The following is a 72,089-nucleotide window of genomic DNA, read 5'->3' as shown; positions in this document are numbered from 1 at the left end:
TACATTTTTTCCGTAAAATTAATAATAAAAAATTTTCCCATATGGTTCCAATTTACGCAGACACAATTTCTTAATTATTTTATTTTTTTTTCAAAATAAATTGTAAATTGTGGATTTTATTAGAGGAAACCCAATTATAAGTATTTAAAATGAATAATTTTATTATTATTATATGCAATGATTATGATACTTACCATTTTCACAATTAATTTAATTTCCACTCCACTTAAAATAACAACAAATAAAAAGACTGTCCAATATTTTTTACACGAAAACAAAAGTTTAAAATCAGTAAAGATACTCAAGTCAAATAAATACTCATAATTCATAGAGCATTTGTTTACTTAACGGTAATTATCATTAATTCGAGTGAAACGGGCTCCACACTTTCGGCGAAGCTACTTCGCCAAAGTTGACCGAAGTCCGAAGTACTCTCTCTACACATTCGTTCGAAGTGCGATACCGACAAAAAGCGGTGCTATACCGACAAAGATCCCTTTGACCAGACCGACAGAGAATGGAAGTAGAACGAAGTGAGTCAAAGTTACACAAGGTGGCCGTCTACACTCTCGTACTTGTTGAACCTCGATCGACTTCGGCGAGAGTGAGGTGCGGGCGAATATATTTTTGACGGAGGAAGTTCAATATTTCAGGACAGGAATAATTATTTTTTCAGTAATAACACAATGTTTGATTTTTGAGACTTCTCTAGCTGTTCATGAAATAGTTAAAATTGTATATAAAAAATGATTATCTCATTTAAAATAAATAATTTTTATTTGCCAAACCTTCGGTTTGGCGCCACTTTGGGGTTACGCCCGCGTGCGCCGCACGCGTTGCTCGCCCAGTTACGGGGGCCCTGCCAAAGCCTCAAAATGTTAGCAACTAAGACAGGTCATGCGGACTCATTTCCGTATATATTTGTTCACATATTTTAGATATATGCTATATTGTAGCACTAGTGGCAACGCTTATAGGTAGCTGCTAGAAGGTGAAGCGTTTGTACCCACAGAAAAGACCATAAAAAAAGAAGCGAATCGAGATACATGTGTGCAAGATGCGGAGTCGGCCTTTGCGTACTGTCATGTTTTGAGGAGTACCACACAAAAGAAAACTTTTAATGTTAATTTACATTATAATTTTTAAGTTAGTTATATTTGTTCAAGTTGGTTTTGCTCTCTGATGAGTACTTTTGAAAAGAAATCGTTTAAGTTGGTTAAAAAAACTTATTAAAAAACGTGTTTTGGTTATTTATTTGTTTAATTTTATGCGACGTATATATAAGGCAATGGGACTCTAAGCATGAAAAAACCTTTGGGATTGAGGGACCAACATGCAAATTAAGTCCTGGCATAGAAAGGGTTAAAATCAGCGTTTTCGTACAAATGTGTAAACTGACACTTCCAGATAAGCAACGCGCTTGCTCAAAGTCTTGTAGCGGCAGTAAGGCCCAGATATTTGGTTTCACCATTCCTTGCAGAGTTAATTTATCAGAAATCAAGATAACAGATCTAAAGAAAATGTTCACACCAACTGAAACTGTGACTCCATCTGTGCCTGATCTTCTGTGGCTCTAAGGGAAAAGCAGAGACATTCCCGGCCTCTTAGGACGGAATGGACTAATGGAAGCTGTCACAAGAGACATACCATACCTATGAACTAACATTTATTATTTGTACAGAAAACTAGGAGGAATTTATCAAATGACAGCATTCTAGTAAAAAATAAAATTTTGGAATGTAAAAAGTGGGTTTTGCCGAGACCGTTAAAAATTGGTAATTTTCAACTTGTACTTTAGAACGAACGGTTCGTCTGAAATCAAAAGTAAATAGTGATATTTGTAGATAATTTTAAGTACTTTAATTTCTGTTATGGGACCATTTACTAAAAGTTAATAGTTTTCGAGATTTGAGCAAAAAAGCGGAAAAAAGCTGAAATTTTTCGCTTTTTTTGCGATTTTTTCAATGTTCCGGCATACTCTGGGCTAATTAGCAAAATTCATGGAAAAGTTATTTACCAGCAATTTTATTGCTGGAATCGAATTATAAGATCCTATATATTAATAATATAATTATGCAAAGTCCGCAGATAGTGTGCTACTTTTTTTATAAACAAAATGGCGCCGACAAGTCGTATTTTTTTATTAATTCTCTATAACTCCGAAGATTTTAACTTTACAACAAAAACACCCAAACAAAAATTCACCACAATTAAATTCTGCATAGAGGTATGTTTTTCACGATTTGCTCCGACGAAAATTTTCCTCGGAAAAAGCAGGTTTTCCTAACAAAAACTCTAATTTTCAAATAAAGTTTTAGGTAAGTAATTATTAATCAGTAATTAAATAACTTAGTGACATCACAGCTTTCTTGGTATAGATTGTAATTCCAGAAGCCGGTGAAAATTAAACGAATATTTTAGCAACAATTCAATTGTTAATAAACAATTTACGATCGCAATAATAACCAAAATAATCATGATACATTGATCAAACTTATAAAGATTATAAAGATGAGATGCTTATTTAATATTTTAACGACAAAATATAAATTTTTCTTTTTTTTTGCACAATCTTTAAATTTTGAAAAAAAATAGTTATAATACGCTGGTCTAATTAGTAAAGTACAAAGAAAGGTTATTTACCAGCAATTTGATTGCTGGAATCGAATTATAAGATCCTATATATTATTAATATAGGTATGCAAAGTCCGCAGATAGTGTGCTACTTTTTTTATAAACAAAATGGCACCGACAAATCGTTTTTTTTTCAATTATTGCTCTATAACTCCGAAGATTTTAACTTTACACAATAAACACTCAAATAAAAATTCACCCCAATTTAATTCTACATAGAAGCATATTTTTTCCGATTTGCTCCGATGAAAATTTTCCTCGGAAAATGTGGGTTTTCCCAACAAAATCTCGAATATTCAAATAAATTTTTTGGGCCAATAATTATTTATCAATAATTATAGAGCTTGGTGAAATAAAAACTTTCTTGGTATAGATTATAAATTCAGAAACCAGTGAAAATGAAACGAATATTTTAGCAACAATTCAATTGTTAATTAAAAATTTACAGTCGCAATAACAACCAAAATAATCATGAGACATTGATCAAACTTGGAAAGATTATAAAGGTGTGATGTCTATTTAATATTTTGTCGACAAAATATAAATTTTTCATTTTTTTGCATAATCTTTAAATGTTTAATAAAAATTGTTATAAAAAAATTAACATTTCTCAGAAATTGTTTATTATATTCTAATTTTATAAAATACTTAAAATGCGTATTTCATAGGTCTTGAAAATGAATGCTTTAAAAAAATTTTCCAACCATTTGCAAAAAAGTTATGAAACAGCAAAATAAATATACGAAATCTCCGTTGTTTATAATTTGTTTTAATTGTTTCAAAGCTTAAAAGTGAGTCTATGGTACAATCTAATTACTCACAAAGAATGTCAAAAATTAGTGCAATGGTTATATTTTAATCAAAGATTAAAAATACTTTTTTTTGTAATTTTTAGCGCAAAAGTAGGCCTGATACAGAGTCGGAGCTAAAATGTTCACTCGAAGCGACTGACACGCAGCATAGATTATTTATAAAAGTGTACGTCTCGCGCGGCCTGTCGTCGCTCCGAGTGAAAATTTCAGCTACAGTGCTGTATTATTCAACTTTCGCGCGTGTAAATTACAAAAAAATATATTTATAATCTTTAATTAAAATATAACCATTAAATTTATAATCGATATTTTTTTTGTAAATAATTAGCTTGTACTTTATACTCACTTCTACGCTTTGAAATAATTAGAAAAATATATAAACACCGTAGTAATCTTATGTTTACTTTGCTGTTTCATAACTTTTTTGTAAATGGTTGCAAAAAAGTTTTAAAGCATTTATTTTCAAGATATTTGAAATGCGCATTTTAGCTATTTTTTAAAATTACAATATAATAAAAACTTTCTGAGAAACGTTAATTTGTTTATAACTATTTTTTTTTAAATATTTAAAGATTATGCAAAAAAATAAAAAATTTAGATTTTGTCGCCAAAATGTTAAAAAGGCATCTCATGTTTATAAGATTTCAAAGTTTGATCAGTGTATCATAATTATTTTGGTTATTATTGCGACCGTAAATTATTAATTAACAATTGAATTGTTGCTAAAATATTCGTTTAATTTGCATGAGCTTCTGGAACTATAATCTAAACCAAGAGGGCTTTTAAGTCACCAAATTATTTAAATATTGGTAGATAATTACTTATCTAAAACTTTATTTGAAAATTAAAGATTTTGTTGGGAAAACCCGCATTTTCCGAGGAAAATTTTTATCGGAGCAGATCGGGAAAAACACGTCTCTATGCAGAATTTAATCACGGTGAATTTTTATTTGAGAGTTTTTGTTGTAAAATTAAAATCTTCGGAGTTATAGAACAGTAATTGAAAAAAACACGATTTTCGGGCGCCATTTTGTTTATAAAAAAAGTAGCACACTATCTCAGGACTTTGCATACCTATAATATTAATATATAGGATCTTATAATTCGATTCCAGCAATAAAATTGCTGGTAAATAACTTTTCCCAAAAATGGCCTATTCTCCGATACTCAGCCCAGACTAGCAAGAAAGTTTGTCCGCAAACCTCATATTCGAATTGAGCAGCCTAAAATCCATATATAATTAACGAAATCGGAACTACCCCAAAACTTTCCTAGTCAAAACACAATTTTATTAAATCAGGTGTCAACGTTAAAATTTTATTTTATTTATTTTTGAATATTTCCTGACAGGCATGGGACAACAACACGAAATTTGGTAAGTGGTGCTGGTATTGTACTATCTACTAAATTATGTTAAACAAACGTTTCTGGCTACTACAAGAGGCGTACGACGTGGGAACGTGAATGGTTGACCCTTCCCAAATTCTACGCCACTGGCCGAATTGCTATTTTAGTGTAATTTTTTTATTCTCCAATACTCTCTATGTAAAAAACATACTCTTCGTTTGTATCGATAAAGCCATTAGTTTTCGAGATATTTGAAGCTAAAAACGAAGGAGCATAATGCATTAATCAAAATAAGTGTGCCTTTTCATTCTTGACTTCAAATATCTCGAAAATGAATGACTTTATCGTTACGAATGAAGAGTATATTATTTGCATAGAAAGTATTGGTGAATATAAAAATTATGCTAAAATAGCAGTTTCATCAGTACCGTAGAATTTGGGAAGGGTCAACCAGAAGGGTGTACAGTGCCTACACTTTCTGCCAAGTATCACATGAATATGTCAAATTATTTTAAAGTATTCTTTTTTTTAAATAATTTATTCTTTGTTTAAAACTTTAAGAATTATGTGTACCCGGTACTATAAAACTATTTGATATATCCTTATGGTACTTGGCAGAAAGTGTAGGTACTGTACACCCTACAAAATTATGTTAAATAATCGTTTGTGGTTAATACCAGAGGCGTACGACAGGGGAAAGTGGATGGTTGGGCCTTCCCAAATTCTACACCACTGATGAAACTGATACTTTAGCATAATTTTTAAATTCTCCAATACTTTCTATGCAAATAAAATACTCTTCATTGGTAACGATAAAGTCATTAGTTTTCGAGATATTTGAAGTTAAAAATTAAAAGGCACACTTATTTTGATTAATGCATTATGCTCCTTTGGTTTTAGATTCAAATATCTCAAAACATAATGGCTTTATCGTTACGAATGAAGAGTATGTTTTTTACATAGAAAGTATTGGAAAATAAAAAAAAAATGCACTAAAATAGAAATTCCGAAAGTGGTGTAGAATTTGGGAAGGGTCAACCATTCATGTTACCCCGTGGTACGCCTCTGGTAGTAGCCAGAAAAGTTTGTTTAACATAATTTAGGAGGGTGTATAGTACCAGCACCACTTACCAAATTTCGTGTTGTTGTCCCATGCTTGTCAGGAAATATTCAAAGATAAATAAAATAAAAATTTAACTTTGACACCCTGTATTTCGGTTATAATCAACTTTTGTACTAAGGTAAGTTAGCTTAAATCGACCTATTTTAGCCTCAGGAATTTGAGGTAAAGCTTTGGCCCATTCTCTACCAAACACCCTGTATATTGTATTACTACACGGCGTGGAAGCTTGGACGTTAACAGTTAGCTCGTTACGATGTTTAGACAGCTTTGAGATGTGGGTATTTCGTCGTATGCTGAGAATTCCATTAGAAATGAAAAAAAGTTTTAAGGCGTATGAATAGAGAACATGAACTCACAAAAATTGTCAAGAAACGGAAAACATCTTATCCTGGAAATGGAAACATACTTAGACATAATAGGTGTAACTTCCTTCAACTTATTATAAAAAGGAAAATAGAAGGAAGACGCGGCCCTGGTAGACGACAAATGACCTGGCTGCGCAACATCAAAGAATGGACAGGATTAGACTTTTTCAAAGGGGTGTATTCTGTAACACTTCCGTTAAATTTTAGAGGCCTCTAAAATTTTAGAGCCCGCTAAAAATATTTTGATATTTTGTAAATTTTTATGCATCCATTAAAATCATAACGCTAAATAAAAATATTTTAGAGGGTGTCAAAACATACCCGCTAAATTTTTAGCAGTCCGTTAAATATGGTTTGTTTATTTTTGTTTGGTTATGTTTATACGAATAGTAGTTTGTTATTTATGTATCATAATGGATATAAACATTCAATAATGACAAATAGCTTTTTATAATGTATTTGATGAAGAAGTAATAAATAAAAATGAAATATAAGTTTCAGTTTTACTTTACAATCTACACTCTACACACTACCAGCACACTACACCTATAACAAAATTAAAATTTTTGATTCTTTTTGTAGAGCTGAATTCAGATTACAACAAAAACAAAAAGTAATTGACCTGAAAGTAACTACAATTACCATTTCAAAGAAAGTAGTTACCTATACTACCTAGAAATGTGATTGAAAAAGTGTTGAAATCAAGATGTTTTTAAAAGCAATTATCCATATAGTTATTAAGGTACCAAATTTAATGTCCGACTAAATTATTCTTTATATGCAATAAATTTGAATATTTGAATGAACTTGAATTAATTTTTTAAAATAAGTACATTTAATAGAAATAGTCGTAAGGTAATTGTGGTAACCATACTTTTCTTAGAGTTTTATTTGTCAACTTGACAGTATTTAACTCGTTACTTAAATTTAATAGGCCCTAGGGCGTTTTTTTCAATAACATGCCCTTGGGCGTTATATCGTACTTAATAGACTTCGAAATAATGTCATTATTTGTCAAATAATAGACCAGTCGGACATTAAATCCTATTAATGTCCGACTGGTATATTATTTGACAAATAATGACATGATTTCGAAGTCAGTTAAGTATGATATAATGCCCTAGGGCGTTGACAAATAATAACCTCAGTAAAACTGTGGTTACCACAGTTACGTTACGACTATTGCTAGTAAATGTACTTATTTGAAAACTAATTAATTCAAAATTCATTTAAAGTTTTTGCATATAAAGAATAATTTAGTCGGACATTAAACGTTGAAGGCACCACAAGTATTATAGATAATAACGCTTTCGGTCAACGTATACACTTCGGGTCGTAGGCCCTCGGTATATATGTTACCGCCCAAACCCGAGTTCAGGACAAACTAGTTTGGCCTAGGCCTAGGCCAAACTAGTTTGTCCTAAGCGCGTTAGGATAAACTAGTATGGCCTAGGCCAAACTAGTGTGTCCTATCGCGCGTAGGCAAAACTAGTTTGTCATAGGCCAAACTAGTTTATCCTGATATAATAAAGACACACTTCAAGATAAACTACTACGGCCTATTCTAAACCAATTTAGCCGAGTCGAAAGTAATTTAGTGAACATGTAAAGACTTTTACATGCGGGGAATTCCCAAACAAAAATATTTATTTTTCCAAGAACAAAGTATTCAGTCCAATAATATTTTCGGCCACCTGTGCTCGGCATTCTTTGTACATGCCCGTACCATTTCAGGGCTCTACTTTTACTACCACAACTTTTTTGTAATGGAGCAAATGTAATTCTACTTCTATTTAGTCCAGAAAGCCACTGCGCATCCTCTAGGAAAAATATTCCGATTCGGATATTTTGCACAATCTTACTCAAAAAGGATCCCTTTTTACCAATTTGCATGTTGCCAGGACCAAAATGTGTCAAAAATTTTTTAAACGTTTTTTTTTTGTTTTTTTCCTAAAATTATTTTTTTTCCATGGAACAAAGTTTTTTAGGTTTCTAGGATCATTACAAACAGAAAAGGTCTTTAGTGATTTTTCTCTAAAGTTGATAGTTTTTGACAGATAAGCGATTAAAAATTGAAAAGTTGCGAAATCGGTCATTTTTAACCCTCAAAAACTATGTGAAAAACTGAAATTTTGAATGTTGCCAAGGTAGGCAGATATTCGTTAAACATCGATTGATGAAATCCCGAAGAGTTTTTTGCAATACAATATTCAAAACTCCTTTGTTTTTTAATTGCTAGTCAAGCGTGCGCCACACTATTTTCCACCGTTGCATGTGTATACAGTGCAGTTGCAAATGAAAGGAATAAATTCGTTATTTCGTAAACCGGCGACTTTAAGGAAAAATCCCGAAATACGTCGATTTTTATTTTTAAATTATGATATTGTAGCATATATGGTATACTAGTGACGTCATCAATCTGGGCGTGATGACGTAATCGATAATTTTTTTAATTGATAATAGGGGTCGTGTGCTAGCCCATTTGAAAAGTTCTTCAATTCTCTATTCAGTAATATAAACATTTACATAATTATTTATAAAGGGTGTCCAAAAAAACGTTTTAATTAAATTACTTGGAAAAAAAAAGAATGTAACTATGTAATTTATTTAATTCAAAATACATTTTACTGTTATTCGAAAACTAAAAAATGTTTATTTCACAAATAAACATTGCTTTTCGATTAAATTCAATGTTCAAGCCAGCTCCCGCCAGCCACTGCCTCTTGGAAGTTTGAACATTTAATTTAAGCGAAAAGCAATGTTTATTTGTGAAAGCAGTAAATTGTGTTTTGAATTAAATAAATTACATACATTCTTCTTTTTTTGTCAAATAATTTAATTTAATAAAAATTTTTTGGACATCCTGTATACATAATTATATAAATGTTTATATTACTGAATAGAGAATTGAAGAACCTTTCAAATGAGCTATATTCTCGATCACACTCGATCACAGTCTCGAGCACACGACCCATATTCTCATTTAAAAAAATCATCGATTACGTCATCACGCCCAGATGGATGACGTCACTAATATATCATATATGCCACAATATCATAACTTAAAAACGAAAATCGACCTGTTTCGGGATTTTTCCTTAACGTCGTCTCTTTACGAAATAACGAATTTATTCCTTTCATTTGCACCATACAGTATACACATGCAACGGTGGAAAATAGTGTCGCGCACGCTTGATTAGCAAATAAAAAACAAAGGAGTTTTGAATATTGCAAAATTTTGTATTGCAAAAAACTCTTCGGGATTTCAACAGTCGATGTTTAAAGAATATCTACATACCTTGGCAACATTCAAATTTTCAGCTTTTCACAGTTTTCGAGGGTTAAAAATGGCCGATTTCGCAATTTTTCAATTTTTAATCGCTTATATGTCAAAAACTATCAACTTTAGAGAAAAGTCACTAAATACCTTTTCTGTTTGGAATGATCCAGAAAATCTAAAAAAAAAACTTTGTTGCATGCAAAAAAAATAATTTCAGGAAAAAACAAAAAAAAAAACGTTTAAAAAATTTTTGGCTTACTTTTGGTCCTGGCAACAAGAAAATTTGTTAAAAGGAGTCCTTTTTCAGTAAGATTGTGCATAAAATCAGAATCGGAATATTTTTTCCTAGCGGATGCGCAGTGGCTTTCTGGACTAATTCTGTTTCATAATATGAAACAGAGGAGATATTATTTCCTCTGTTCTTATTCTATCCTACCTGGATAGAATATCCTACCTGGATAGTAATTTGTAGATACCTTCTCATAAACTCCAATTCAACTGTTCGTATTTTATTTCGTATTATTGTTGTCACTGGCCATTCTTCCGCACTTGTACGGTAATATTCAGCTCTATGCCCTGAAAAATCCTCTTTTGTTTTCTTTAGTTAGAGTGTTCTTCCATATCACTCCATCGAGTGCGTTCGTGGCTTGTTTTCCCCGTACTCTTAATAGTGCCTTCTAAACTTACGTTTAAATCAGCAACCAATCAGCTGTAATCAATTACTTTCGACTAGATTAAATTGGTTTAGACTAGGCTAAACTAGTTTATCCTGATATAAAAACATACACTTTAGGATAAACTATTTGGCCTGAAGTGTGCGCCTTTATATCAGGATAAACTACTTTGGCCTAGTCCAAACTATTTTGGCCTGAAGTGTGTGTATTTATATCAGGTTAAACTAGTTTGGCCTAGGACAAACTAGTTTGGCCTAATCGCGAAGGACAAACTAGTTTGGCCTAGGCCAGACTAGTTTATCCTGAAATTGGGTTTAACCGGTAATAATACACCATTGACCTCAAGCGGTATTATCCTTATAATACCCTTATTACCAATAACTATAATGCAGATAAAATTATTTAAAATTATTGTGGAACATTACAAAACGTATCAAATGTTTATCAAGATGAAGTTCCAGTATCATGAGAATATGATGGTTAACTACGTTTGGGGGCTTCTATGTGACAGTCTTTGTTTACACAAGAGAAATACAAAAACTGTTCATGTTTTAAAGTTTTATTTGTATTGGTTTTTGTATTTATGGGTTTTATATATGCCGTCTTTTATAATTAAAGTGAGTAATAATATATAATTCAAAATTTTTACTGTTTTAAAGTTTACTGTTAAAAATAATTTAAATTAATAAATAGATTTTTTTCATAAAATTTTAAATTTCGTTCTGGTAGGTACAAAAGCAAACTTTATTAGATAAAAATATTTTTCTGTCTTTAGTTAGGCATAAGTAATCATACAATCTAGTCCATTCTTTCACGGTTTTTGCTCTAAATTTTAAAGAACCGCTTGGATTGACAAGAAATTTGGCATACGCATAGCTTACATGTCAAAGAAAAAAAGTGATATTGTGCCGACGTGTGCTTTTGCCCTGGGGGTGACTTTCACCCCCTCTTGGGGGTTAAAAAATATATGTCCAAAACAACTCCGGAAATGGGTAAACTGACTAATTTTAAGTAACTTTTGTTCTATAGAGCTTTTTCGCCAAGTCAACACTTTTCGAGTTATTTGCGAGTGAATATGTTCATTTCTCAACAAAATAACCACATTTTTAGACGGTTTTTCGCAAATAACTCAAAAAGTAAGTATTTTGTCGAAAAAACCGTTCTTAGCAAAAATATAGCCTATAAAAAAGTAAAAAAAATGGTGTACGCGTTAGGCCTCTGGATCTCGTAGAACCAGAGTTATAGCCAATGAAATATGGATTCAGATTCACCAAATTTCAAATAGAATATTTCGACGTGAAATATCCAAAAAATTAAGCACTTTTTGGGGAAAACCCATTTTAACTTTATTAAAGTGTTTAAAAAAAGCTTTATTTCTGTTTTTACGAAAAGTTTCTAGCATTAAATTTAAGCAAGTTACGCTCAAAATAAAGTTGGTCCCTTTTGTTTGTGCAAAAAAAAATCGGGAAGACCACCCCCTAATTAGCAACTTAAATGAAATTAATCGTTGCCGCTCTATAAATTATTTTACTTATATTGTGTTTATATGATCTGTAAGTTTCATCGATTCAAAGTGTTTATTTTTGAAAAAATTTGGTTTCAAAGTAAAATTTTTAAAAATTTAAATTTTGAAAAATATGCTCTTTTCAAAATAACTTAAAAATTGTTAGAGATACCAAAAGTCTCGAAATACAAAAAAAGTCAGATTTGCTTTTCTGAATATCATGTATTTTTTTGTTTTTCTGTTAGACAAAAATTTATCAAGATTTGGTGTTTCTAAATTTGCATACATTCGTGATCAGTGACTCGTTCAAACCCTTTTAACTACAGCCGTTTCAATAATAAGGACTTTGAACCGATGAAACTTACAGATCATATAAACAATATATTATACACGAGTCAAGAAACTTGTGAAGTCGCTACGATTAAGTTCATTTAAGATACTATTTAGGGGGTGATTTTCTAGATTTTTTTACCAAAACCAAAAGGGACTAACTTTATTTTGAGCGTAACTTGTTTAATTTTGATGCTAGAAATTTTTTTTATAAAACAAAAATGAAGCTTTTTTTAAACACTTTAAATAAGTTTAAATGAGTTTTCCCCGAAATGTGCTTCATTTTTGGTTATTTCACGTTAAAGTATTCCACTTGGAATTTGACGAATATGAACCTATATTTCATTAGCTATAACTCTGCTTCTACTAAATAAAAAACGTGATATATTCACTATTTTTTTAAATTTTTTATAGGCTATATTTTTGCTAAGAATGCTTTTTCGACAAAATAATTACAATTTGAGTTATTTGCGAAAAACCGTCTAAAAGCGTGGTTATTTTGTTGAAAAAATGAACATATTCACTGCCAAATATCTCGAAAAGTATTGACTTAGTGAAAAAACTCTATAGAACAAAAGTTACTTTAAATTAGCCAGTTTACCCATTTCCTGACTTTGTTTGGACGAATATTTTTTAACCCCCAAGAGGGGGTGAAAACCACCCCCAGGGCAAAAGCACATATCGGCACAATATCACTTTTTTTCTTTGACTTGTTAGCTGTGTGTATGCCAAATTTCATGTCAATCCAAGCGGTTCTTTAAAAGGACATCGCACACATCTTATGGAAAATATAATGTCACTCAAATTCAATAAAATTTATACGATTAGATTCGTTTTAATATAACGATCAATTCTTATCATTGCGCCAACTCTTAATTATGATTAATTACGGCGCAAATTGCAATTAAAGTTTATCGAAATCACATTTTTGGAGTCCATAAAATGTTAGTTTACAATCATTATTGCTCTGAGTGCTATTCATAACAGCTTAAATCCCGCTGGGCCTAAGCGGATTAGTGAAACTAATCCGCTGGTTTATGGAGTACCGAAAATCTGGGTATTTTAAAATATTTTTTCTCTCTCTAACTTATGTACCTACCCATTTGATTTCAGATTTATTTATATCAATTTCTGCTCTTATTTTTGAAAATAGAGAGTTGGCGCAATGATAAGATTTGATCGTTAATTTAAAACGAATCTATTGGTATAAATTTTATTGAATTTGAGTGACATTATATTTTCCATAAGATGTGTGCAATATTTTACCGTTAATGAATGGACTAATCATAGTAATCAAAATCAGAGGTACTAAACTCAGACTAAAAATTCATGTCGACCTGCGTAATTTACATGTTCTGAAAAATAAAAATTTTAAATTATAACAAATTAAAAACCTTTCACAATATTTTTCATTCAATTGTGAGATTAGAATAAAAATAGTTCTTTACAAATTATATCACTATTAAAGCCATATACTAGTGAAATAAACTAAACAACTTTTTAAAAGAACAGATGTGTCCAAATGCCACATGCTATGATATATTCAGTTACTTGCCAACTGAAACTATTTTTTATCGACCACTTTAAAGATTTTACGTCACGTGTTAATAAATACGGCCATTAAATTCCATATTTTTGTAAAACAGCTCGTCTATCTTTAACAGGGGACAAAAAAACAAGTTATGTTTTTAAGAAGCTCTCCTGCTTACAAGTTGAAGCATTTTTTATTCCTGTGACTGAAGTGGTCTTAAGTGGGTGATAATCTGCTTCTAATTTAATGTGACACGACTTTTAGTTTCATTTATGGTTTTGATTTAGTGGGTAGTATATAATAATGTTTTGATAATTGTGGGGCATATAATTTGATTGTAAATTGTTGAATCACTAATAATGATTAGGAAAACCAATTATATGTATAAGCATAGTAAATCATGCTGTATAAAAGCATCTAATTATCTAATTGGTATAAGGCATTTGTCTATAATGTGTACCATCAATTAAGTCTAAACGTGAAAGCTATTACTACATGTTGGTATATAACTCTCCACCGTTTTCAGACTTGCAATCGCCGCTTCGTTCGGTTGTTCTAGGTCATCTTCTGTTTCTTTCTCTCAGCCGTTTATCTATTCCGTTGATTCTTTTCTTCTGGTTGCCATATTAGTATTTGCTTTGATATTCGTTGTTCATCCATTCTTTGTATATGTCCGAACCATATAAATTGTTTTGTTGATAAGTCATCTGTGATTTTTCGTTTGATTCTCATTATTTCTCTAATGAGTTTGTTAGTAATCCTTTCTCTTTTAGATTTTCCTGCAGCTCTTCTCCAAAAATACATTTCCGTTGCTCTCAGCGTTGTCATTGTTCTTTCTTTCAGTGGCTATACCTCGCAACTGTAAAAAATGATACGTTTCACTATAGTCATAGAGTCATAGAGTCATAGTCTCATATATCTTCTTTTTATTTTCTTTGCTGATGGATTGGTCCCATAAAATACTGTTTTAACAGTTTGATGTGTAACATTTTGATGTCTTGTTACCTGCCGTATTTGTTTCTCATATGACTTTAAATAATGTTCCATCGTGCGAAATATACCTTGATATTATTGTAATCGTGGTCATGTCATCTAATAACGTATGTTCTAACAGTGTTGTTTTGGCACAACATTCATCATCTTTTTCATCTTTACTCAGATTTGAGTACCTGAAACGGTCTTTCTGTCCTTTTCCTAGACCAAAAGAAGGTAAGTACGTGGCCAAAGTGTCCTTTATTTGCTTTCTTCTATATTCGTCGTCTCTTGTGCTTATATATTGTAAAAGCCAGAGATACAGAATGCAGCCAGAAATCAGTTTCTTAACGAAAAGTCTTAGATTTAAAATATTGTTTGTTATTTTTAGTTCAATTATTCTAATTGTATAAAAGTAGCAAACTTTGTATCTAGGGCTTCTCGTCTTCCTTGTATTATGAGAGATGTCGCTGTTTTGCGTCTCAAAAGGTGAAAACATTGCATCGCGATGTTTTCCCTTAGATAGGCAGGATTGTTGATATTCGTTTCAGAGTTGTGACTGCATAGCTTCACTGAGGATGCATAGATGCTGAAATAGCTATATGGAGATGGTGGTCCAACTCTGAATCAAATAAAAACAAAAACTGCTTATATCTTTAACATTCATTAGCTTTAATTTTAACAAAAATAAAATATTATCAAGTTGTCTTTGGAAAAAAAACCTTGTTTATATTGTCTACTCTAAGTTAAGTTTTATTTATTTTAAAGTTTTCGCTTTAATATGTATTATATATTACAAATAAGAAAGAAAGTATCTACAAGTTGGTTGGGTGGGTACTCAAAGATAAAATCTGTCGAATATTTCAGAATGAAAACAATTCACGTATAACCATTTATAGAACAATAACGGAGTACAAGCAGGGAATACCATAGCTGAATCTACCAAAATGTGAAAGACCACGTGCATTTACTGCACAGACGTTAGAGAGATGGGCGAGAAGAGCAAAAAACCAGCGTGAAATGGAAACTATAAGATTAGCTCGTCAATACAGATATTCTAAGAGTACGGTATCGTTGGAATTGAGGAGGAATGCTCTTAAATATCGAAAGAAACGGAAGTGCCCAAAATACTCTCAACCGCAACTCCTTTAGACCTAGCATCGTACCATTTCTCAAGAGACACCCTAAACTGGATTTTACAACACCAAATACCATTTGTTCCCAAAAACGATAATCCTCCAAACTTGCAGCAGGCTCGCCCATTGGGGGATTTTTGGGCTTTATTGTTTAGGACCTAGAAAGTTTATCATGGAGGCTGGGAAGCCCAAGATGAAGAACAATAATTAAGACGACGAATTTACCACAACTAAGAGAAATTTATCTGAATTCCGCCCAGAAGCTCATGAAAGACATTCGTAGTAAGTTGCGTCTAGTAGGTAGACAAGAATGCGCCATTCCACATAATTTGATGGTATAGTTTAGTTAAGCATTGAGTTGTCATTTATGATAACTATGAAGTGTTTAAATAAATTTTTCATTAACAAAAACATTCGATAAATATTTTGTGCCAAAACGTTTAGGACATACGTTATGATATTTTTTAGCTTTAACTCCAGGAACTAATACAGATTTGGAAAGGTACATGATATCTATCCAAAATAAAATAAGCTACGCTTATAAAAAATCCTGTCCGCTAAGGATGGTCCAGTAAAGTCGCAAAACCAACTCTTGATGGTGCACTGAACTGGAACACCTTAGAAAGACAGCAAGAACTTCTTTTAATAAAGCAAAACGCACCAAACTCAAAGAGGATTGGGATGTTTATCAATCAAACCTCAGAGAGTTTAAGAAAGTCTGCAGACAAAAACAAAGAGCTGCTTGGAGAGCCTACTGTAAGGAAATCGAAGATTTTCCGCAGGCTTCCAGGTTACAAAAAGCGCTCTTAAAAGGTCCACATCGGCATATCAGCTACTAACAAAGGAAGATGGAAACAAAACGTCCAACCTTTGCGTAAGTGCTGAGGTCCTGATGAAAACACACGTCCCCGGTTCTAGCATTTCAAAAGCACCGAACTGGATGGAAGAAATAATCATACCCACACCAAATGACTGGCAGCTTGCCAGAACATTAATTAGTGAAGAAAAGATAAGATGGGCCATATCGTGCTTCGCCCCTTTTAAGTCACCAGGGCCTGACGGCATATATCCAGCCCTACTACGGTGGGGACTGGATATCCTTTTGCCGCACCTTGTGGGAATGTTCAGAGCCTCCTTGGCTCTGAGGTATATTCCTAGAGAGTGGAGAGAGGTACGTGTGGTCTTCACACCAAAACCAGGTAGGATGGATTACACCCTACCGAAGGCTTTCCGACCAATTAGCCTGACATCTTTTCTCTTGAAAACGATGGAAAGGCTATGCGAGAGGTACATAAGAGATGATGTTCTGGTTCATAATCCACTTCATCCAAATCAACATGCATATACTTCGGGAAGATCGACCGATTCTGCACTTCATCAAGTAGTGGGAAGAATTGAAAGATCGCTGGATAATAAAGAATCCACCCTAGGTATATTCATAGACATTGAGGGACCGTTTGATAAAACAACTTTCCCAACCATCATCCAACAGCTCAATGTCAGGAATATCCCCCTGGCCGTGAGCGAATGGATATTCAGTATACTGTCAAATAGAGCAATAAGCATAAATGTAGAAGACGTTTTGGTTAGAGAGATGGTTACGAGGGAATGTAACAAGGGGGGTGCTATCACCATTCCTCTGGAACATAGTGTTGGATACCCTGGTTGACCAACTCAGCAAGAACGGTTTCTACACAATAGCCTATGCAGACGACATAACCGTCTTGCAAAGCGGTAAGCTTGAGAACACACTATGCGAGAGATTATAAGTTGCTCTCAGAGTAATAGAAACATGGTGTAAGGAACACTCACTGTCTATAAATCCAAAGAAGACAGAGATGGTCCTCTTCACCAGAAAAAGAAGGATCACGGGCTTAATACCCCCTAGGATTCTAAACTGCAGTCTGAACTTCTCTGAAAAGGTGAAATACCTTGGTATTACCCTTGACAGGAAGTTAACATAGAACTCTCACTTAGAGAGTAGAGCTAAAAGAGCATATATTGCCTATGAACAGTTTCGGCGAACGGTCGGACGCACTTGGGGCCTTTCGCCCAGGGTGGTCGCCTGGATCTACACTACTTTCATTAGGCCAATGCTAACTTACGGAGCCATTGCTTGGGTACCAAAAGTGCTACAGGTAACAGCGATCAACAAACTAAACCATATTCAACGGATGGCTTGCCTAAATATAACAGGTGCCATGAAAACAACACCAACTGCTGCAATGGAGTTGCTCATTGGCATTACCCCTTTAGACATATATGTCAGAGAGGTACCGCTGATGACGATGATGAGATTACGCTCAGCGGGTGCAAACCTTGATGTAGAAATGGGACAATTGAGATGTCGTTTCTGGCGGGGTGAGCTGGAGGCACTGCCCCAGCTACATGCGGGCCATGGATGCGACTCAATTAAACCTACGTTTGTCTTTGACAAACCCTACAAAATCGAAACAAGACAACATAGGGAGTCAAACATGGCAAATGCATATTGCATCTACACCGATGGCTCCAAAACGGAAGAAGGCTCAGGATGTGGAATATACTCCAGATGATTGAACCTTAGTGTAAAATGGGGTGTGGGAAAAATGCCAGCGTATTTCAGACTGAACTGGCTGGTATCTCCATAGCCGCAAAAGAGATATTAGGGAAAGGTATAGCCGGAAAAACTGTAATAATCTGCGCAAACAGCAGACAAGCGCTACTAACCCTGAACAGACCACGTGCCATATCAGGGCTAGTAATGGAGTGTCATGAATCACTAGCCCAAGCTTCGGATGGTAACAACATCATCCTGAGGTGGGTTAAAGGACACAACGGAAATAGAGGCAACCGCATTGCTGACCAGCTAGCTAGAAGGGCAGCAGGCTTAAGACTCTTAGGCTTTGATCTTTTTGGCTTGTCAACTGCAACAATCGCGGAAACTGTCAAATGTCACTCCCACACACAAACCGTAAAAAGATGGGAAGAAGGGCTAGGATGTAGACTTGCCAAGGTAACACTAAGGAACCTTGGGAAGTCAGCATCAGAAAAGTACTTGAGAATAACCAGGAAAAACCTACGCTTGACATTTGGTTTTTTAACTGGCCCTTATCAACTAAGAAAACACCTCCACACACTGGGGCTAGCAGACACCACTCTATGCAGGAGGTGTGAACGAGATGACGAAACTGTCGAGCATGTCCTATGTGAATGTCCGGAGTTATTGTCAATACGAGAGTATGCGTTCGGCGAGCCTTGGCCTACACCTGCCGATATAGGGGAGATGTCAGCAGGTGATTTGTCCACCTTCCTGGAAATGCCAGGATGGATAATGAACTAAGGACGACAACCCCCTGGGAGGATGTACAATGGTCAATTGTGGCCTAAGTGCTGTGGGACTTGACTCACATTCCCTACTCTACAGATACAGAGATGATATTTTTTATTGTCCTCCAATGCACAAGTATTCCGTTTTTCCTTTTATTGAATTATAGACCCCACACATCATACTCTCCAATTAATTTTCGCACAAAATAATTTAAATCATCATAACCTTGAGCAATTATTACTTGATCGTTTGCAAAGTTGAGCATAACATAGTATTGGTGGGTGATATCCTCATTGTTGTACATTTTTGTTTCCATTTTTTACACGAGGAATATTTTAAATAAAGTGGAGGACAGGCAATATGCTTTCTTCAATTCCTTTGATGTAACAAATCCTGTTGTTATTTGTGCCCTTATTTTTATTTTTGTTAAGGGTTGATTGTATAGTACTGTTATGACAGTTCCGTAGATTGTTCCTACATAGAAAGAGTCCCTCGACGTGAAAGAAGAAGTAGTCACGTACGAGAATATTCTGGATGTCATGGAATAACCCAGAAATGTCTGGTGACATCTAGAACGTCAGAAAACTATATAAACATTATGTGTTTGACATTCTATAGTTCAGTTGTAATTCAGATTTAGTAGTCGACAGTTGTCAGTTTGTTAAAGTTTATATTGTATTTGAGTTTGAATAAAGTTACTTTCAAAAAGTTGTAACATTGGTGACAGCGGTGGGATTTAAGAGATATTGAAGAAGATATTGAGAATTGTTTATGGTAAATACCAGATCATCTAAAGTTGAGAAGGAAATGGATACATCCGGACCACCAGCATGGTTTTGAAAAATGAAAGAAAATGAAGAGAAACGTAGGCAAGAAGAGAAAGAAAATGAAGAGAAACGTAGGCAAGAAGAGAAAGAAAATGAAGAGAAGCGTAGGCAGGAAGAGAAAGAAAATGAAGAGAAACGTAGGCAAGAAGAGAAAGAGGAAGATAAAAAACTTAGAAAAGAAGAGGAGGAGAGGCGTAGACAAGCAGAGGTAGAAATTATGAATAGTTTGTCCCAAATTCACGAGCATTTTCAGTTAGAGGTAAGTCGAATTACTAATAAAATAGATATATTAGAAGAAAAACAAAACTGTTTAGATAATAAAATAGAACAACAACAAAATTATTTAGAAAACAAAATAGACCAACAACAAAATCATTTAGAAAATAAAATAGAACAGCAACAAAACGATTTAAAGCAGCAACAAAACGATTTGAAATATAGTTTAGAAAAACAAATAGTAGAGTTAGCAAACAAAATTAATACCCAAGCTTCTTTATCTCATATTGTTTCAGTTACTAATATCGAATCCGAGCAAACAGCCCTTTCCTCTTCCATCGTTGATCCAGGCATAATTAGAAGTAGCAAAATTTTAAAACCACCCACGTTTGATGGCCAAACAGCGTGGGAAACTTATCGTTTCCAATTTGAAGCTGCAGCTAAAGTAAATGGCTGGACTGAAAGAGAAATGGCAGCTTCCTTGGTGGTGTCGCTTCGAGGTCAGGCAGCAACCGTCCTTCAATTTCTTCCTCAGGATTCACCTAGTTATAACTCACTTGTTCAAGCTTTAGAAACAAGATATGGCCAACAACATCTGAAGCAGGTTTTTCAAAGTCAGCTTAAAGTTCGGTATCAAAAACATAACGAGAGCCTACAAGAATTTGAAGCTGATATTAAAAGATTACTACATTTGGCATACCCTCAGGCACCTAAAGATTTTCTTGAACAAATCGGTATACAGGCATTCATAGACGGACTACATGATATCGAAATGCAACAGGCTCTCCGATTACAACACCACAAAACGCTAAATGGAGCACTAGTTTCAGCCCAGGAGTTTGAAGCGGCTAAAAGTATTTCAAGATCTCGCCCAAGATTAAAAGAAATAAGATTTCGAGAAGATGAACAAGTCCCTACCACAGATAATCAACAACCTATTTTGTCCCAGATGTTGAACATACTCCAAAATCTTCAACAAAATCAACAAAAAGCTTAAAATCAAAACAGAAGATGTTTTAACTGCGGAAGAATTGGACATTTGCAGGTCAATTGTAGAAGTGGATCCCAAGCGAGAAAAGAAGAATACAATAATGATGTCAGAAGGTCGCCTAGATCGACATCCAGAAGCCCATCATATAGTCCTACTAGAAATATTAGTAGAGATAGGTATGTAAGAAGTCGATCTCCTACAACTGACCACAGATATTCAAACAATAGCCAGGGAAACGAATAAAAGTCGACACTAAGGGGCGGGCGTCGCGCGTCGGCTGAATCTAATAAAAGCCCCCAAATTCGCAGTTATACTTTCAACAAAAATGAACAGAACTTATTACTTAAGGGCTACGTTGACAATCAAAAATGCACTTTTCTTATTGATACCGGTGAACTTTTGTTCGCAAAGAACTTCTGAACAGAAAACTACAGCCATGTAAAACAAACTTAGTTCTTGAAACAGCTTCAGGTCAAACTATTCCAATTCATGGAGAAGTAACGGCGACCATAAAGATTGGCAACACCTTGATAAAACACATATTTCTTGTAGCCGATATTAAAGATGAATGCATTCTTGGAATGGACATTATGCAAAACAAATTTATCATAGATCTTCAAAATAAAATTTTGTTTATTGAAAATGAAGAAATAGTCCTAAATTTTGAAGAGTCTACACCTCCAGTAAGAGTTATAGTTAGTGAAGATACAGAAATTTCTCAAAATTCTGAAAGTATAGTCCTGGCGAGACTGAGTCAAAAACCTGAAGGTTTACATTTCGGCGTTGTTGAATGCGTAATGCCTCGTGAATGTAGATGAGATAATTCCAGTAAGGGTTGCTAATTTGTCCAAAAAGCCTTTTAAGTTGAAGAAAGAACAACAAATAGCACTCTATACGCCAATAGAAAAAATAATCAAGTGCGAAAAGTATTTGAAAAATAATACAGCTTTAAGTTACCAAGTTGACGCTAACCTGGCGAAAGAACTGATCAAAAATGTTGATCACTTAACAACTGAAGAAGTAGAAAAAGCTAATGAATTTATTAATGAAAACTACGACATTTTTGAATCCGAGAAATCTACAGGGCGTACTAGTCTAGTTCAACATAGAATCGATACTGGAGATGCAAGACCAATTCGTCAAGCCCCACGCAGATTACCGTTTGCTAGACAAAAAGAAGTTGAAAACATAATACAAGACATGATAAATTCCGATATCATCGAAGAAGCTTCGGGCCCCTGGTGTTCACCAGTAGTCTTAGTAACTAAGAAAGACGGATCTACTCGTTTTTGTGTAGACTACAGAAGATTAAACCATGTTACACAAAAGGACAGTTATCCATTGCCACGAATAGATGATACACTAAACACTTTATCAGGTGCTAAATGGTTTTCGACTCTAGATTTAAAAAGTGGCTACTGGCAAGTAGAAGTACATCCTGATGATCGAGACAAAACAGCTTTTTCAACTGGCCGTGGTCTCTACAGGTTTCAGGTTCTACCATTTGGTCTTTGTAATGCTCCAGCTACGTTTGAACGCCTGATGCAAATGGTTTTAAGAGGACTTACTTGGAAAACATGTCTAGTATATCTTGATGATATAATGATTATGTCCAAAACCTTTGATGAACATCTGAAAAACTTAAGCGAGGTATTTGAAAGACTGCGAAATGCCAACTTAAAGCTTAATTATAAGAAATGTTCACTATTTCAAAGAGAAGCGTACTATCTAGGACATATCGTTTCAGCAGATGGAATTAAAACTGATCCAGAGAAGATTTCAGTTATTAAAGATTGGCCTAAACCAGGAAATAAAAAAGAAATTAGAAGTTTTCTTGGACTCTGTTCATATTACCGAAAATTCATAAAAGATTTTGGCCGCATCGCTAAGCCTCTTTATCGACTAACCGAAAACAACATTGAATTTGACTGGACACCGGATTGTCAAAATGCCTTCGTAGATTTAAAAAAACTACCTACAACAGCACCTATCCTAGCCTATCCACGAGAAGATGGAAAACGTCTGTTGGATTGTGACCCATCTCAGCATGGTATTGGCGCTGTTTTATCACAAGAACAGGAAGGTGAAGAAAAAGTTATTGCATATTTTAGTAAAACCATAGGAAAGGCAGAAAAGAATTATTGCGTTACCAGAAAAGAGCTCCTAGCTATTATAAAAGCCCTAGAACACTTTCATACCTTCCTTTATAACAGAAATTTTACAATCAGAACAGATCATAGCGCTTTGCAGTGGCTAATGAATTTTAAAAAGCCAGAAGGACAAGTGGCTCGATGGATAGAGAGACTCCAACAGTATAACTTCGACATAGTACATCGAAAAGGGCGTCTCCATAACAATGCCGATATTCTTTCTAGGCGACCCTGTTTAGAACGACAATGCCAGTACTGTAAAAGACTTGAAGAAAAAGAGAGCGTAACTGAAGAAGTAAGTCTCTGCATGACCACGGTTGAACAGGAAGAAGATAATGATCAGACTTCGCTGGAAAACATTAAGAAGAGTCAAAAGAAAGATAATGACTTAAGAGTCATACGAGAATGGCTTAGAAATGGAGTAAGACCTCTTTGGCAGGAAATATCTAAATATAGTCGAATTATAAAGGCGTACTGGGCTCAATGGGAATCTTTGCATCTTTCGAATGGTCTATTATATCGGAAGTGGGAAAGTCCCGATGGAGTACGTATAGTTCAACAAGTGGTACTGCCAAAATCACACATTAAAAGTGTGTTGCAAGAACTTCATAGCAGCCTGTCTGGAGGACATTTTGGGGTAAAAAGAACACTGGCCAGGGTTCGAGACAGATTTTATTGGATCAATTGTCGCCGAGATGTAGAAGAATGGTGTAAGAAATGCGACTTATGTAACGGTAGGAAAGGCCCTAGAACAAGAAGTCGTGGTAAAATGGCACAATATCTTTCCGGAGAGCCTTTTGAACGACTTGCAGTTGATATTCTCGGTCCACTTCCAACGACAGAGAGAGGTAACAAGTACTTAATGGTTGCAATGGATTATTTTTCAAAATGGCCTGAAATTGCACCTCTTCCTAATCAAGAAGCGACGACTGTAGCAGAAGCATTCATAACACACGTCGTATCAAGACATGGAGTTCCTTTAGAGTTGCATTCTGATCAGGGACGAAATTTTGAATCCGAATTATGGCAAGAATTAATGAAAATCTTGGGTATTAAGAAAACTCGAACTACGCCTCTCCACCCACAATCAGACGGAATGATCGAAAGACATAATAGAACTATTTGTCAATACCTCTCAATGTTTGTTGCTGATAATCAAAAAGATTGGGATACCCTAATACCTCTATTCCTGTTAGCCTACAGAAGTTCTGAACATGAAGCAACCGGTTATTCTCCATCAATGATGATCACCGGAAGAGAAATGAAGCTTCCTCAAGATCTTATTTTCGGAAAATTGCCTACCTGTGAAGAAGAACCTTCATCCCTGACGTACATAGAAAGCTTAAGAGAAAAACTGGAAAAAGTCCACGAATTTGCTCGTAAAAGTTTGAAGCTTCAAAGTGATAAAGCCAAGTCCAGGTTCGATGTGCAAGCTACAGGGACAACTTTCGAAAGAGGTGATCCAGTATGGCTATACAATCCCACACGCAAGAAAGGACTTTGTCCGAAACTTCAACGAAACTGGGAAGGCCCGTACACCGTCTTAAAGAAAATAAATGATCTGGTCTACCGCATCCAGTTTTCAGCGAGAAGTAAACCCAAGGTAGTTCACATTGAGAGATTAGCCCCATATCATGGAACTGATCCACCCTGTTGGCTTCAACCAGACCCTGATAGACCAGTTATTCGAGGCGAATAACTATAAAGGAGGGAGCAGTGTTATGACAGTTCCGTAGATTGTTCCTACATAGAAAGAGTCCCTCGACGTGAAAGAAGAAGTAGTCACGTACGAGAATATTCTGGATGTCATGGAATAACCCAGAAATGTCTGGTGACATCTAGAACGTCAGAAAACTATATAAACATTATGTGTTTGACATTCTATAGTTCAGTTGTAATTCAGATTTAGTAGTCGACAGTTGTCAGTTTGTTAAAGTTTATATTGTATTTGAGTTTGAATAAAGTTACTTTCAAGAAGTTGTAACAGTACTTTGACGGTTTTTATTAATTATACAGTGCTAGTCAAAAGTCGGTACCCCCCCTTGTATCTTTTGAACGGGTATACCAATAATAGTGAAATTTGGAGGGAAGAAATAAACGGACATAGGCTTCTTAACTAGTTATGACAGGTGACGTAATAGTGACAGATGACTTTACAGCGCCACTGTGACAGGTAATTTTAAATGGGACCTTATGGCAAGTGACACCTCGTTTGAAAGGTATTGCAAATACCTATTCAGTCATACTAATTTTGTTTATGTTTAAGCTAATTTTGATAAATAAATGAAATAAATATAAAATTGTAGTTGTGTATTTAATTAATAAAAATTCAAAATTCCGCCTATGAATACTTGTCAAAAAGGCTGACGTTGACGTAAAAACTACTAGAGAATTGAAAAACGTCAACTCTTTTGACAAAAAACCATAGGCGGACATTTGAATTTTTATTAATTAAATGCGAAACTACAATATTATATTTATTTAATTTATTCACCAAAATCAAAATCAACTTAAACCCAAAAAAATTAGTATGACTGAATAGAAATTTTGAATACCTTTCAAACGAGGTATCACTTGCCATAAGGTCCCATTTAAAATTATCGGTCACAGTGACTCTGTAACGTCATCTGTCACTATTACGTTACCTGTCATGACTAGTTAAGAAGTTTACGTCCGTTTATTTCCTCCCTCCAAATTTCACTATTATAGGTATAACCGTTCAAAAGATAAGAGGGGGGTACGGACTTTTGACTAGCACTGTATAATAATTTTAGCGTTTTCCATTGATTGCCACAGCTTCTTCAGTAGAACGCTATTGTAGGTTTTCCGTAAGTCGACGAACAATGCATGAATTTCTTGATTCCTTGCCATCTTTTTTTTCTATTATCTGGATTAAGGAGAAAATAATATGATCAATAATGGATCGAGTTGCATAGAATCTTGCTTATTCTTATCTGTCGTTAACATTACCATCATATTTTATTGCCTGTTATTATTAATTGCAATATTACAAATTTTTATTTCTTATACATAACAGCAAAAATATTCGAACGTTTTGTTTTTGATGGTATTTGACGAAATTATTAATTATAATAACTCTTGCAATTGCAGCAACCTAAAAAAACCTTTGAAAATCTTGACGATGATGACAACTGTCCACAAGACATGTTATTACTATATTAATTTATTCTGCTTTCAATGGTGATGTCGTCGGTAATCCGCACTTTCTGGGAACTATTTCCGGTGTAAACACCCTTCATCCCGAAATAACTCCCTTTCCAAAAGGGGAGAACCACTGCAGATACGTAAACAAGACACTTACGGGTTCATTGTCACTTAAAGGTACGCCCACCCTACACACTTCCACATTGCCTAATTCTTCAAGTGTGTTTTCTAGATCCGGTAACTGTACGTTCTTAAGTAAATGTGTAAAGTACTAATTAGAAAATTAATTAAAACAGAAGGATCTAGAAGTGAGTTTAGTAGTTGTATCTGAAAGTTATTATTTGAAATTAACAAAATCAACTAAAAATCATGTAATTATTCCTCAATAGTAAAATTAAATTGAAAATAATACGATGTGCATTTTGAACTAAAATACAATAACTATTATTACTAAAATAATACGTCTATACGAAGATAGATAGCAGAACATTACGCTTTTCTTTCGCTGTCTATCTATTGAACGTATTGGTTGATTGATAATATTATGTCTTCTTCTTCTTCTTCTTATTCTTCTTCTCCGTCTTCTTCTTCTCCTTCTTCTTCTTCTTCTTCTTCTTATTATTATTATTCTTCTTCTTCTTCTTTTTCTTCTTCTTGTGTCATTCAGGCAACCTGCGGACCTGTTTGCTATATTCACTTGATCTTCCACTTCTGTTTCGAGCCTTCCGTAGCTAGATAGTGTGATGCCTAGATATTTATACTCCATCAGTTGTTCTATTATCTGAAACTCCAGCTCCAATTTAGATCTTATTGGATTTGCTGTTATAACCATGCATTTTGTCTTTTTTTGGGGAAATTAACATGTTAAATTTTCTGGCGGTTATGTTAAATTGGTGCAGCATACATACGTTGTAATGCATCTTCACTTTGAGAGATTAGTATTGCATCGTCTGCATAGCAGATTATTTTGAGTTGTTTTTTGCCCATTTGGTATCCTTTTTATTATTTCATTCATGATCAGGTTGAACAATAAAGGACCCAAAAAATCCCCAGCTTCAATTGGGTCAGTTAGTTCATCTTCTACTTTTAATTTTATTGTGTTGTTCTGGTAGATGTTTTCGATCGTTTTCATTATTCCTAGAGGTACCTCTCTTGAATATAACAAATGGATAACGTCCTTTAATCTGATCCTGTCAAATGCATTTTTAAGGTCAACGAAACCTAAATATGCCGGTTTGTTGTATTCCAACGATTTCTCTTAAACTTGTCTCATTATAAATATAGCGTCAGTGCATGATCTTCCCGATCTAAAACCTTGTTGTTCTTCTGCTAATGTTATAATTTCATTCAGTTTGCTTGTTATCACTTTGGTTGTTAATTTTAATGTGTTTAATAAGTTAATTCCTCTGTAATTCTCCGGGTCCGATTTGTCTCCTTTTTTGAAGAGAGATATTAGGATGCTTAGTCTCCATTCTTGTGGTATTCTGTGTTGTTCTATTATTTTTTGTATTAGTTTTAACACTAGAAGCACCAGAGCAGTCATTTTGACTGCTTTCTATTTTTGACACTCTGTTTTACTCATTCATAGTTATTTTAGAAACTTGATAATTTATGACTTTTCCTAGATCTATTTGAAGATTATAATTTCTCTTTTGCAGCTACTTAGCGGAATTACTTTTTAAGATATGCTAATGTCTACCTAGAAGCACCAGAGCAGTCATTTTGACTGCTTTCTCTTTTTGACCCTCTGTATTACTCATTCATATTTATTTTACAAAATTTATAATTTGGGACTTTAATACTTATTTGAGGATTATAATTTCTCTTTTACAGGTACTTTTACAGTATAATGTAATAAATTACATTTTGAATATAGTTAATGTCTACCTAGAAAAATTGGGTAGTAATGACAAGGTATTCTACATTTTCTATTTTTCTGGGAAGTTTTTACTTATTTTATGTATAAAATGCATCGAAAACATTTGTTATTAGGTAATTTGAGTATACTCTTTGCAAGTGCGTGCTAAATATGTATTTTGATTTTTCATTGTGATCTTTCTCTTTTCTGCTGTTATCACGTCTCGTCGATATTTGACTGAGCAGTAACTATTGGAGTGGTTACAGAATATGTCAGATAATGAATATGAAGTAGAGTTATGTGATGAAAATGTATCCAATAATGAAGAAGACGAGTATGTGCTTGATAAAGTTGATCAAGGACATTCATCGGGTAGCGATTCGGAAGATGAAGTTGAGATTGAGGATATGCTCAGTACTTCTGCTTCAGCTTCGAATGCTGACTTCAATACCTCTTTAGGAATTATTACCAACCAGGTAAGAGGAATTCGCGTAAGCAGTTTAGAGAATTCCTCCATCGACACTATAGGATGGGAGTTATTTTGCAATAGCGCTAGTACACCAGGTTAGCAACTATATTATATTAGTAGCTTCACTAGCTTATATTTATGTATTCACTTAGGCATATAATATTTTGGAGCATTTTTTATGTGCCTATCCGTGATGGATGTTGGCGACCATCATGGGAATTTTTACCTTATCCGCAGGATGTTCTTCTTCCTGGGCCCCGTTTTCCAAATATTTTTCCTTGCAGGATGGCTTCTAGAAGGGTATATCTGGATTCATTTCGCATAATATGTCCAAAGTATTCGAACTTTCGAGATTTGATGGTGATACCTCTCGGTTCTTCTACATTCTTCTGAGGACCTCCTTATTTGTGACTCTCCGATTCTTTTGTGGCTATTCTCCCATATAGCCACATTTGGAATGCTTCCAATTTTCTGCACATATTATTTGTTCAAGGTCCACGATTCAACACCACAAAAAACAACAGAGAAGACGTAGCAGGTGAAAGTGAAAAACATGTGAAATTTGTCATATACATAAATGTAAATAAAATTTGTGTGGGTCTTGTACAAGCAAAATTGAAAAATTTTGCTACTGCATAAATCGTGCTTAAATAATTAAATAATTCATTTAAATTAATTAAATATGTCTTTTGTTATTAGTTATTAACTCAATATAGGTTTTTATCAAGTAAAAAGAATTCAAAAACGGCTGGCAATAGAAATTCTAATACCCGTAATTTTGACCGCTGCGGTGCTTCTAGGTATGCAGAAATGTTGGTGTTTCTAGTGTTAATAGTTGTTTAGTTAGATCTTGTCCTCCGTACTTTAGGAGTTCGTTCGATATTCTGTTCTCTCCTGGAGATTTTCTATTTTTTAATTTTCTTAATGCTTCCTTTACCTCTCCCTCCTCTATGTTTATTTCTTCGTTTGTCGTAACTTCAGGTGTTGGTGGTTCATTATCGTCGCTTTTAGCAAACAAAGATAGGAAGTAGTCTGCCCATGTTTCCTTCTGAATGTGTTTCATTTTTATTAATTCGTTCATCTCCTATCTTTGTCCTCTTATCATTTTCCATACTTCTTTTTGTTTTCCGTAGAAGTCGTGTTCCATCTGTTTTGAGAAACTCTGCCAGTGTTCCCTTTTTATGTGTCTCACTAATAAAGTATTCGTTTCGATTCTGATTCGTTTGTAGTGGTAATATGCCTGTTGTTTTTGTTTTGTTCTGTATTGTAAAAAGGCTTTCTTCTTTTCTTCACATTTTATCTTGACGTACTCTCTAAACCACGGGGTTTTCTTTATTAATATGTTAATATTCGTTACTTTCCTCTCTCCAAATGATTCTATTACAGCGTTGGTTATGTTATCTTTGAGTTTTTGCCAGCTTTCCTTGATGTTATCGTTTTCTAATATTCCATTCTCAGCAGTCTAGTCTGATATTCTTTTTCTATATAAGTATTCCGTGGATTCCGCATTTAGTCCTTCGACTTTGATTTTTGTTTGTGTTGGTGCTGCCCTCTTGGGTTGTGAAGTGTTTTATAATGATTCCTATTTTACATAAAACTAGGCTATGATCACTACCTACATCTGCTGAGTTAAGGCATCTTACATCGTTTATTTTTGATGGATGTATATCTCTGTTGGTTACAACATAATCTATCATAGATCTTTGTCCGCGGGTGTTATTGAATGTATATTTGTGTTGATCTTTGTGGTCAAAAGTGTGTTGTTTATTCTAAGTTCGTTATTCGTGCAGAAGTTTATCATCAGTTCTCCATTTTTATTTTTAACATTTTCATTATATTTTGGCTTAATTCCGGGTGTTACTTGGTTACCTATTCGAGCGTTAAAATCCTCCAGTATTATCATCTTCCCTCTAACTTGATCTACTACTTATTGTAATTCGTCATAAAAGATTTCCCTTCCGTAATTACAGATTTTTGTTTCGTCTATGTCTTAACCGTAATTCTATCCAGCAGTGGCCTTTAATAATCCATTCCCCATATTTGTTACAACGGAATCGAGTATGCCGTCTTGCGTTATCCCTTTATTTATCTGTCCTCCATTTACTTTAACTTTCAGTAAAGTTACATAGCATGACACTCCCATTTCGGTGGAAATCTACCACAACTTCTTCTACAGTTGAGCGCGCGAATCTCTACCCGTGCGTCATCATTTGAAGCATACGAAATAAGTCGATGATAAGTCAGAAATTGAAATTTACTAAACGCAACAGCAAGTGACAAAACGCAACAGCAAGTGACAAAACGCAACAGCAAGTCACTTACTGTCACTTGCTGTTGCGTTTTTTAACTTCCAATTTTCGACTCATTATCGACTTATTTCGTATGCTTTACATGATAACGCACGGGTAAATATTCGTGGACTCAACTGTAATTCACAAAATCGATAACCTTGATTTAATGTATGAAACACATCTCATGTTGAATTGTTATGGTTTTGTCCTCGTTAGTAGTATAGGTAGCATCATTTTGCTGCAGTGTATTATTAGTGGGCCTAGTTGTTACGTGAGTCTTTCGATCCTTTTTTTTAAGGAATATAATGTTAATATTGTCCTGTCCTCTGGCTACGTGTAAGTTTTCCATATTATATTCCCCTTCGTCATTTTGGCATCTACACTCCTAGCGGAGTGATTGCCGCCATTTTGGGCTCTTCCGATTCGTTTGTTGCGGTGAATCAATCCGCATTAACATTTTGGTTTTACAATTGGTTGTGTGACTTGGCATCTTCTACAATTTTCCTCTATTCGTTCCTGTTTTTGCTTATGGTTACCCATTCTCTGACTCCCATCTTCTTAAAGTCCTCGACTATCTTGTTCTCCCCATCTAGTTTTGGGTCTTCCTCGTAGACTGCCTGATACAGGTCTCCATTTGTAAATTTTATTGATAGCGGCTTTTGGATTCCTCCTTTCTATATGTCCCATCCATCGGAGCCTCGGTGCCTTGATAAATCTGACGATGTCTTCTCCTTTCAGAAGTTCTCTTACTTCGTGGTTCATGAGTTTTCGAAATTCATTATTACCTAATCTAATTTTAGTGGTCCTGCTATGCTCCGAATTATTTTCCTTTCTAGGATCCTCAATATTTCTTTCTCTTTCTGTGTCAGACACATTAATTCAGCACCATATGTGATTACTGGTCTAATTGCTGCTTAGTAAATTTTCATTAGTTCCATTAACTGAGACTCCAAGATATTTAAAGTGTTCTACCTTTTCAAATTCATATTCACCAATATTTAAGCTTGTCACATTTGGGAAGTCCTCACTAATATATTTTTTTGTTCCATTAAGATATTTGGACCCTTTCAGTGCATCTGTCCTTTTAGTTTCGCTCCTCATTTCGATTAGTGTAGGTTTTTATTTTTTTATTTTTTGGTCATCTTGCTTTCATATTCTTTTCAGATCCGTTATTTCTTGTTCGGGGTCTATCTCAATTCTTAGTATTTGGATTAATCTTTGTATTTTGCTTTTAAAGTCTGCATAATTTCTCCTTGTTCTTCCTCTATTCCGTGTACTACTACGTTCTTCCTTCTGATGTTTCTTTCTAGCATTTCTATTATTTCCGTTTGCTCTTTAATTGTTCCTTTCATTAACTTGTTTTCCATCTTCAGCTGTTCATTAATTGTGGATTATATTTCTCTTATTATATTGATCATGAAGTGCCGCATATGTGACCTTAAAATGTAATTTGCTTTAGCAAAGTACACCTAAAGATGGTACCCCGTCAAAATAGCGCCGTCAAAAAAGCTCCGACAAAATAGCCCCGACATAATATCCCGCACACAAAATAGCTCCGACAAAATAGCCGCGGAATAATAGCCCGCCGACAAAATAGCCCCGACAAAATAGCCCCGACAAAATAGCCCCGAAAAAAAGCTCCCTTCAGAATTCATCATGAAATAATTCCTTAAAAATACATTTTTTCGGAAATGGTAATTATCCTCTATTCATATGTTTATCTTAACCACATTAAATAAAAATTGTCTTTTCAGAGAACTCGAGTCCTGTCTTTCCTGCCCCTTGGAAGTTTGAACATTTAAGTTAAGCGAAAATCAATGTTAATTCATGATATAAACATTTTTTTCTGTTTTCGGGCAACAGTAAAATACATTTTAAATTAAATACATTCTTCCTTTTTGTCAAATAATTTAAATTAAAAAAAAGTTTTTGGACACCTTGTATAAATAATTATGTAATTGTTTATAAGAGGCTGTTTTAGCCGGAGCTATTTAGCCGGGGCTGTTTTGACCGGAGCTATTTTGTGTGCGATCTATTTTGTCGGGGCTATTTTGTTTGCGGGCTATTTTGTCGAGGCTATTTTGTGTTCGGGCTATTTGGACAAGGCTTTTTGACGGGGCTGTTTTTACCGGGCTATTTTGACGGGTCACGCCTAAAGATCATTAACCTATATAGGGTGATTGATTAATGGGGTAAAGCTCAATAGATCCGCTTTAGTAATAGATAGCAATAAAAATTAATAACAAAAATTGTAGCCAACTTTAATCCTCATATTAAAAAATTAGTTAGAATGTTACAGGGTGTTAAAAAACACAGTGACAGACCAAACTTTTGTTTTTTTTTTTAATGGAAAACCCTATATTTTATTTTATATTCGAAATCTTCTTAACTTCTCTAACGGTTCACGTTACGAAATTAGATCTTTAATTATTTTTATAATTATTTTCTCTTGATCTCTTAATTAATTTCTCTAATTTTTGCGTAATTAATCATTTCTAATTATTATCTTTTATATTTAAAATTTCGTGCAACGATGCCACATCTAAATATGTTGGTATCACTGGTTGACTTGTAATATACGCACCTAGCGAAGAAATTTGAGTTCGTGTTCCGAGTCGGAATTTTGGGAACAGAGAAATTCGGTGACTTGTGGTTGGAGATTCAACGAGCATGGATGGGTGGCGTGTGACAAAATTAGGTCAAATTTAGAGGTTAGACCTCATTTTATAGTTAAAATGTGCGAATTTTGAAGTATGGATCACCAAACTTATTGAGGGAAGAAATAAGGAATTAGTACAATGGGATTTCTGCATAAATTCATCATGCTACACGCCACCCATGTGAAAACTTAAAAACACCTCGAAACACCGAGACGCCAATCTCCAGCCATAAGTCATTGGCAGTAGTCACTTGGGGGAACAAGCTTTTTGGGGGCACCCGGCTCTGGCTCCTTTTCGTCTTCGCACCTGGGTCTACAGGAGGCATGGTTTTTGCACCATCCTGGTGCTCATTTCCGAGAATGCAGCAGCAACTTCTTTAGGAGTCGTTCGGGTTTGTTTGGGAACAATCAGTGTGCTTTGAATAACTATTGGTTTTACATTTCAGATATTTGGTTTAATGCACTACGTTATTAATTTTTTTTCAGATTTAGTTTAGCTTTGTTTTTTTATATGACATATTAGTATATTAATATTTGGTTCCCAAACTATTGTATCTATGGTAAGTTACTTGTGTGCACCAGGTAATCAGGCCTAGAAAATTAGGGTTTTATACTTTACTATTGGTTTGATATTTATTTTGTAATATTACTTGCTTGTTTCCCAAATATCTTATTGTTTATTCGCTTTATTCCATTTGTTTGGTTAATTTAGGTCATCGTTTCGGTATTTATCTTAATTCATTTCTATAACTTTTATTCATTAATTTTGCTTATTCATTATTGTATTGTCTCTTCGTTGGGCTTTTGCCTATTTATTTATATTAGTCATATTTTTCGGGTTTTAATTTAGTTGTACGTAGCAAGCGTACTATAACCATTTGGTAAAGAAGTCTCATGTGAGTTGTACCCTATATGTAAGTAAGAGGTATGTAATTTTGTAACAGGTAACTTTATTGTAGTTATCTCAAATATAACTTCTGTATAACTTATGTCATTTTAGAGTCACATGATATGCACTTTGTGTAACTCAGAGATTGTCAAAAATCTAGTAGTTATTTTTAATAAATATTTATTTATTTTGTATCTCATTTATTTTTATTATTCCTTTATGTTCATTATTACTGACTTAATATATTTAATATTTGACAGCAGTGTAAGATACCTGGGAGAGTGATCTAAGATCATTTTCTTGGCGCCCATGATTTGTTAGTTTTATTTAATTGGTTCTTCTTTAGCACTTATTCATCTTTATACATTTTCAGTACATTATTTTTATCTTACAATTTACTTTTTCTAGTCACCATCATTATCTACTTTGAGCTACTGTTCTTCGACAGGCATGCAAACGAGCCCTATCCATCCTTGAGTGTCAAGTTGTTCTCTTGCATCTCTAGCTTGCCAACTCTGTTCAGTTTGCCTCTGTCTCTTCCTACTTCTACTTCTATCCCTTTTAATTCCACTGTCCTCAACTTCATCATCTTATCATTATCCCCCCATACAAGTACTTCAGTTTTCCTTAGTATTTTTATTACCTCACCCTCTTTTCATTTTTGTTCCATTAGCTGACATTAAAGCTAGTTAGTTTCTTTTTCCTTACTTCTGTTGGAGTTTATCTTTCTCTTTACTTACACTCCAACAGAAGTTCCTTTTATTTGTTACACTTCACCATCACAAAAATATAAAAGTTTGTTATGTTATACAGGGTATTTACAAAGTTATAACCCGTTTTATATGAAAATCGTAACAAGTTCAACTCCCTGTATAAATTAAAATAAGCACAACAACAATAGTTTATTAATGCCAGGTTTTTTTTATTGTCAAAATTTTGAAAAATTATTGACATTGCTAATTTTTTTATATTAAATACCGGGTGAGTCTAAACGCAAGTACATTATTTTCTCAGTAATTTTAAATGGAACTCCCTCTATTTTATATCACTATTGAAAAGTACCATTACCGTACTTTAATTCTTATATAACACTCCCCAAATTTATTAGTTTTCGAGATATTTTTATTTTTCATAGCAAATTATTTTAAGTGTCTTAGGTGTCTTTTCCATATTTTAAGTAAGCCATGACTGAATTGGCAATTGACGATTACTGATTATCAATACGGTAATCAATGTAACAATGTAGCAAATAAAGAAATAAAAACAATTTATTAGTAATACAATTTACAAAAAAAAAACACAACCGCAACATACAAACTTTTTGAAACAATTAAAAACTACTTTTGCATGAAAATGTAACAAATAACGACAAGAAAAATAATTTATTAGTAATAAATTTTACAAAAAAACACAAACACAAAATACAACATTTTGTAAAGACAATTAAAGACTACTTTTGTATGTAAATATAACAATGTTACAAATAAAGAACGAAAAACAATTTATCAGTAATACATTGGCAAAAAAACATATTTAAAAAAATTAAAAGCTACTTTTAATAAAATATTTTTAATATTTAATTACATAAGGTGTTCAAAATTACCTCCTAACACATTTATGCACGCCTAAACACGATCTTTGAATGAGCTTCTTACACTACGAAGCATTTGTAAATTAACACATCGAAATACACTTTGTATTCTATTTTTCATCTCATCCCTTGTAGTTGGAGGTATTCTATATACTTCATTATTAACGTAACCCCAAAAAAATCAGTCCAGTTTATTAAATTCTGGTGATGTGAGTGGCCACGCTACTGGTCCATTGACAAATTCAAATATCTCGAAAACTAATAAATTGAGACATAGGGAATGTTATCTAAAAATTAAAGCGCGGTAATGGTACTTTTCAATAATTATATAAAATACAGGGTGTTCCATTTAAAATTACTGAGAAAATAATGTACTTGCGTTTTGACTCACCCTGTATTTGATATAAATAAAATTAGAAATATCAATCATTTTTGAAAACTTTGACAATACATAAAGAAATATGGCATCAATACAACATTGATGTCGTGCGCATTCTTATTTATACAGGTAGTCGAACTTGTTACGATTTTCATATTAGATTGGTTATAACTCTGTAAATACCCTGTATAACATAACAAACCTTTATATTTTTGTGATGGAGAAGTTAAGAGAATTTCGTATATAGAATAAAATAGAGGGTGTTCTATTTAAAAAAAACAAAAGTTTGGTCTGCCATTGTGTTATCGAGCACCCTGTAACATTCTAACTAATTTTGCAATGTAAAGCTCAAAGTTGGCTACAATTTTTGTTATTTTCTTTTATTGCTATCTATTACTACAGCGGATCTATTGAGCTTTACCCCACTAATCAATCACCCTGTAGATATTCTGGAGAAGTTTAAGAACCACTCAGTTATGCCGTTGATCTCTTTACCTAAAAAATATTTTATTCTTATATTTTTGAGGAATCTTACATTCCGGAATTTATAAATGAAAATTAGCCCCAACTTTTAATAGTTAATAATAGAAACAGAAATATTCATTAGTGGAAAAGTTTATTGATTTGTCATCGATGAGTTAAACCAGCAGCAACTAGTGTTAATGTACCTGCATCTAAATTCTCGCATCTCTGCAACGTTTCATTCCTTCTTTAAAATCTAACTGTTTATAACACTTTTTGTAAACTGAAAACACCACAAAAACATCTGTTCGCCTTCTATAAATAAGCTTTCTTTTAATTATTTCCCTTTGATTAATTTTATTGGACATATAGTTCTAGTTATTGTTCTTTTTTTTTGGAACTCACAGTTCTGCAAAATACACTTAAAATAGTCGTAGATTTTTATAACCGAACAGACTTTAGTTAAAAAGGAAAATGTAGAAAAAAAAGTGGGGTAGTTGATCTTACAAAAATACTTTTTTTTCTTAGTTTTTGTTTTAAAAATTTCTTGAAAATAGGTTATCAACAAGGATGCAGGATGCATTAAATAGCTCAAATTTTGTGTTGCTGGTTCCACCCCTGGGAAAAGGGAAGATTAGCTCCTAGCCTAGAGTCAAAATTATACTAACCCAGAATGCAAATAAACAGAAATGACTATAGAAACTACACAAATTACTAAGGTTTGCATGCTGAAACATTAGACGCACAATCGAAATAAATAACCACCAAATCGATATATGCACCCTAAAATAATCCGGCGGCAAATTAAAGTGAACACAAAATTATGTAAACTATCTATCAATAAAGGTAAAGATCAAATACGTAGCATACGGAACTCGGAAGGAAGTTGAAATACTATTACACTATATTCTAAATTCCAGATAGATAAATAAATAGGGAACTTGCATAAATTTTTAAATTCGAAAAAAATGTTATAAATCACAACAGAGCATAATTTAAAACATATATCAAAGATAAAAAATGTTTGTAGGTCTTTCGTTTGGCCCCCAAAGGCGATTAAAAATTCAAATTAAAACAGGTGGCCTAAAACGCGTCATGACGTCATTCGTTTGTACATTTACATTTTTCCAACAAAGTAAACATAATTTTAAATTAGACGTTATAAACGTCAGTAGAAAATACATTTATTTGACGTTACAAGTGTTCTGATCGTTTGAACTATTCATAGAAAACTGTACTTTTACAAAATGGTTTTATTTTCCGTAGTAAACCTTCTTTCCTTTCCTTCAATAACTATATCAAACTCCAATGTCAACAAACTGGTATATATTATTACAATGACATACGATAAATGTTAATAGAATATAAATATTTTTCCTTTATTTCGCGACGAGGTATACCAAAATAGGTGGAGGCCAATAAACTAAAGAAAAAGAAGAAGAATATACCTAATTATAACCATAAACGGAACCATATACCGAAGACTTTAAATTTGTACTTCTAAGTTATTATGAGTTTTTAAAGCGTGAAATTTTGGAAATCTCATTTTTATACAAAACTGAACATTATTATGTAATAAAAAAATGTGCAAGTTCCCTATTGTTCCAAAAAGATTGTTACTTACTTACTATGTGGCGTTACAACCCTTCGTGGGTTTTAGCCGACTCGAAAGCATGCCTCTACTCTTTTCTATCTTGAGCAATCTCCATCCAATTCTCCACGGCCATAGCTTTCAGGTCTCCTGCTATATTATCTCGCCACCGGAGTCGAGGGTATCCGCATGGTCTTCTTCCGGTTGGGACTTCTTCTTATACCAGCTATACTGTTCTTTCGTCAGAATATCTTCTGTAGTGTCATATCCATTGGAGTTTTCTGGACTTTATTTCTTTTATTATTTTAGTTCTTCCAGTTCTTGTTAGTTCTTATCCTATATTGCCCTGCTGCTTCATCACGCACAGGTAAAAATATCGATACCATCTGCAAATGCCAACAGTAAGTTTGGCCCTTCTCGATGAAATATTGTAGTCGGTTTCTCGATTCTTGCAATTCTGATTTTATATAAATTGTGGTCAATTCAAATTCCTAATTCAAATTTCCAATGTGTCAGATATCTTGGAACTTATTTAGGCAGACAACTTTTGTGGGAAGATGATATTCCACATATAAAAAAAGAGTGTGTGTACTTGTGTACGCACGTAAGAAGTTATACTTCTTTGTTGTCATAAAAAAACATTTTTTTATATACCTCATACAAAATTGATAAAATTTGATATAAGATGGTTATATTTTAGGTTTTAAATCATGCAGAACATTCTAAAAAGAATAACTTTTCTTTCGTAAAATTAATAACAAAAGTTACCATAATTGAAATAACCGAAAATTATTTCTTTTTCAAATAGAAGGATGTAATTGCACATTAGAATATAGTTCTAATTCCAATTAACTTTTCATCATAACAATGTTCAATATTGTAAAAATAAAGCTACTTTTCTCTTGAGTGAAATTTATATTTTTTGACGTACCCTGTATATTACCCATAAAATTTACTATCTGATGGTTGAATCATAGATTCTAGATATTGCAGAACCTTTTATGTAGAACAACTATTTTTCGTAAAATGAATAATAAAAAAGTTTTCCATATTATGGTTCCAACTTACAGGATGACAAAAATATTTTTAAATCAGTAGGTAAGTCAAAAGTGTAAACTTAACCTTAATTTAACAAGAGTTATAATCGGTTCGCTAAACTCAGACATTACTGGCTAGTGTTTTTAGTAGATATTTTTTTTGTTTTTGGCCAATTTTGCGAAAATTGGCAAAATTATTAACAATTTAGAAATTATTTTTTTTTGCCAATTTTACAAAATTGGCAAAATTACTTACTAAAATCACTAGCCATTTGTAGTAACACTAGTGGTACTCATTATTTTCTTTTAAAATAACATACAATATATTATTTACAAAAGTATATACAAATCCCGTATAATATCCCTATTTTATAGCATTTTCAATATCTTCCGTAAGTCCAAACGCTGAGTTTCCAATTTTTTTTCAAGGCGTCCAACTTTCTTTGAAGCGAAGCTCAATTGTTCAAATATAAAAAAACTCTCCTGTGGTGTTGTCCGTATGAAATGATATGCCAGTCGATAATGCATCATTGTCCTCTATGTTAACTTTTTGATTTATCTGTTCAGCCTACAAAAAAATTTAATCCAATTTAAATTTTAGATCACAACTACACCTGATATGAATAACATTGTAACTCCACTCATAATGTTTTTCAACTATTGCTTAAATGACATCTGTAAACGACAACTTTCATTCTGATCTAAAAACTTTTATCCTATCTTATGTACCTAATAGGTCTGGATCCCGCGTATGAAAAAAAAGTTGATTAATAGCAAGCTGAAAATTTGTTAATAGCTTAAGGGTGTCTAGTCGGATAAACTTTGATATATGGGAACGCTGTAACAGGGGCAGTTTTAATTGTGGAACAGGTTAAAAATTTGGAACGGTCAGAACACGAAAATGGCACATTTATTTTGTCCGAAAGAACAGACTTAAACTCTCCGAACAGAGATTAAACTCTCATGCAAAAATCAGACTGCTATTTATCACCTGTTATAATTCCTATCATTTGACATATTCTACATGTTCCACTCATCAAAACGCCAATTTGGTGATAACTAGCAGTCTGATATTTGCATGAGAGTTTAATCTCTGTTCGGAGAGTTTAAGTCTGTTCTGTCGGACAAAATACATGTGCCGTTTTCGTGGTCTGACCGTTCCAAATTTTTAACCTGTTCCACAGTTAAAACTTCCCCTGTTCCAGTGTTCCAATATATTAATGTTTGTCCGACTAGACACCCTTAAGCTAATAACAAATTTTCAGCTTGATATTGATCAACTTTTTTTTCATACGCGGGATCCAGACCTATAAATAATATAAAGTTTTTTAATAAAATAACCTCATTGTAAGTGCAAATTTTGAATCACTCTGTGGAAAAAACTTTGTAACCAATGTTACCAATACTATTAATTTCTATAATTGATGAATATTTTTATAAAAACATTGTAACATCTATATAATTTACGAGTGAACTAACTTCCACTGATAAAAATAAGGTACCTGATGTTCACAGTGGATTACATTTCAAGAAGCATCAACAGCGGAAACCCCTTCATGCATCAAAGGCATTAGTTTATTATTAGATACGTCTGCTAAGAAAAAATTCCCAAAGAAGAAAAATCTTGGAAAGAAGAGACAAAGAGATCCAAGTGTTTCCAAAATCAATATTTTGAAGAAACTGAGGAACTCTGACCAAGAATACACTAGAAAAACTGTAAAATTAACGTAAATGAGAGAACTGGGGCGTCGATGTAACGATAAATGTAACATTAAATGTAAATCGAAATTATCTAAAAAAGAATGACTCAATTAATTTAATAATTTTTGAGCAATAGCTGATCATTTTAAACAAAGTGCATACTTTTATTTATGTAGAGCATACTTATGCAGATATAGTCCGTCCGCTATAACTTTTCCCATGCGGTACGATTCATTTTCAATCAAATTAAGTCAAAACATAAATTGAAACGAACGTTGATGTGTATATACATTTTGTATACTGTATACTGTATACTATACTATATACTACACACTTCGGCGTACGTTTCACTTTCTGTTTTAAATTAATTTGATTGAAAATGAATCGTACCGCACGGGAAAAGTTATAGCGGTCGGCCTATATGTTCTCAAACAATAGAGAAAAGTTAAATGAGTCCACGTGAAACTGGTAAATATGGCAACTCGACTTAAATCAGAACCATTAATTCTAACAACAGTGTGATACATGAAAGCGAAAAGCTGAGGAAAAGTTATAAAATATGGATTAAGCAAATTGTAGCTGGAGCATCACATGAGCTGATGGTTTATTGCATAGAAGGAGACAGTCTATTACTAGGGATGCCGGTTTTTGACAAAACACCGGTTTTCGGTTATACGGGTTTTTTCTGCTTACGGTTTAACCTGGCGGTTATAACGGGCCAAAAAAACCGGTTTTTGGAAAAACCCGTTTTCGGTTTTTTTAATCCAACAAGTTACAAAGTTACATTTACAATACACTTTAGTTTGCGATACTCCATTCGACTCGATATCAATATGATCAAAATTAGTACCATCGAAAGAACATGTATTACTTTTAACACGTTTGTATATTTGTAGAATAGGTACATTTTAACTCATTTAATACTTCCTGTATGAGTGTATCGTTTTGAAAACGTAGCGAAATTTTTGGAGATTCGTATTCGTAATCAGTAATTCGATATTCATAGTCAGAGCATTATTTTTGGTAATCAGAAAAAGTCATTCACCCATTTTCAATGTCAAGAGTTAAGTGTGAAAAATAGATGATATTTGCGTCTAATTCAACCAGATCACTTCATATGTAAATATTATGATTACAAATACCTTTTCAAGGAAATATTATAAGACAGCTTAGTAATTGTTTCTCGCTGATGTGAGATTGCACTTTCAGTTTGCTTCTGTATTTTATAAAATAAAATAAAATTTGAATTATGGTTTTGTTTGGAATAAGTAAGTATATCCAATTTTTAATTATAGCTGTCACTTGTGCGCAAGCACATCGAACACACATTTAACAAAATTTGAGGTTAAAAAAAATAAATATCTACGCCTGTGTCTTACTGTGCTAAGCTACTCGTTATTGTTCCAAAGATTTATCATATCAAGTATTCCTCGCAGCCACAACTGTATCTTCTTTAATCTTCCTCATCTTTTTTTCAATGTCTGTCAGTTTCTAAAAAATGATCGTAGAGATTTCCAAAGAGATGTTAGCAGAATCTTTGCTTTCCAGAGAAGAAATATGTTTAAAAACTTTATTGTCCTTAAAAACTTTGGAAATATCAGAAGAAACTTAATTTTCTAAACATTGGCGTAGAAAATTTAGAAGAATATCTTGGAAATATAAGGTGTAGTATATTATTTAATTAATTAAGGGGGTACGCGCAAAATCGTGGTCCAATGCTATTTAAATGCATTCACTTTTTTTTCGAATCCTAAGAAAACTAAAAAGTATTTTTGAAAATTGTAAACACAGAATGAAAGATTGCATTATTACCGAGGGCTGAAAGTCCCTGAACGCTTCTGTAATGTTGATCTTAATAAGTTACAGGAGTGAAACAAAAAAGAGAAAATTTAGTGTGATTTTGAATTTCAAAGATTTCATTCAAATTAAACTTTTTGTTTATTCTAAGGGACTTTCGGCCCTCGGTAATAATGTAATCTTTCATTCTGCGTTTAAATTTTTCAAAAATATTTATTAGTTTTCTCAGGATTGGACCAAGATTTTGTGCCTACCTCGTTAAGTAAATATAACAGCAAATTAAAATAATTTTGCTGCCTATTCTGCTATCAAATTTTGGACGTCAACTAAAATGTAATGTAGATGGTGTTTGCTAAAGAATGGGTCATAGCTTAACCTTAGATTCCTGAGGTTGAAACAGGTCGATTTAAGCTAACTTACCTTAGTACAAAAGTTGATAATAACCAAAATACAGGGTGTTAAACTTAAACTTTTATTTTATTTATTTTTTAATATTTTCTGACAGGCATGGGACAACATCACGAAATTTGGTAAATGGTTCTGTTACTGTACACCTTACTAAATTATGTTAAACAAACGTTTCTGGCTACTACCAGAGGCGTACGACCGGGGAACGTGAATGATTGACCCTTCCCAAATACTACGCCACTGCCGGAATTACTATTTTAGAGCAATTTTTTGATTTTACAATACTTTTTATATAAATAACATAATCTTCATTTGTAACGATAAAGCCATTAGTTTTCGAGATATTTGAAGCTAAAAATGAAGGAGCATAACACATTAATAAAAATAAGCGCGCCTTTTCATTTTTAATTTCAAATATCTCGGAAACTAATGACTTTATCTTTACGAATAAAGAGTATATTATTTGAATAGAAAGTATTGGAGAACCTAAAAATTATGCTAAAATAGCAGTTTCATCAGTGGCGTAGAATTTGGAAAGGGTCAACCATTCACTTTCCCCTATCGTACGCCTCTGGTAGTAGCCAGAAATGTTTGTTTAACATAATTGAGTAGGGTATACAGTACCAGCACCACTTACCAAATTTCGTGTTGTTGTCCCATGCCTGTCAGAAAATATTCAAAAATAAATAAAATAAAAGTTTAACTTTGACTTTCGGTTATTATCAACCTTTTTACTAAGGTAAGTTAACCTAAATCAACCTATGTTAACCTTAGGCATCTAAGGTTAAGCTATGGACTATTCTTTACCAAACCTTGTATATACCTGTGAACTTAATTGTTCAATTTGAAATTATTTCAAATAAAATTAATTTGCTAATATTTCCTTTAAACTCTAGTCATCGGAAAAGCTTGAATATGCAAAAATAATTAGATTTAGAATAATTTGTTACCGATATGATTCTTCCGAAAATAAAAAAAAGAATATTCTGGTTTATTATCATTAAATGCAGTTGTTTTTTCATTGTAGTAACTCGTGTTACATCCAATCACATTCACCTTTTTTACACTTGAGTAAAAAGGTTTTATTCCATTATTCGTAATTTCTAATTTAAACGCAAAATTTGCCACACGTGCCGCACGTGTCTTTATTTGCAGACATAACACACCTTGTGTCTGGATACGAAGTCACACCCGCTAGTATTTCACCCCATTTCATTTGAACATATTTTTTGCTTCGCTTAGTATAGTATAGAGAGTGATACAATATTGTTTATATCTTGTAAAAAACACCGACTTGTCTTTTGAATTAAGGTATCAATTCTCTATAAAAAAATGACACTTTGCTTAGATTAAAAAAACTGTTGAATAATATTTGACATATTTTCGATGTTAGCTTAATAAAAACACATCCGAACCAGACGGAAATTGGCGAATATTTTAAAAACTATCGTCCTTTCCCCCTATTATTTAATCTTGGTATCATATTTTGCCGAGCCATTTCTCATCTCTCGTTCCTTGCAGGTGTCAGCATTTTTCTATATATTTTTTAAATCAATCGTATACGCTCTGAGCTTCGCTGGTGGCGCTCCTAGCGGATTACTGGAATTATCTTTCACCGGTAATTTTTAAATTTATTATTTAATTGTTATCGCTTAACATTTACAACGCAAAAAATTAATAAAATTGTAATCGATTTTTTTAAGATTTTGCTAATCATTTTGACGTTCTATTGATAAAATATGAATTTCTTACTTCGGATACTTTCACAATTATCGTGTAGATGGCGCTAAGATTTTTAGATTAAATTATAATTACATATTACGGAACATTAAAAAAACTTAAAATCAGTATTTAAAACGCAAGTATATTTAAGGTAAACATATATACCACAGCTTTGACCAACTAATATTTTTTATAATTAATGTTTTTATTTTAATTTTACATTAATCACTTTGACATTTATGTCAAATTTCCGGTAAACGTTTACAGACTTGCCACTACTGGCGCTCGAGAATTTGTAAATATCCCCTCTACCTACGAGCTCACAGCGGATACAGTCGGAAAAATGAAATAATACCCATGAACGGTCACATCAATCACTTATTTTGTATTTGCTGTCTTAAAACGTTATTTCTATAAATAACAAACGTTTGTTATTTATAGAAAAAGGCAGCAAATACAAAATAAGTGATTGATGTGACCGTTCATGGGTATTCTTTCATTTTTTCGACGGTATATATTATTATGCTCTGTATTTTCTCCTTGTTATGAGATTAAGATGCCTCTTATTAATTAGATTAATTAATTAATTATTTTAAGTACTACTCATGAAAACAAAACCAAAATTTAATAGTAAACAAAAACCAAAACCGTTGTAGTCCGTTCTGTTGAAATTTATAAAATGTTCGTAGAAAATTTACCACTAAAATTTTACCCTTCCGCGAAACACTTCTTACGGCTAAATTATTTTATTTACAAATTTTGACCATATACAGGGTCATGAAAATTTACGGTCTCGTGGGCTTTGACATAAAATTATTTTTCAAATTCTCCCCATAAAATTATTTAACAAAATCCCCGCCTTTGCAATCGATAAAATTCTCTTCATCTGCAACTGATTTTTTTCGAGGCAAACCAATTTTCCTGTATACCTATTTCCTTTTCGTAATTTATTTCCTATATCCTACCTTAACTATCTATTATGTGTCTTTCCTTCCTTTACTCGTGATACTTGTGCACATGGTGCATATTGTGAATTCTTCTGACCTTTTGATTTTCTTCTTTTATTTCCTTCATTCTCTTTTTCTTCCAAACAACTTAAGCGTGTTTACATGCAATTATCTCAGATTTAGTCTTTTGTATTCTGCAAGACTTTTCGTAAGCTTCTCGTTCATTTTCATCGTGTATTCTCTGAACTATGTCGTTGATTAATTTATTTTCGCCTAAGTAGTGTTCAAATAACTGTCGCTACATTTTCTCCCTTGAAGCTCCTGTTTGTATTGTGATTCAGTGTGTTTGGTGATGTTTCTGGCATCTAAGCGTATCCTTAATTCTCCTCTTACCTCTGGTGGATACTTATACGGAATCGAGTATGTTTTCGGTCGACAGTTTTCTAAGTTTCTCACCTCAAATTAATGTTCATACTTGTGGGCCACTCTATTTTTTCCATTTGTTAAATTTTTATAGGCTCTTAAAATCAATCGCACCTCCTTTTCCTTTCCTTCTCCACAGATAGATTCTTTTTCTTTTCCCTCAGATGCCTTACACATGTTTATCGTGTATTCTGCATCCTGGTTTTCACATACCTCTTCTTCACATACCACTGTTTCAAAATTGTACTCTTTTTGTTTTCTTTTGTTAATCTTATTTCTTCTTCTTTTTCTGGGTTCACCTCTTCTTTTGAGAAATTCCACGTTTCATCTTCTTTTGTTAATCTTATTTCGTTTCCTTCTTCTGGGCTCATCTCTTCTTTTGAGGAATCCCAGGTTTCATTTTCTTTTATCTTCTTCTGCCGCCTTCTCCACTTTTTTTTGTCCTTGTTTCGTTGCCAAATTCATCTTCACTGTTTGTTCGTTTTCATTTTGTCGTGGATTTGTCCTTTTCCAACTTTTCCGGTTCTTCTTCTTCTTCCTCTGTGAGTTTCGTCTTGTTATTTTTGAAATCAATTACTACATATTTTTCTGTCAATTCGTCAACTCCGACGATCATGTCATGCGACATGTTTGGCATGATCACACTTTGTAGTGCATAAATTTCTTACCCAATAGTACCTTTATTCGTATGCCTTTATTTATCGTTACCAATGTCCGTTTATTTGCGCCCACTAAATTTACCCTAGGTATTTTGTAAATTAAATTTGTTAAATTAACTTCTATGAATTTTATGTTGACTAGCGTTATTTCCGAGCCAGTATCTATCATAATTTTAATTGGTTTCTCGTTGATTAAACCATCCACAAATTTTAAATTTATTTCATTTCTTTTATCATTGTTTCCTGCCAGTTTTATAAATTCGTTCGGGTGACAAAAAATTCCTGTTTAGTTCTTTGTTTCTAGTGAGCGCCTTCGTGAAAAAACGCCTGTTGCTCCTCGATGCTTCTACTTTCGTCGCTTTGTCTCTCTTCTTCATACTCTTATATCTGGGTATTATTTACCTCTCTTCTATTTTCTCTTGGTCTGTTGGATCTGTATCGATTTTCTCGATATTCCTGTTCATTTTGTCTACTATTATTTCTGTTTTCTTAAAATGTGCGGGTGGTGTTTCTATTCTGGTTTTCTCTATATCTGTCCTCATTCCATTGCCGATTTCTTGGTTTATAATTTTCTCTTCGGCTTTCTCTATTTTCGGTTTCCCTCCTGGGAACAAAATCTCATTGTGTATAGTCCCTCCTATAATTTTGTCTTCTATCTCTGTATTCCTGTACTTCTCTGGGTCTGTAATTTTCTTGCGGTCTTCTTGTGTTTCTTTCTCGCAAGCACGATTCTTTTATTTGTAGGAATTGGCACAAACTATCTATGTTTTTGTAATTTTGCAAAGTGATACGGTCTTCTAGCGTTTCTTCGAAATGTCTTGCAATCAGTGTTCGACTAATAGTCCAGAGCGCATCTGTTTTGAGATGGACGTTGAGATGTGACTCAAATTTTTTTGCAGAAATTGCACAATAACTCAAATAATAATATTTGAGTTATCCTCCCACTCAAAATGGTCCGGAACATTGTTTAAATATTCAAAATGTCAAAATATGAAGGAAAAATTCGATTTTTTTATTGGTTTTTTGATTATAACTTTAAAACTATTCATTTATGAGAAAAGTTGTAGTGATAGAAGTTGCATAATTAAATTTCCAATAACATAGAATTGATTAAATATTTAAAAAATAGTCACCCTTGTTGCAAAATAGCAATAATTGCGAAAAAAACCATACAAAAACAAGTATTGGCATTTTACGTTTTTTTCAACCATTTATGTTACCCTAAGTGTAAAACCTTCACATTTTACCCAGAAAAACTTTATGATATAGTTAAACAACACTGAAAATTTCATTAACATGGGTTTAACAGATTTTGCAAAATAAGTTTTGTAGTCCAGCTTTCGCAAAAAAAAATTCATTTTTTTTTTAAATGTTGCAGGACTGAAAATAAAGCAGATAAGTTGAATTTTTTTTGCTTATAGAAGTGTACTGTGCCTTTTATTTGCAATTTGTAAAATTAAAATCGATTAATTACCACGGCGTCAGGAATTAAAAAAAAACAGTAATTTTTGGTGCTACGCCCAGGACAGCTGTGTTCGATTCACACAAGTTGATTTCCACCAAAATTTCTACCAATCTTTATCTAATATATTATTTTCTTACTCTATATTTTGTTGTATTTTAACATTTTAATAAACTAAAAAATAATAAACTTTTATCCTCTAAGTTAAAATATATGAACAAAGAAAGTTTTTGCTAAAAAAAGTGTTATTTCAAAGGATACAGTATGTGTTTTTATTTTGCAATAAACAAATTTATTTATTTATATCGAAATGTAATAAAAATTAAAATGTATCAATCACTATCAAAGGTCATTGGAATGACCAATCAGAGCAAACTATCCGCTGTCCTGCGCGTAGCACCAATAATTAATGTTTATTTAAAAAATTCCTGACGCCGTGGTAGTTAATCGATTTTAATTTTGCAAATTGCAAATAAAAGGTACAGTACACTTCCATAAGCAAAAAAAATTAAACTTGCTATCTGCTTTATTTTCAGTCCTGTAACATTTTGAAAAAATTAATTTTTTTTGCGAAAGCTGGATTGCAAAATTTATTTTTGCAAAATCTATTAAACCGATCTTAATGAAATTTACAGTTTTGTTTTAATGTATCATAAAGTTTTTCGGGGTGAAGGTCCTAGGTGTAGAGTAAATAGCTGAAAAAAGTAAAATGCGAATACTTGTTTTTGTATGGTTTTTTCGCAATTATTGCTATTTTGCAACAAGGGTGACTATTTTTTAAATTTCTAGCCAATTCTATATGTAGGAAATTGAATTACACAACTTTTATGTCAGTACAACTTTTCTCGGAAATGAATACTTTTAAAGTTATAATCAAAAAATTAAGAAAAAAATCGAATTTTTCCTTCATTTTTTGATATTGTGATTATTTAAACAATGTTCCGGACCTTTTTGAGAGGGAGGATAACTCAAATATTATTATTTGAGTTATTTTCAAGCAATTTCTGCAAAAAAATTTAAGTCACCTCTCAACGTCCAAATGTACTAGTATTTTTACAGATGGGCCCTGGTCTATAATTGTTCTGACGAATAATTATTTTAATGTTTGCATTATTATACAATATATTTGTATATTTGTAATGCGTAATAATTCAAAAATGATTGTTTAAACTGGTGCCAACTGTCAAATTCTTGCTCTTTGCTGTCAAACCATAGACTAGCCTCATATCTAAGATGGTTTCTGATCGTTTCTTTGGCTGTTTCAAAATTTACAACGTATTGTACTTTCTTTTTTAAGTTATTTATGAATGGCACTGGGTGTAATTTTCTTACATCCTCGCCAAACCGTTTTTCACGTCATATCTACTATGGATAAGCATTTCCCTTCTTTTCTCCGAAATTTTGTTGAATTTTGATTTCCGCAATGTGTCTTTCGTTTTGCTTAACTTTTTCTTCTATTTCTCGCTTGTCTTCTTGTAACGCGTTTTCAAATTTGATTTCTAATTTCTCTAGTTCCTTTTTTTGGCAATTCTTTATCTCTTTCATTTTTATGTTGATTTATTTAATCTCTATTTCCTGTTTCTCGCTTTTTTCTACAATCTCTTCGATTTTTTTTTGCCATTTCCTTCTTGATACTCTCTATATTTTTGTTGATTTCTTCTATGGCTTGTTTTGTTTCCTCCTGATTTTCCTGAATTGTCCGTTTTGCCTTATCCAATTTCTTTGATGTTTCTAATTGGTTTTTATCTATTTTTTGTTGTGTTTCTTCCATTTTTTGTGACTGACGCTATTTCTTTGTGGCATTTTTATAATCAACTATTTTCAATGGGAAATAAGCCACAATTTTACCAAAAAATGATTTTATTAACGTTTCGACGCCCAAGTCGGGTGACGTTGTCAAAATACAACATAATACTGTCGAAACGTTAATAAAATCATTTTTTTTTTTGGTAAAATTTTGGCTTATTTCCCATTGAAATAGTTTAATATTTTTTCTATTCCTGATAATTCCTATTTTTCTGTTTCCAGGATTATTGTTTCTAAAATGCCTTCTTGTTCTAAATGTTCTTCTTGTTTTTTGTTTTCTTTGCTTTTGTTTCTTGTCACAGACATTTCTTTTCAAGAAATAATATTCCCGCCAAATATGAAACTTTAAAATATCCTATGTTGCAGATACAAAAAATTTTCTCTCACCCAATGTAATAAATTGTCAAATATTTAAGAAAATGATCAAAAATGCAAATCAATCAAAATAAAATAAGAATAATCACCTTTCACAGAATCATAAATCATATTTTCATAAAATAATCACCTTTCACAGAATTTTTTTCAGAACATGATGCACCTTATTACAAAACACCCAGCAATCCTTTGACACCCAGACTGTATGGTTTACCTAAGATACACAAAGAGGGTATTCCAATTCGTCCAGTGGTTAGTTTCATAAACACTCCAGTGTCAATCCTTTCTAAATTCATACTTAACCTTATCAACACTATGACGAATTTTTCCCCTCGTTTCTCAGTCAAAAACACCAATCATCTAGTCAATAAACTTCAACAAATTAATCTTCATCCCAACATTACTATGCTTTCATTCGATGTCAGCAACCTTTTTACTTCGGTCCCCAAACAAGAAACTATTAATCTGGTACATTCTCTTCTTAGAGCCAGCTCCATTACTATGTCTACTACCAATTCAATCATCCAATTATTACAATTTTGCTTATCTCAAGATTTCTTTGTATTTAACAATACATATTACAGGCAAACTGATGGCCTAGCTATGGGTAGTTGTCTATCTCCTCTCTTAGCTGATATATTTATGGATCATTTAGAATCCACACAGATTATGAAAAATCCTGAAATTCTACACTGGTTTCGATACGTAGATGATTGTCTAGTTTTCTTAACAGGACCCTCCACATCAGCTGAGCTATTGCTTTCTAAAATTAATCAAATCCACCCCAACATTAAGTTCACTATGGAACTTGAATCATCCAATTCAATTAACTTTCTCGACCTCACCATCACCAGATTGAATGACCACTTCGATTTTAGTATTTATAGGAAACCAACACAGACAGATCATGTCATACCCTTGTCTTCAAACCATCCAATGTCACATAAATACTCTGCCTTCCACAGTTACATACACCGTCTAGAAACCATCCCCCTATCTCAATCTAACTACACTAAAGAACTCAACACTATCAAACAAATTGCTTTCAATAACGGTTACGAACCAAACCTTATAACCAAACTCCTTCATAAGAGACAACTGAGGGTTCTGAGGGAGGCTGCGTTTCCCAGGGATCTGACCACCAGACCCATTTATGCTTCATTACCTTTCCATCAAGAGAGCCTTTCCGGTGATATCAGTAATATTATCAAGAGATCAGTTGACAACATACATATCTCTTTTAAAGTTTCCAATAATTTAGGACAATGTCTTTCCAACTCCAAAGACCCTATCAACTACATGAATCGTAGTGGGGTTTATAAACTTCAATGCTCTGACTGTGATGCTACGTACATAGGAAGAACTTGTAGGTCACTAGCATCTCGTTCCCTTGAACACACAAAAAGAGAGAACACTTCCACCTTTTCTCAACATTTAAAACAAAACAGTCATACTCTTAACATTCCGGAAAATGTTTCTCTAATACACAACATACCTCAAAAGAATTTCTTAAGACTGGACCTATACGAGGACTTGGAAATAATTAGAGAAAAGCAAAGTAGCCCTAACTGTGTTAACCGCCATGTGTCTTTCAATCGTGACTACAATCCCTTACATCGTCAACTTTTTTCTTAACCTAAATTTCCAAACTTCTTTGCTGTTTCCAAACTCTTTTTTCATTTAAATTAACTTTCCTCCATATTTACTCATTTAACAGATGACATTTCTAACATCAACTCATTATCCCTTAACTTCTACTAGTCTTCCAAAATAATCTACTTTAACTTTTTCCACAGTTTTTACTAAATCGACCAGTCACAACTCTAACACTATTTGATCTCTTCCACCCAATTTTCATAACTTATTGACATTTGATCAGGTTTTCGTTATAGGTCCAACTAAACTTCAGAAAAATATTTATAAAAGATTTTTATACTAATTTTTCCACTCTCTTATCCATGGGATGTGGGGTCTGGTTTCTGGGGCGCCCAGCCTTTTTCATCACACCTCATTACAGTAAACAATTCTGATATCACATCACAAATTATGCACTACCTTCTAATTTTACACATATTGCTTGTTTTCCAATACACCTACATACATCCATCCAGTTTTAAACCTTTTCAATTCAACTCGATAACTTGGTATAAAAAATAAAAAATAGAAAAATCCCTATTTCATAAACATGTTTAGTCCTAGATGCTATGTTACATAAAAGGACCTCATACTTTTACCAGGTTATTAGTTCATTTGATATTATTCTTCACTTCCAATATCAACACTCAGGTACCTTAACCAATTAATTCACATATCATTATATCATATCAGTTTCCTCCTGTGACTCATACAACTTATCTTAATTTCAACACTACTTTAATATCAGACTTCCATTTACTATAGACTCTCTAATTTACTCTGCCATTGGTACAATTAAACCAAATACTCCTTTTAATTCATAGTAAATCAAATTTTCAACAGCACAGTTGGACTTACTTCAATTTGAATAGGAACATAGTATAGATGGCTGCATAGATTCTGGCTATTTCTCATTATAAAAATCATTTCATACTTCACGTTCATCTTACATATTCAAAGTACTTACTTAAATGTAATTATAGCCACAACTTTGTTGATGTTTGTTATTACTAGGTAAATTTTCATTAAATATTTTACTAACAATTAGTTGGCTGTCGGAATACAGGGTAAACTCCACGTCACGTTGTCCATCTGTCTTTTGACACCTTTCAGAAACATCACTCATTTTGCATTCAGTTGCCATTAAGTCATTGAAATGTGATCAACTCAATTTGGATCCCACGTGTTGGGAAACCTGTATACCTTACCTTAGGGCATTATCCTGTTTGCCATGTGACCATCACAGGCCTTTTACTGAAGTATGCACTTTTAAGGCATCTATATTTTATGTAAAGGGTTTTTACCCAAATATTTTTCTTTTGTGGCTCAGCTAGCATCCAGTTTGTAAGTATAACCAACTTGCTCTAACCTTTGTCAATATTTAAATAATAACTTTATATTCATTAAATCGGTTATACTTATTTTTAGATCGAACACTGATGATGATTTTTTAAAAAAATCGAAAACGTTTTGTTGTGATGTAGCCCTTTTAAGGGATTTTTAATAAAAAAATTTTTTATACCTTTTACAAAGGATTTCTTTCCAATTTTGTGATTGATGGTATACAGCCAACTACAGGAAAACCTTTTTCTTTTCCTTGTGGATTTTTTTAAAATAAAATAAATTATGAGAACTTGTACCTAAAGGAAACTAATATGTCGTAAAATTCAAATATATCAATTTTGACCATTCGATAAATAAATTTTCGATCACCTGTTTTTCCTTTGTCTTTCCTTTCAAACTTGCAACCAAAAATACTTTCAAATGCCTCTTACGTTGGGCGCCATTTATTATGCTCTGTATTTTCTCCTTGTTATGAGATTAAGATGGCTCTTATTACTTAGATTAATTAATTAATTATTTTAATTACTACTCATGAAAACAAAACCAAAATTTAATAAAATTTTTCAATAAAAAACATATTCTCAGGGCTAATTTGTTGTATGTATTACCTTTCTTTTGTGGCTTTTAGTATCTCTCGTTGCTTGCTTTATCCAGGACTAAAGCCAGGATTATAAGCATGACAGAAAGGTCAAAGTAAGCAGTTAAATACGCAAAAAATGTCGCAAAAATAAGCAAAGTTTTTATGAAATAAGCAAGGTTAAAAAAACCTGTAAGTAAACATGGATATAACGATATAAAAATGAATAAAGGACATTACATTCATTTTTAATTATCGTATTATTAACAATAATTAAAAAATTACAAAAGTGTTAAACTATAATATAATAAAAAAATCGAAAAATAATTAACATATTAATATATTTTTTATTCATTCAAAATTTTCTTGTAAAAGGCTATAATATCTTCCATCTGTAGACATATTATTTATATGTAGAAAAAGTTGTTTCAACATCTGCGTATTTAAATTTAGACAAATGTAATACCGATATGTACTACCGATAATTATTTTACAGCAATATAATAAATTTGGACTTTCTGCAGACAAATATTAGTTTATTAGTACATGGACAGGTATAACGATGGGTTTTTCGCTTTATCTACTAAGGGATTATAATTCTTATGGTTTATTGAATTATTACGGTTTTATAGCTCTGCATACTTTTAGAATTTTGCTTAAGACAGGAAGTAATACATGAAATAAAGCTATAATTTATCATAAGAAGTAAAATAAACAAAGATAAGCAACATATCTTTAAAATAACCATTTTTTCTACGAGCGTGCAAAAATGTCTACTTTCGCGCACGCATTTTAGTTTAGAAAGTTTCACTTTTCCGCACGCGTATTACTTTTCTTTTCCGCAGGCGGTTTTTACTTTTCCGCGCGCTTGTTAATTTAGATATGTTAATATGGCCTTAAAGTAATTATAATACATGCAATAAACTAATATTTAGATATTATTTACTAATTTATTTCAAATATATCTTATTGTGTTCCTGTTTTAATGAAATTAACGCGACAATTCGATGAAATAAAATTATTTTTACATAATATTCGAAAGTCAAATCGGTAGACAATAACAGTTGTTTTGAATCATCGTCATGGAAACCAAGATCGTGGTCATGCTAACTAATTATATTGAAAGTTTGGTTTTGACAACCTTGTCAAAGAATTAATTTGTGTATGTATTTTCATATTAATTAAATTAATTGATTAAGATTTGGTAATTTTTTAAAGACTCTTAGAAAAAATATTGTTCCTAACTCTTGCAGAAAGTCTCTTTTCCGCACTCGACTGCTTGCCGAACTCCCGCTTCGCGTCGTTCGGCAAACTGCAGTCGCGTGCGGAAAAGAATGACTTTGTGCACTTGTTAGGAAAATAACTATTTACTAACTAAAAATCCTAATTATAAGCAAAGAAAAGCAAAATGCTTATAATCCGAACTTTATCCAGGACCAAACAGGCTCTCTCTCTCTCTCTCTCTCTCTCTCTCTCTCTCTCTCTCTCTCTCTCTCTCTCTCTCTCTCTCTCTCTCTGTGTTTCTCCATTAAATATCTGCAACGACTTATAAACAGGGTGACCTCAACATGTGTTGAATATGGGCTAAAACTTAAGACTTCTAAGAAAAAACTTATAACTTAAAGATAAAACTCTTGACGGAGTTTTGGAGATATATAACGAACTATTTGAGCGCTAACATTAACGATAACTAGAAGATAAACAAATAAATAAGAATACGAATTTTTCTATTATTCAAAGATTTTTCTATTAGATGAGCAAGGATGACTTCTTCATTTATATTATGCAGTTTTTTATCATTGCTGCATGTTTGAAATAAATTGTATACCAATTCACACCTCCCTCTGGACATTACCGGCAATAATATTTAATTAGTCGTTTAAGCAGCTTCAATAGTTTTATATGGAATCAAGTCGACGGCATTGTCACTACTAATTTCCATTTTTTTTAAATGGAAAAGCCAGTACAACGAAATAACATCCAAAGAACACTTTCGAATGATACATGATATTTGCAGCCATAATAAAAATACCTACAAGATTTGTGTAAAGTGGAAATTTCGATTTAATAAATGATACCGAATGCTTAGCTTTTGACACGGTGCAGAAAAAATATTTAAATAACTGTGAAAATAAATATAGTGCATAATATCGAGTATACTAAGTATATCAAGTATCAATTTAGGTACGTTCATTTTTATAGCCATATTTCGGTATATTTTAATGCTTTTCGCTACCGTCGCACATAAACGCAGGTGATACAGATACGTTTGTCTTTTAAATTACAAAGCCGCCAACTTTTAGACGCCAATGACAAAATAAAAAGAATTTTCATGGAACACCATAATATTATTTACTACATGCAACACTACTTCAGCTTTTCAACAGTGTGTAGCTCATAAATATGTTTGCCAATATAACTTAGACAAGTTTATTTTGTTTGGAAATAAACAAATTAGTAATTTTACGTGCAGTTAATGCTCGTACTAATGTCTGGCTGGCACTTATGTTTAGTTTCTGCAATTAAGGTATTGTTAAATAAAAATCTTGACATTTGAACTTTTGATTTTGTAGATGTAAAATCGTAAGTACTTTAGAAGTTTAGACTTCACATACCCAAAGTGAATAGAGGTTCATCAATGTTTATCAACTAGTACGTTTAAAATTATTTTCATTACGTATCAATATTTATATGATAAACTAAAAGGGGTAGTTCCCTGGGTTGGCTGTATACCATATAGTTAAAAAACTCGAACATGAAGTAAAACCACTTCTATGTAAAAGGTATATTTAACAAAATTTTAAAAATCCCAATGGATTAAATAAAACAGGTTCATTCCGAACGTTTTCGGACCTATCAGTCCATCATCAGTGAATTCGTGAATACTTGCTAACTAGCCCCAGAACCAAACAATGGTTGTACTTATAATTCAATCTACATTATAGTGTTGTGAAATTGGAAAGGCTAAACGCCGATGTAAAAGATGGTTGTTAGGGTTCTCGTTTAAAGTCTCACCATGCTCCCGGAGGTATTCGTTTAACATCGGCGTTTAGCCGTTCCAATTTCACAACATATAATGTAGATTGAATTATAAGTACAACCATTGTTTGATTCTGGGGCTAGTTAGCAAGTATATATGAATTCACTGATGATGGACTGATATGTTCGAAAACGTTCTGAATGAACCTCTTTTATTTAATCCATTGGGATTTTTAAAATTTTATTAAATATACCTTTTACATAGAAGTGGTTTTACTTCATGTTAAAGTTATTTATATAATAGTAAAATATCAATAGATATTATATTTTTTATTAAATAACGCATATAGAAAACAATAATAATTACGCTAAATGCGGTAAAACTGAGTGGCTCGCGAAATATTCCAGCTATAGTGCGGCAGATTCGTGTAAATATTATAAGAATTGTGCATTTAATGATACAAGCATATAATTTAGACCACATATACTACACATATAAAGGTTAAAAATTAGATATGAGGCCATCTCAGATTTTATCTTTTACGAAAATGGCGGGCATTCAAATTGACGATGATATATATGTGACTAATAGCACGATAACTTTTAAACGAAAAGTCCGACTTCAACCAAATTTGGTATATAAGTTCTTTTTTTATGTGTAAGGTCGAGCTTTTAAACAGGAAGAATCGGTTTACCAGAACTTGTGTTTTACCTGATTTTTTTTTGTAAAAATATGTTCTTTATTTTTTCAATTCTTTCACCCTGTATATTTTAATTTTTCAAAAAGGTAATACCGGCGTTGAAAAGAGCGAAAAAATATTTTTTAGGAAATATTTTGAACCCTTTAGTTATATTAATTACCATTTAATAAATGCATAACCTATCTTCACATGTAGGTAGGTACCTATTACGTGCGGCAGATTCGTACAAAAAATAATATAAGAATTATTGTGCATTTAATGGTAGAAGCATAAATAATTTGGACCACACATACTACACATGCAAAGATTCAAATTTAGATATGAGGCCATCTCAGATTTTGTCTTTTACAAAAATGGCGGGCATTCAAAATGAATCCATAAGAAAATGCCACCCATAGGTACATGTGATCATACGTTATGCATTTATTAAATGGTAATTAACAAACTAAAAATTCAAAACATTTTCTAAAACATATTTTTACACTTTTTTAATGACGGTATCACCTTTTTGGAAAATTGATATACACAGGGTGAAAGAATTGAAAATGAAACAACATAATTTTACATAAAAACCGGTAAAAACACAACTTCCGGTAAACCGATTCTTCCGATTCAAGACCTCGATCTTACTCATAAAAAAACCTATGTACCAAATTTAGTTGAAATCTGACGTCTCGTTCAAAAGTTATCGTGCTATTAGTCACATATGTATGGACGCCATTTTGAATGCCCGCCATTTTTGTAAAAGGAACAAAAACTGAGATGGCCTCATATCTAAATTTGAAGCTTTATATGTGTAGTATAATGTGGTCCAAATTATGTGCTTCTACCATTAAATGCACAATAATTCTTATAGTATTTGCACGAATCTGCCGCACATTGGTACATGTGAGGATACGTTATGCATTTATTAAATGATAATTAACATAACTAAAAAGTTCAAAATATTTCCTAAAAAGTATTTTTACCCTCTTTTCTGGTAAACCGATTCTTTTGGTTCAAGACCTCGATCTTATACATCAAAAAAATAACCTATATACCAAATTTATATCGTGCTATTAGTCACATATGTATAGTCGCCATTATGAATGCCCGCCATTTTTGTGAATGGCAAAATCTGAGATGGCCTCATATCTAAATTTGAACCTTTATATGTGTAGTATATGTGATCGAAATTATATACTTCTATCATTAAATGCACAATTGTGTCACATATCGGCTGCACTACTACAAAAAAACTGATATGAATATTATGTGGCGCAAAAATGTATTTTCAGTTTGATGGAAAATACAATTTTAGTTTTAATGTTAAGGATTTTTCCATAATATTTTCTAAATTTGAAGTAAAACGGGCCACAAAAGGGTATCTTTGATAAAGTTTGCAGTTTGAGGCTCTCTTGTGGCGCGTTTTATTTCTTTAGAAAATATAGAAAAATCTTTGAAAATAAAACTATAATTTTGTTTTCCATCAAAATGAAAATGAATTTATGCGCCACGTAATATTCATATCAGCTCTTTTGTAGCTGGAATATTGTGTGCACCACTCAGTTTTACAGCGTTTAGCGGTTTTTTATTCTTGTATCTGGAGATTTCAAAGTTTTTTATAAACTAAATGTATGAACTTGAATGTAATGTTCCTCGACTACACGTTAAGCGTTACAAACCACTAAACCATTACCTCCGAAATGAACTAGTGGTTACGACACTAAACTTGTGATCGGTCAACACGAGTTTATAGTAGGGATGGCGGTTGTTGACAAAACACCGGTTTTCGGTTATACCGGTTTTTTTACCTACGGTTTAACCTGGCGATTATAACCGGTAAAATATAACCGGTTATTCCAAAAACCGGTTTTCGGTTTTCTTAGTCTATAGCCAATACCCAGTAGGTTACAATTACATTGCTCTTTAATTTGCGATACTCCATAAGAATTCATATCAGTCATCGGTTTCAGTTAGCTCAAACTTCATTTTTCGCGTGCGACCGGCGAAAAATTTTCTTATTTTTTCTCTGAGTCCATTATTTTTTTTTCACTTATCCGGTTTTCACCGGTTATTACTTTAAAATGACCCGGTTATAACCGGGACAAAAACCGATTATTGCGGAGTAAAAAACGGTTTTAGGTTATAACCGGTACGTTTTTCCCATCCCTAGTTTATAGCCCAACCCATTATTTTTTTTTCAATATAATTTATTTTCTGTCCCATGTACACTAGATTTTTTCCCTATTTAGAATAGATTAAAAAAATTGAGATGCCTAGCAAATGCAATTGGACTGCCCGATCACAAACAAGTTTAGCGTCGTAACCCCTAAAGCACTTCGGAGATACTGGTTCAGTGGATTATAATTCTGAAGCTCGATAACTTCTAATCGGTTTAACCCACTTTGATTATTAAACACGCGTTTGAAAGCTATTGATAAAGTAGTATACCTATGATATCATATATCATATATTTGTCAAATATGATATTTAAAAGTATTATAGGATTTAATAAGCTTGAAAATGGATTTGAAAGCTACGACAAATAATCCCCGGACAAATAATCCCGAACAAAAAATCCCTACAAATTATCCCTGGACAAAAAATCCCCGGACAAATAATCTCCGGACAAAAAATTTCCACAAAAAATCCCGGACAAATAATCCCCACAAATGTTTTTGGACAAAATATCTCCACAAAAAATCCCGGACAAAAAATCCCCAAATAATATTTGTAGTCCTGTCGCCAGGGGGGGTACAACGGCCTTCTTAATTCAGATGGACTTACCCAAGTTTTTTTATGTATTTTGACCCGTAGAACACGAATTTTTTGGATAACAGTTGGTCCGGATGTCGATAAGATTGTTATAAACAAAGAAGTTGAGGAATTACATAACAGCGATTTCTCGCAAAACAAAACATTTTTTTGTATTTTTTGGGTCATTCTAACCAAAAAATGTTCCTACAAGTTTTTTCGTAGGATGCATAGTTTTCGAGATAAACGCGGTTGAACTTTCAAAAAATCGAAAAATTGCAATTTTTGAACCCGAATAACGTTTGAATAAAAAATAAAATAGCAATTCTGCTTACCGCCTTTAAAAGTTTAAGTCAAATTATATCTGTTTTGAATATTTGCATTGCTAAAAATTTATTTTTTGATTGTTAAAAAAAGCTATAAACACATAGTGTTTCCCGTGCCTAATACATGCGTTTTAATGCATGCTACTTAGAAATAGCCCCGCTTGCACTTTTACCTCCTCTACGTACTCATTCGATTTTAAATAAGAAATCATTGAAACATCACTCAAGCAATAGGTGTTTATAGCTTTGTTTTAACAATAAAATAATACATTTTTAGCAATACAAATAATTAAAACCGATATAATTTGACTTGAACTTTCAAATGCGGTAAGCAGAATTGCTATTTTATTTTTTAATCAAAAGTTTTTCGGGTTCAAAAATTCCAATTTTTCGATTTTTTGAAAGTTCAACCGCGTTTCTCTCGAAAACTATGCATCTTACGAAAAAATTTGTAGGAATATTTTTTGGTTAGAATGGCCCAAAAAATACAAAAAAATGTTTTGTTTTGCGAGAAATCGCTGTTATGTGATTCCTCAACTTCTTGGTTTATAACAATCTTATCGACATCCGGATCAACTGTTACCCAAAAAATTCGTGTTCTACAGGTCAAAATACATAAAAAAAACTTGGGTAAGTCCATCTGAATACAGGAGGCCGTTATACCCCCCCCCTGGCGACAGGACTATTGCTGCCGAATAGATTTCCAAAAACTTTCCCGAAATTTTAACAAATTTCGAATTTCAATTCCATGCTGAAAACTTCAAATTATACATGAAAAAAGAGTGTGAATTTTTCAAAAATCGTGAAAGATATGGGGAATGAGCTAAAGCCCCGTTCTCATGACAGGCGCTTAACACGCGTTTTGATAACGCGCGATTATAACTACAGTCGGAAAAATGAAAGAATACCCATGAACGATCACATCAATCACTTATTTTGTATTTGCTGTATTTTTCCAGGGCCCCCGTAACCAAGCGTGCAACGCGTGCGACGCACGCGGGCGCAACCCCCAAAGGGCGCAAAACCGAAGGTTTGGTAAATAAAAAATATTTATTTTAAATGGGATAATCATTTTTTCAATTTTAATTTTAATTTTTTCATGAACACCTAGAGAAGTCTCAAAAATCAAATATTGTGGTATTACTGAAAAAATAAATAATATTTTAAGTATTCTATATTTGGTGTTAATAATTACTAATTACTATTATTGTATTGTTTACTTTTTACTATGTTTCTATTCCTCCATAAAAGATGAAATATTATAAACTAGATGTTCCTGAGTTAAATCTAAAACCCCTAAGTTAAACAAGATGGTCGAGTAGGATAGAAGCTATCAAGCCCTTCAAATTTCGTATACATAATTAAAATTTGTGAGAATCTTACAGATATTGCAGATAATTATACCTTTTACATAGAAAGTAGACAGTGTTAGAATAATAATTGATCAAGTAGGTACTAATTTCGTTAAATAGTAGATTTGATATGATGTTATTGGTTTTTTAGTACATTCAGGGCCGGTTGTTCGAACGCTAATCAACAATGATCACTATCAAATATTTAATTACTGTCACCAAAACTGTCAATTTCAACTTTTATTGGGTTGCTGAAAACATAATTGATTATAATTATGAGATTAGTTAATCAATTAACATAACAATTATTAACATAATTGATTAACTGATTTCATAATTGTAAGCAATAATTATGTTTTTAGCAACCCAATCAAAGTTGACATTGACAATTGTGACAATAATTAAATATTTGATAATGATCATTTTTGATTAGCGTTCGAATAACCGGCCGTGTGTACTAAATATAGATATATATTTTGTCTAAAAACTGTCTTGTTTTGTGTAAAAACTAAAACTGTCTTGATCTTCAACAAATGCTAACTGATCCAGTCAGAACAGAGGCGGATATTGGTGAAACTGATTTATTTAGTGAGATAAAAGCTTTAAAATTATTTTCATTGCACGACTCATCAAATCCTCTTCATAATCTTCAATATATATTTGAAAATATTTCACTTCATCTTTACCAAATATCAGTATTTCATTCAGAATCCTCCTCACTTTACCTGTGTCTGTTGCTTCTGGTGAGAGATAATTTTCAAAATTTTAATTAAAAATTATTTGAGGTCTACTATGGCAGAGAAAAGATTATCTAGTTTGGCAATATTAGTTATAAAGCAAAAACTAATCAATAAAATTAACTTTAAAGATACATATTATAAAAGAATTTGCTACAGTCATATCTAGAAAAATACCCATTTCAGGGGCGTCATTTGATAGAGTCAGGAGGGGCATTTGCCCCCTCTCTATAATATTGGAATTTAAAAAATGACTATAATAATTTATTTGTAATAATTAGGAACATAAACTTTATAATATATACTAATGATTCATTACTAATGGAACAAAATAACTACAGTATCAATTTGTAAAGTAAAACAGTACAGTACCTACTGTACTGGTACTGTATTGATGTATACCTACAGTAAAAATTTCATCCTTCTTCTACTGCTTGTCCCCCCCCCAAATCAAAATTTGAAATGACACCCCTGGCTCATTTAATTCGATTTAGATTTAAGGTACCGATTTCTAGATTTAATTAACATATGAATGTTTTATTTGTTTCTTTTTGCCATCATTAGCAAATCAGTTACAAGAAAAGTAAAATTTGAGTTCTTGCAATTTATGTTGTTTTCTTACAAGTAAAAAATTAAAAAATATAGATTTTTTCATAACTGTATATACAGTGCGCTGGAATAAGTGTTACTTAATAACTTATTAATTTTTAGCACATAAGCAAAACGCTCGGATAGGTCGATTTTTAAAATAATCATAGTACAGTCGAACCCGCTTATTGGAATAGCCTTGGTGCCAAGCAAAAGTATTCCTATAACCGCGTTATTCTAATTACCGATCATTGGTTGCTATTAGAAACGTTTCGGGACCTCAAATTTCTATTCCTTAAACCGGGATATTCCTATAACAGGTATTCTAATAAGCGGGTTCGACTGTATATTATAGCATCAATGTTTCGAACTTTATGCGGTCCCTCTTCAGGTGACAGTGATAACTTTGATTTTTTTTTAAATGGGAAAGTACATCATGTCACACCTCATTTAAAACCTTCTGAAAGACTGATTACAAAAATGTTTAATCCTTTTTGAGACCATAGGCGCAAAATTTCGGTCGAAATATTGTGAAATGTATTAATTTTTTTCGAATCCTGAGAAAACTAATAAGTATTTTTGAAAAATATAAAGCAGAATGAAATATTACAATATTATCGAAGGTCAAAAGTCCCTGAGATCTTCTATAATGATTATTTTAATAAGTCACAGGGGTGAAAAAAAAAAAGAAAATTTAGTCGGATTTTTTATTTCAAATATATCATTCAAAATAAATTTTTGTTTATTCTAAGGGACTTTCAGCCCTCGGTGATAATGTAATCTTTTATTCTGCGTTTAAATTTTTCAAAAATACTTATTCGTTTTCTCAGAATTCGAAAAAAATGAATGCGTTTAAAAACAATTCGATCGAAATTTTGCGCCTACGCTCTTAAAAAGGATTAAAGTATTATACATTTTTGTAATCAGTATTTCAAACACTTTTAAATGAGCTATCACATGATGTACTTTCCCATTTAGAAAAATCAAAGTATTGCCTATCATCTGAAGAGGGATCGCGTAAAGTTCGAAACATTGATGTTATAATATACTTTGATTATTTAAAAAATCGACCTGTCCGAGTGTTTTGCATATGTGCTAGAAATAAATAGGTTATTAAGGAGGGGTAACACTTATTCTAGCGCACTGTATGTAGTGGATTTAAAGGGCGCTAAGATATGTCCCGCCCGCGGGCGCCGCTCAACCTTGCGGGGGCCCTGTATTTTTCCATAAATAACAAACGTTTGTTATAGAAAAAGACATAGTCCAGAAAGCCACTGCGCATCCGCTAGGAAAAATATTCTAATTCGGATTTTTTGCACAATCTTATTCAAAAAGGACTCCTTTTAACAAATTTGCATGTTGCCAGGACCAAAAGGTGGTCAAAAATTTTTTAAACGTTTTTTTTTTTGTTTTTTTCCTAAAATTATTTTTTTTGCGTGGAAAAAAGGTTTTTTAGGTTTTTTGGATCATTCCAAACAGAAAATGTCTTTAGTGACTTTTCTCTAAAAATGATAGTTTTTGACATATAAGCGATTAAAAATTGAAAAATTGCGAAATCGGCCATTTTTAACCCTCAAAAACTATATGAAAAACTGAAAATTTTAATGTTGCCAGGGTAGGTAAATATTCTTTAAACATCGATTGATGAAATCCCGAAGAGATTTTTGCAATACAATATTCAAAACTCCTTTGTTTTTTAATTGCTAATCAAGCGTGCGCGACACTATTTTCCACCGACAGTATGGTGCAAATGAAAGGAATAAATTCGTTATTTCGTAAACAGGCGTCTTTAAGGAAAAATTCCGAAACAGGTCGATTTTTATTTTTAAGTTATGATATTGCGGCATATATGGTACACTAGTGACGTCATCCATCTGGACGTGATGACGTAATCGATGATTTTTTTAAACGAGAATAGGGGTCGTGTGCTAGATTATTTGAAAGATTTTTCAATTCTCTATTCAGCAATATAACATTTACATAATTATTTATACAGGGTGTCCAAAAAATTTTTATTAAATTAAATTATTTGACAAAAAAAGAAGTAGAAGGACACCCTGTATAAATAATTATGTAACTGTTTACATTACTGAATAGAGAATTGAATAACCTTTCAAATCAGCTACCACACGACCCCTATTCTCATTTAAAAAATCATCGATTACGTCATCACACCCAGACGGATGACGTCACTAGTATTCCATATATGCCACAATATCATAACTTAAAAATAAAAAACGACCTGTTTCGGGATTTTTCCTTAAAGTCGCCGGTTTACAAAATAACGAATTTATTCCTTTCATTTGCACCATACTGTCGGTGGAATATAGTGTCGCGCACGCTTGATTATCAATTAAAAAACAAAGGAGTTTTGAATATTGTATTGCAAAAAACTCTTCGGGATTTCATCAATCGATGTTTAAAAAATATCTACCTACCTTGGCAACATTAAAATTGTCAGTTTTTCACATAGTTTTTGAGGGTTAAAAATGGCCGATTTCGCAATTTTTCAATTTTTAATCGCTTATATGTCAAAAACTATCATTTTTAGAGAAAAGTCACTAAAGACCTTTTCTGTTTGGAATGATCCAAAAAATCTATAAAAACTTTTTTCCATGCAAAAAAAATAATTTTAGGAAAAAAACAAAAAAAAAACGTTTAAAAAATTTTTGATCACTTTTTGGTCCTGGCAACATGCAAATTTTTTAAAAGGAGTCCTTTTTAAGTAAGATTGTGCAAAAAATCCGAATTAAAATATTTTTCCTAGCGGATGCGCAGTGGCTTTCTGGACTAACAGCAAATACAAAATAAGTGATTGATGTGATCATTCATGGGTATTCTTTCATTTTTCCGACTGTACATACTTTTTACTTGAGACCGTTCACATGCCAACGTCCGTTTTAATTACCTAAAACCCACGTTAGCATGTGAACGGTTTTCAGTAAAATGTATGTAGTTGTAATCGCGCGTTATCAAAACGCGTGTTAAGCGCCTGTCATGAGAACGGGGCTTTAGCTCATTCCCCATATCTTCCACGATTTTGGAAAAAACTTACACTCCTTTTTCATGTAAAATTTGAAATTTTCAGCATGGAATTGGAATTCCAAATTTGGTAAAATTTCGGGAAAACTTTTAGAAAACTATTCGGCAGCAAATATTTATTGGGGATTTTTTGTGGAGATGTTTTGTCCAAAAAAATTTGTGGGGATTATTTGTCCGGGATTTTTTGTGGGGATTTTTTGTCCGGGGAGTATTTGTCCGAGGATTTTCTGTCCGGGGATTTTTTGTCTAGGGATAATTTGTGGAGATTTTTTGTCCGGGATTATTTGTCCGGGGAATATTTGTCCGGACCCCATTTGGGGTCCTCCTACATACGCTGAGTTAATCGCGCAATTAGTAGGTGGAAAATTTGAGTAAATAATTTTCGAAAAACCAAAATTTTCAAAGTTCAATTTTTACGGTACTGTACTTAGGCACCATTTGAAATCTAAGTTCAAGCGCAACTGATCTGGTGTATTTGTGGTTTCCTGTCTCTCTTTGAACCTTAATATAACTTTAACCAAAAAATATGCCCTGTTGTACATACCCAGTCCTATACGTCCTGAGCTTCGCTGGTATCGCCACCTACCTAGTGGATTAATAGTACCTACACCTTTCGTTGGAAATTTCGCTGGAAAGAGAAAAGTGTTGCCTATCCTCTGTGAGTTTCTCTGCTATGGCTGGTATCGCCATCTAGCGGATGACTTACTGTTTTGGCCGAAATTTAAAAATGAAAGGAAAGGAGAAAAATTGTTTCAAACTTATTTATTTAATTCTTATGGTGTAATATTTACAACGTAAAGAAGTAATTGAATTGTAATCAATCGATAATAACTAATATCAGTAAGTACAGAATTTATTATTCATTATGACTATTTTTAAGATTTTGCTTATCGTTTTGAAGTTTATGTTGACAGATAATATTAGAAAAAATTTATTCTGCAAAAAAAGTATAATAATTTAATATAATTATAGTATAATACTTCTTAAATATTAAATTATGCATTTATTGTACTTAAATAATTAATTAAGAGCGTAAACGTAAAATTTCGGGCCAACTCTTTTTAAATGCACTTTTTGTCCAATCCTAACAGAACCAATAAGTATAGTATTTTTACTACAAAAGCGATATTACGTAGGTCAAAATTTTTGACGTAAGAAATAAACATGGCAATAATGAAAAGTCATATTCTAATGTTTTGACAGTTCTCTTAGGTCAAAAATTTTGACCTACGTAATATCGCTTTTGTAGTAAAAATATTGAAAAATTTAAACGCAGAATGAAAGACTACATTATTATCGAGGGTCAAAAGTCACTGAAAATTTCTGTTTATTTTAATCAGTTATAGGAGTGAAAAAAAGAAAAAATTTAGTTTAATTTTTAATTTTAAATATTTTGTTCAAAAGAAACTTTTTGTTTATTCTAAGGAACTTTCGGTCTTTTAAATGAGATGTTTAGTAAAAATTATATGCAACTCTTAATGCAGAACGTCAAATTTCCAGTAAAGGTTTACTGACTTGTCACTAATTATTATCCCCTCTACCTCCGAGCTCAGAGCGGAAAAGTGGTCAAAAGTCACAAACTGCACCTGTTCTGAATCGGTCCCGACTCCCTCTTAAAACACAGAAAAACAATTTTAGGTCAGTGTACCTTTACACATTACATACCCACAAACATTTTCCCATTTTTAAATAGAAATTAAGTAAAATTACTGAGCTTGGTAACTTTTGAATGGTCTAACCGATTTTCAAAACTAGACATGCGCTGGAAAGGTAATAATCAATACTATCGGGCGCCGCAGAGGTCGGATTTAAATTTCGAAATTTTTGGGAGTTTTAGGGATGAGAACGAAGATCAGATCCCAAATGGGGATGGCCGTAAAACCCACTTCCTTGGACCAAAATCGGAAAGGCAAAGAGTGCATTCTTGCCTATGAGCTCTGTGTTTAAGGGCCATGACATCACTCTAAAAACAAAAATAAGGCTCCTTAAATGTTACGTGTACTCAGTGCTTCTATACGGAGTAGAAACGTGGGCACATTTAAGGCGGAAACTCTATCGAAACTTCAAGCTTTTGAGCTATGGTTGTACAGAAGGATCCTGAGGATACCATGGACAGATAAAGTCACCAATGAAGAAGTACTACGGAGGATGAACACAACCGCAGGTTTAGTCAACATCGTGAAAGGGTATTCAATTCTCCATTCAGTAATATAAATATTAACATAATTGTTTATACTTCTTCTTCTTTAGGTGCCGTGTCTATATTCAGACGTTGGCCGCCATCATGTTTACATTTTCTTGAAATCTGTCTCTATCGGCTGCTACGCGAAGTAATTCTTCTACTGTGCAGCCACACCATTGTTTAATATTACGTAGCCATGAAAGTTTCTTTCGACCAATCCATCTCTTTGTTTATACACAGCGTCCAAAAAATTTTTTTAAATTAAATTAATTGACAAAAAAAGAAGAATGTATGTAATTTATTTAATTGAAAATACATTTTACTACTGCCAGAAAACAGAAACAAAATGTTTATTTGGCAAATAAGCATTTCTTTTCGCTTAAATTAAATTTTCAAACTTATAAGAGGCAGGTGGTTTTCGAGAGCAGTTTGAACATTGAATTTAAGCGAAAAACAATGCTTATTTGTCAAATAAACATTTCTTTCTAGTTTTTGACAATAGTAAAACGTATTTTAAATTAAATAAATTACATACATTCTTTTTTGTCAATTATTTTAATAAAAAGAAACACATTTTTTGGACACTGTGCATAAACAATAATAATATTAATATTTATATTACTGAATACTAGTCTTATTTATAAAATCATCGATTACGTCGTCACGTCCATATGGATGACGTAACTCCTATAAAATATATGCCAAAATATCGTAATTTAAAAATAAAAATCGACCTGTTTTGGAATTTTTCCTTAAAGTTACTGGTTTACGAAATATCTAATTTATTCCAGACATTGGCACCATACTATATAAATAACAAATTTATTGAAATAAAGGGTAGATATCGAGCACCTAGTTTATTAAATCTTGCCCAAATATACTTTCGCTCCTAGAGTATCATCAGGGGCGTTTTGTTAAATCAGGACGGTATCCTATTAGAATGTGACATTTGTTTGATGGGAGTGATGGCAAATTTAACAAATAACATTTGGCACACACTGGACAAAGCACAAAACAGATCTGTTCTATGACGTATATTAGCCATAAGTACGTCATAAAAATATTGGACATTTAGCCCAATTCGGCCTTCTTTTTGATTAGTTGAGACACAATTTCCGTTTTTTTTTTATTAATGGCTTTGACATAGACAATTAGCCAGACTATTTGTTTTTTTTTGTATGTTTTTTTTTTCTCTGATTCTGGCTTTGGTTTAGAACTAGAATCTTTAGCCACGTAATTGTATAACTTATCACTAAGTCAGGGGAGTAATGTGTAGTGTGTGTGTTGAGTAAGTGTCTTGTTACTTTGCAAAGTCGACGTCATTGTCTTTACAAAGAGACGCTAATTGTTTCCGAACGTCTGCGGTTCCCACAAGGACAGAAACTATTTTCCATTTATTAATTTATAATAAATGAAAAATTTCTGCCCCTGGTAGGATTCGAACTTTTTGTATGTTATTACAATAACAATTTTAAGTTTATATCTAAGCCTACTTATTATCTAAATTTACAGGGTGTTATAATATATTAATGGATGCATTTTTCAGTTTTGTGTTATATTTTTACAATTTTTAATTTTATTATCTAAGCCTATTTAAAATTTTAATTTACAGGACGTTACATATTCGTAAAGACATTGTAACGTCTGCTTATTTTTTGAAAAAAGAATTTCGTTGAAATTGACAGGTAAAGGACAATTTAGATCAATTAACTTTTCATACATTACTTTAATATTTTGTCTGTACTGTCCACACTCCAATATGAGGTGCTGTAGATCTCCCATTCCACCACAGGCGCAATATGGGTTATCACTGATACCTATGCTGTGTTTGTATGCTGGGGTTAGTGCGTGATTTGACCTCATTCTGTTTATTGTTTTTATAAATATCCTATTTGATTCTTGTTTAAACCATCTCTCATTGGCAATTAGTGGTTGGCAATTTCTAAAATTTATTCCCGTTATACTTTGGTTATATACACGTTGCCAATTTTGTTTGCAATGGTTTTTACTGATATTATCTATATCGGTTACTGGTAGAAGTATTTTGTTTATGTTTCGTTTGGTTAAAGCTGCAGATTTAGCTAATTTGTCGACTTCTTCATTTCCAAATATTCCAGAATGTCCTCTAACCCAACAAATAATAATTGAACTGCCCGAGGAAGTAAAATCATAATATAGACTCTTAATTTCTATCTCAATGTGGTTTAGATTTTTTGTCGATTGGATAGAAGTGAGTTTGTCCACAATACTTCTACAATCGGTGAAAATGATATAATTGTCCATAACAACAGAGGCTATATATTTTAACGCAAGTAATAAAGCTGATAATTCGGCAGTATATATTGAAGCTTCATTAGGCAATCGGCATGATTCTTTGTATTCAGAATTCCAGTGATATACTGCACTTCCGGTTCTATTTTGAATTTTGGAGCCGTCAGTAAAAATATATTGAAACATAGGCCACCTGTCTTTAATTATTTTGTTGATAATACTGCCTGGAAGGTTTGAATCCATGTAATTTGTTTGTATTACCTTGGAAAAGAGAGTTTCAGGAGGTTTAGTGTAAATTGGAGGTATTTTATTTTTGTACATTTGGTCTTCATACATTGTCAATTTCCTATAGCTTTCAACGTATATGGGGTTTTTTTAGTACACCAATATTTGTGGTTTAAATCTAATATATTCAAGTTACGAATAGTCCTTAAGTAGCTGACGTTTTTTGAGATAGCTCTAGCTACAAACTTATCTGTACAAAACTGTCTACATAGAGTAAGTGGTGGTTCCTTAGCTTCAATCTCAATAATAGTAATAGGAGTAGATTTTAAGTAACCGAGACAGAGTCTCAAACATTTATTCCTTTGGATTTCAACTTTATTAAGATATCCTCTTGACGCAGACCCATATAAATGACAACTATAGTCGAAAATTGGTCGAATCATTGAGCGATAGAATAGCAATGCAATATTTGGGTCAGCTCCCCAACCGGTTCTACAAAAA

This window comes from Diabrotica virgifera, chromosome 7, assembly GCF_917563875.1.
Source record: "Diabrotica virgifera virgifera chromosome 7, PGI_DIABVI_V3a".
Taxonomy (NCBI): domain Eukaryota; kingdom Metazoa; phylum Arthropoda; class Insecta; order Coleoptera; family Chrysomelidae; genus Diabrotica; species Diabrotica virgifera.
The sequence above is the reverse complement of the archived record's forward strand: the minus strand, read 5'-3'. Positions refer to the sequence as shown.